The sequence below is a fragment of the Ranitomeya variabilis genome, chromosome 1 (genome assembly GCF_051348905.1).
Source record: "Ranitomeya variabilis isolate aRanVar5 chromosome 1, aRanVar5.hap1, whole genome shotgun sequence".
NCBI lineage: Eukaryota > Metazoa > Chordata > Amphibia > Anura > Dendrobatidae > Ranitomeya > Ranitomeya variabilis.
The window spans coordinates 511,563,355-511,632,371 of record NC_135232.1 but is presented as its reverse complement, the minus strand read 5'-3'; the positions used below and the strand labels follow the sequence as shown (position 1 = coordinate 511,632,371).

At 47.3% G+C, this 69,017-nt stretch overlaps 1 non-coding gene and 7 pseudogenes across 1 annotated transcript; 6 read left to right on the top strand and 2 right to left on the bottom strand.

Annotated features, from left to right (window-relative positions):
* Positions 1-16,045: 16,045 nt before the first annotated feature.
* LOC143801356 (U2 spliceosomal RNA) lies at positions 16,046-16,223 on the bottom strand (annotated as a pseudogene).
* A 1,331-nt stretch (positions 16,224-17,554) lies between these two features.
* On the bottom strand, positions 17,555-17,780 carry LOC143801344 (U2 spliceosomal RNA; annotated as a pseudogene).
* A 1,893-nt stretch (positions 17,781-19,673) lies between these two features.
* LOC143801354 (U2 spliceosomal RNA) lies at positions 19,674-19,899 on the top strand (annotated as a pseudogene).
* Positions 19,900-21,279: 1,380 nt separating this feature from the next.
* Positions 21,280-21,473, top strand: LOC143801330 (U2 spliceosomal RNA). Its single transcript, XR_013220917.1, has one exon. It is a non-coding gene; the product is annotated as a U2 spliceosomal RNA (small nuclear RNA).
* An 11,966-nt stretch (positions 21,474-33,439) lies between these two features.
* Positions 33,440-33,615, top strand: LOC143801349 (U2 spliceosomal RNA; annotated as a pseudogene).
* A 1,296-nt stretch (positions 33,616-34,911) lies between these two features.
* On the top strand, positions 34,912-35,131 carry LOC143801334 (U2 spliceosomal RNA; annotated as a pseudogene).
* Positions 35,132-43,734: 8,603 nt separating this feature from the next.
* Positions 43,735-43,954, top strand: LOC143801343 (U2 spliceosomal RNA; annotated as a pseudogene).
* A 3,197-nt stretch (positions 43,955-47,151) lies between these two features.
* LOC143801331 (U2 spliceosomal RNA) lies at positions 47,152-47,376 on the top strand (annotated as a pseudogene).
* The last annotated feature ends 21,641 nt before the right edge of the window (positions 47,377-69,017 follow it).

The window sequence follows — 69,017 nt, the reverse complement described above, 5'->3', positions numbered from 1 at the left end:
GTGTAAAGTGTATGGTGTAGAGTGTAGGGTGTAGGGTGTAGAGTGTAGAGTGTAAGATGTAAAGTGTAGGGTGTAGAGTGTAGGGTGTAAAGTGTAGAGTGTAGAGTGTAGGGTGTAGAGTGTAGTTTGTTGGATGTAGGGTGTAGAGTGTAGAGTGTAGGATGTAGAGTGTAGAGAGTAGGATGTAGAGTGTAGGGTGTAGAGTGTAGGGTGTAGGGTGTAGAGTGTAGAGTGTAGGGTGTACAGTGTAGGGTGTAGAGTGTAGGGTGTAGAGTGTAGAGTGTAGGGTGTAGAATGTAGGATGTAGAGTGTAGAATGTAGAGTGTAGGGTGTAGAGTGTAGGGTGTAGGGTGTAGAGTGTAAAGTGTAGGGTGTAGAGTGTAGAGCGTAGGGTGTAGAGTGTAGGGTGCAGAGTGTAAGGTGTAGAGTGTAAAGCGTAGGGTGTAGGGTGTAGAGTGTAGGGTGTAGAGAGTAGAATGTAGGATGTAGAGGGTTAATTGTAGAGTGTAGGGTGCACAGTGTAGAGTGTAGGTTGTAGGCTGTAGGATGTAGAGTGTAGAGTGTAGGGTGTAGATTGTACGGTGTAGAGTGTAGGATGTAGAGTGTAGGTGTAGAGTGTAGGGTGTAGAGTGTAGAGTGTAGGGAGTAGAATGTAGGGTGAAGAGTGTACAGTGTAGGGTGTATTGTGTAGAGTGTAGGGTGTTGATTGTAGTGTGTAGGGTGTAGAGTGTATAGTGTTGGATGCAGGGTGCAGAGTGTAGGATGTCGAATGCAGATTGTAGAGTGTAGAGTAGGATGTAGAGTGTAGGGAGTAGAGTGAAGGGTGTAGGTTGTAGAGTGAAGAGTGTAAGATGTTGAATGTAGGGTGTAGAGTGTATGTTGTACGGTGTAGAGTGTAGGGTGTAGAGTGCAGGGTGTAGAGTGTAGGGTGTAGGGTGTAGAGTGTAGGGTGTAGAGTGTACAGTGTAGGGTGTAGGGTGTAGAGTGTAGGGTGTAGAGTTTAGAGTGTAGAGTGTAGGGTGTAGGGTGTAGAGTGTACGGTGTAGAGTGTAGTGTGTAGAGTGTAGAGTGTAGGGTGTAGGGTGTAGAGTGTAGGGTGTAGAGTGCAGGGTGTAGAGTGTACGGTGTAGGGTGTAGAGTGTAGAGTGTAGGGTGTTGTATGTAGGGTGTAGAGTGTAGAGTGTAGGGTGTAGAGTGTAAAGTGTAGGGTGTAGAGTGTAGAGTGTAGTGTGTAGGGAGTAGAGTGTAGGGTGTAGAGTGTAGGATGTAGAGTGTAGGGTGTAGAGTGTAGGGTGTAGAGTGTAGGGTGTAGAGTGTAGGGTGTAGAGTTTAGAGTGTAGAGTGTAGGGTGTAGGGTGTAGAGTGTACGGTGTAGAGTGTAGGGTGTAGAGTGTAGAGTGTAGGGTGTAGGGTGTAGAGTGTAGGGTGTAGAGTGTAGGGTGTAGAGTGTACGGTGTAGGGTGTAGAGTGTAGAGTGTAGGGTGTAGTATGTAGGGTGTAGAGTGTAGAGTGTAGGGTGTAGAGTGTAAAGTGTAGGGTGTAGAGTGTAGAGTGTAGTGTGTAGGGTGTAGAGTGTAGGGTGTAGAGTGTAGGATGTAGAGTGTAGGGTGTAGAGTGTAGGGTGTAGAGTGTAGGGTGTAGAGGGTAGATTTTAGAGTGTAGGATGTAGAGTGTAGGTTGTAGAGTGTAGGGTGTAGGGTGCAGGGTGTAGATTGTTGGGTGTAGAGTGTAGAGTGTAGATTGTAGGATGCAGATTGTAGCGTGTAGGGTTAGAGTGTAGAGTGTAGGGTGTAGGGTGGAGTGTAGAGTGTAGGGTGTAGAGTGTAGGGTGTAGAGTGTAGAGTTTAGGGTGTAGGGTGTAGAGTGCAGAGTGTAGAATATCGAGTGTACGATGTAGTGTGTAGGGTGTAGAGTGTAGAGTGTAGGTTGTAGGGTGTAGAGTGTAGGGTGTAGAGTGTAGGTTGCAAAGTGTACAGTATAGGGTGTAGGGTGTAGAGTGTAGGGTGTAGAGTGTAGGGTGTAAAGTGTATGGTGTAGAGTGTAGGGTGTAGGGTGTAGAGTGTAGAGTGTAAGATGTAAAGTGTAGGGTGTAGAGTGTAGGGTGTAAAGTGTAGAGTGTAGAGTGTAGGGTGTAGAGTGTAGTTTGTTGGATGTAGGGTGTAGAGTGTAGAGTGTAGGATGTAGAGTGTAGAGAGTAGGATGTAGAGTGTAGGGTGTAGAGTGTAGGGTGTAGGGTGTAGAGTGTAGAGTGTAGGGTGTACAGTGTAGGGTGTAGAGTGTAGGGTGTAGAGTGTAGAGTGTAGGGTGTAGAATGTAGGATGTAGAGTGTAGAATGTAGAGTGTAGGGTGTAGAGTGTAGGGTGTAGGGTGTAGAGTGTAAAGTGTAGGGTGTAGAGTGTAGAGTGTAGGGTGTAGAGTGTAGAGTGTAGGGTGTAGGGTGTAGAGGGTAGAGTGTAGAATGTAGGATGTAGAGTGTAGGTTGTAGAGTGTAGGGTGCAGGGTGTAGATTGTAGGGTGTAGAGTATAGTGTAGATTGTAGGATGCAGAGTGTAGCGTGTAGGGTTAGAGTGTAGAGTGTAGGTTGTAGGGTGAAGTGTACAGTGTAGAGTGTAGGGTGTAGATTGTAGGGTGTAGATTGTAGAGTGTAGGGTTTAGGGTGTAGGGTGCAGAGTGTAGGGTGTAGGGTGTAGAGTGTAGAATGTCGAGTGTACGATGTAGAGTGTAGGGTGTAGGGTGTAGAGTGTAGGGTGTAGAGTGTAGGGTGTAAAGTGTATGGTGTACAGTGTAGGGTGTAGAGTGTAGGGTGTAGGAAGTAAAATGTAGGGTGCAGAGTGTAGGGTGTAGAGTGTAGACTGTAGGGTGTAGAGTGTAGAGTGTAGGGTGTAGAGTGTAAAGTGTTGGATGTAGAGTGTAGAGTGTAGGATGTAGAATGTAAAGTGTAGCGTGTAGAGAGTAGGATGTAGTGTGTAGGGTGTAGAGTGTAGGGTGTAGGGTGTAGGGTGTAGAGTGTAGAGTGAAGAGTGTAGGATATAGAGTGTAGGGTGTAGAGTGTAGGTTGTAGGGTGTAGAGTGTAGGGTGTAGAGTGCAGGGTGTAGAGTGTAGGGTGTGGAGTGTAGGGTGTAGAGTGTAGAGTGTAGGGTGTAGAGTGTAGGATGTAGAGTGTAGGGTGTAGAGTGTAGGGTGCAGGGTGTAGAGTGTAGAGTGTAGGGTAAAGAGTGAAGGTTGTAGAGTGTAGATTGTAGGGTGTAGAGTGTAGGGTGTAGAGTGTAGAGTGTAGGGTGTAGAGTGTAGAGTGTTGGATGTAGGGTGTAGAGTGTAGAGTGTAGGATGTAGAATGTAAAGTGTAGCGTGTAGAGTGTAGAGAGTAGGATGTAGAGTGTAGGGTGTAGAGTGTATGTTGTAGGGTGTAGGGTGTAGAGTGTATAGTGAAGAGTGTAGGATGTAGAGTGTAGGGTGTAGAGTGTAGGTTGTAGGGTGTAGAGTGTAGGGTGTAGAGTGCAGGGTGTAGAGTGTAGTGTGTAGAGTGTAGGGTGTAGAGTGTAGAGTGTAGGATGTAGAGTGTAGGGTGTAGAGTGTAGGGTGTAGGGTGTAGGGTGTAGAGTGTAGAGTGTAGGGTAGAGAGTGTAGGGTGTAGAGTGTAGAGTGTAGGGTGTAGGGTTTAGGGTGTAGAGTGTAGAGTGTAGGGTGTAGAGTGTACGGTGTAGAGTGTAGGGTGTAGAGTGTAGGGTGTAGGATGTAGAGTGTAAGGTGTAGAGTGTATGGTGTAGAGTGCAGAGTGTAGGGTGTAGGTTGTAGTGTGTAGAGTATAGGGTGTAGAGTGTAGGGTGTAGAGAGTAGAGTGTAGAGTGTACAATGTAGGATGCAGAGTGTAGGGTGTAGAGTGTAGGGTGTAGGGTGTAGAGTCTAGGGTGTAGAGTGTAGGGTGCAGAGTGTAAGGTGTAGAGTGTAAAGCATAGGGTGTAAGGTGTAGAGTGTAGGGTGTAGAGAGTAGAATGTAGGATGTAGAGGGTAAGGTGTAGAGTGTAGGGTGCACAGTGTAGAGTGTAGGTTGTAGGCTGTAGGATGTAGAGTGTAGAGTGTAGGGTGTAGAGTGTACGGTGTAGAGTGTAGAGTGTAGGGTGTAGAGTAAAAAGTGTAGAGTGTAGGATGTAGAGTGTAGGTGTAGAGTGTAGGGTGTAGAGTGTAGAGTGTAGGGAGTAGAATGCAGGGTGAAGAGTGTACAGTGTAGGGTGTATTGTGTAGAGTGTAGGGTGTTGAGTGTAGTGTGTAGGGTGTAGAGTGTATAGTGTTGGATGCAGGTTGCAGAGTGTAGGATGTTGAATGCAGAGTGTAGAGTAGGATGTAGAGTGTAGGGAGTAGAGTGAAGGGTGTAGAGTGTAGAGTGTAGGATGTAGAGTGTAGGGTGTAGAGTGTAGGGTGTAGAGTGTAGGGTGTAGAGTGTAGAGTGTAGGGTGTAGAGTGTAGGATGTAGAGTGTAGGGTGTAGAGTGTAGGATGTAGAGTGTAGGGTGTGGAGTGTAGGGTGTAGAGTGTAGTGTGTAGAGTGTAGGGTGCAGAGTGTAGGGTGCAGTGTGTAGAGTGTAGGGTGTAGGGTGTAGAGTGTAGGGTGTAGAAAGTAGAGTGTAGGATGTAGAGTGTAGGGTGTAGAGTGTAGGTTGTAGAGTGTAGGGTGTAGGGTGCAGAGTGTAGAGTGTAGGGTGTAGGATGTAGGATGTAGAGTGTAGGGTGTAGGTTGTAGAGTGTAGAGTGTAGAGGGTAGGGTGTAGAGTGTAGGGTGTAGGGTGTAGAGTGTAGGGAGTAGAATGTAGGGTGTAGAGTGTATAGTGTAGGGTGTAGGTTGTAGAGTGTAGGGTGTAGAGTGTAGAGTGTAGGGTGTAGGGTGTAGGATTTAGAGTGTAGAGTGTAGAGTATAGGGTGTAGAGTGTAGAGTGTAGGTTGTAGAGTGTAGAGTGTAGGATGTAGAGTGTAGAGTGTAGAGTGTAGGGTGTAGAGTGTAGGATGTAGAATGTACATTTCACAGTTTTCCCCATTTCCCCATTTTGTCATAACTTGTGTTAGAATGATCATAGGTTGAATTTTTTTGCGTTTTCTTGCTCTTTCCTTTGGGCTAGAGGCATACGGCAAGTGGTGAGCAGTAGTCTCTATTAGTATAGTATATAACTGAAAACATTTCACATTTTCCCCATTTCCCCATTAGGTCATAACTTGTGTTAGAATGATCAGAGGTTGAAATTTTCCGCATTTTCTTGCCCTTTCCACTGGCCTACAGGCATAAGGGAAGCTGTGAGCAGTAGTCTCTATTAGTATAGGAGCTAACTGAAAACATTTCACATTTTTCCCCATTTCCCCATTGGGTCATAACTTGTGTTAGAATGATCAGAGGTTGAAATTTTTTGTGTTTTCTTGCTCTTTCCTTTGGCCTAGAGGCATACGGGAAGCGGTGAGCAGTAGTCTCTATTAGTATAGAATATAACTGAAAACATTTCACATTTTTCCCCATTTCCCCATTGGGTCATAACTTGTATTAGCATGATCAGAAGTTGAATTTTTTTGCGTTTTCTTGCTCTTTCCACTTTCCTACAGGCATACGGGAAGCGGTGAGCAGTAGTTTCTGTTAGTATAGGAGCTAACTGAAAACATTTCACATTTTTCCCCATTTCCCCATTAGGTTATAACTTGTGTTAGAGTGACCAGAGGATGAAATTTTCTGCGTTTTCTTGCCCTTTCCACTGGCCTACAGGCATACGGGAAGTGGTGAGCAGTAGTCTCTATTAGTATAGGAGCTAACTGAAAACATTTCACATTTTTCCCCATTTCCCCATTGGGTCATAACTTGTATTAGCATGATCAGAAGTTGAATTTTTTTGCGTTTTCTTGCTCTTTCCACTTTCCTACAGGCATACGGGAAGCGGTGAGCAGTAGTTTCTGTTAGTATAGGAGCTAACTGAAAACATTTCACATTTTTCCCCATTTCCCCATTAGGTTATAACTTGTGTTAGAGTGACCAGAGGATGAAATTTTCTGCGTTTTCTTGCCCTTTCCACTGGCCTACAGGCATACGGGAAGTGGTGAGCAGTAGTCTCTATTAGTATAGGAGCTAACTGAAAACATTTCACATTTTTCCCCATTTCCCCATTGGGTCATAATTTGTGTTAGAATGATCAGAGGTTGAATTTTTTTGTGTTTTCTTGCCCTTTCCACTGGCCTACAGGCATACGGGAAGCGGTGAGCAGTAGTCTCTATTACTCTACACCCTACACCCTACACTCTAAACCCTACACTCTACATTCAACATCCTACACTCTACACTCTACACCCTACATCCTACTCTCTACACTCTACTTCCTACACTCTACACCCTACACTCTACACCCTACACTCTACACACTACACCCTACACTCTACATCCAAAACTCTACAGTCTACACTCTACACCCTACTCTCTACAATCTCCACCTTACACTCTGCACACTACACCCTACACTCTACGCTCTACACACTACACGCTAGACTCTACATCCTACAACCTACACTCTACACTCTACACCCTACACTCTACACCCTACACCATACACTCTACACTCTACACACTACACTCTACACCCTACACTCCACTCTACATCCTACACTCTTCACCCTACTCTCTACACCCTACACTCTACACTCTACACCCTACACTCTACCCTCTACACCCTACACTCTACATCCTACACCCCACACTCTACACCCTACACTCTACACCCTATATTCTACATCCTACACTCTACACCCTACACTATACCCTCTACACCCTACACTCTACATCCTACACCCTACGTCCCACACTCTACACCCTACACCCTACACACTACATCCCTACACTCTACACTCTACACCCTACACTCTACACCCAACACCGTACACCCCACACTCTACACTATACACCATACACTCTACATTTTACACTCTACACTCTAAACCCAACACTCTACACTCTACAACCTACACCCAACACTCTACACTCTACAACATACACCCTACACTCTACACTCTACATCCTACACCCTACACTCTACACTCTCACCCTACACCCTACACCCTACACTCTCCACCATACACTCTCCACCCTACACTCTACATCCTACACACTACATCCTCCACTCTACACCCTACAAACTACACTCTACACCCTACACTCTACACTCTACATCCTACACTCTACACCCCACACTCTACACTCTACACTGTACACCCTACACTCTACATTCTACACTCTACACTCTACACCCTACACTCTACACCCTACACGCTACACCCTACACCCTACACTCTACACCCTACACTCTACACTCTACACCCTACACTCTACACCCTACACCCTACACTGTACACTCTACACTCTACACCCTACACCCTACACTCTACACTCTACACCCTACACTCTACACCCTACACTCTACACTGTACACTCTACACCCTACACTCTACACCCTACACTCTACATCCTACACCCTACACTCTACACTCTACACTCTACACCCTACACTCTACATTCTACACCATACACCCTACACCCTACATTCTACACCATACACTCTACACCCTACACTATACACTCTGCACCCTACACACTACACTCAACCCCCTACATTCTCCACCCTACACTCTACACCCTCCACCCTACACTCTACACCCTACACTCTACATCCTACACTCTTCACTCTACACTCTACACTATACACCCTACACCCTACACTCTACATCCTACCTCTACACTCTACACTCTACATTCTACACCTACACTCTACACCCTACATCCTACATTCTACACTCTACATCCAACACTCTACACTCTACACCCTACACTCTACACCCTACATCCTACACTCTACACCCTACACCCTACACTGTACACCCTACACTCTACATCCCTACTCTACACCCACACTCTACACTCTACACTCTACACACCCTACACTCTACACCCTACACCCTACACTCTACACTGTACACTCTACACCCTACACTCTACACCCTACACTCTACCCCTACACCATACACTCTACACCCTAGACCCTACACTCTACACCCTACACTTTTCCCCCAACACCCTACTTTCTTCACCTTACACACTACACCTACACTCTACACCCTATACTCTACATCCTACACTCTACACCCTACACTCTACACCCTACACTCTACATTCTACACTCCACACTCTAAACCCTACACTATACACTCTACACCTACACCATACACTCTACACCTTACATCTTACACCCTACACTCTCCACTCTACACTCTACACCCTACACTCTATCCCCTACACTCTACAATCTACACCCTACACTCTACACCCTAAACCTACACTCTACACCCTACACTCTACACTCTACACCCTAGACCCTACACTCTACACCCTACACTTTTCCCCCAACATTCTAACTTTCTTCACCTTACACTTTACACCCTATACTCTACACCCTATACTCTACATCCTACACTCTACACTCTACTCCCTCACTCTACATTCTACACTCCACACTCTAAACCCTACACTCTATGCTCTACAACCTACACCATACACTCTACACTTTACATCCTACACCCTACACTCTACACTCTACAACCTACAATCTACATCCTACACTCTACGCTCTACACTCAACACTCTACACCCTACACTCTACATCCTACACTTTACACTCTACACCCTACACTCTACCACCCTTCACTCTACACCATACACTCTACACTCTAAACTCTAAACTCTACATCCTACACTCTACATCCTGCACTCTACACTCTACATCCTACACCCTACACCCTGCACTCTACACTATACACTCTACACCCTACATCTTCACCATACACTCTACACTCTAAAGTCTAAACTCTACATCCTACACTCTACATCCTGCACTCTACACTCTACATCCTACACCCTACACCCTGCACTCTACACTATACACTCACACCCTACACTCTACACTGTACACTCTACACCCTACAATCTACACCCTACACTCTACACCCTACATGCCACTCTCTAAATACTGCAATCTACACTCTACACTCTACACTCTACACCCTACACAATACACTCTACACCCTAACACCCTACACTCTACACAATACGCTCTACACCCTACTCTCTACATCCTACACTCTTTGCCCTACACTCTACACTCTACGCCCTACACTCTACACTATACACCCTACACACTACATTATACACACTACACCCTATACCCTACACTCTACACCCTACACTCTACATCCTACACTTTACACTCTACAGCCTACACTCTACACCCTACACTCTACACCATACACTCTACACTCTAAACTCTAAACTCACATCCTACACTCTACATCCTGCACTCTACACTCTACATCCTACACCCTACACCCTGCACTCTACACTCTACACTCTACACCCTACACTCTTCACCCTACACTCTACACTCTAAACTCTAAACTCTACATCCTACACTCTACATCCTGCAATCTACACTCTACCATCCTACACCCTACACCCTGCACTCTACGTTATACACTCTACACCCTACACTCTACACTGTACACTCTACACCCTACAATCTACACCCTACACTCTATACCCTACATGCCCCTCTCTAAATACTGCAATCTACACTCTACACTCTACACCCTACACACTACACCCTACACCATACACTCTACACTCTACACCCTACACTCTACACTCTACAACCCTACAATCTACACTCTACATCCTACACTCTACACCCTACACTCTACACCCTACACTCTACACTCTACAATCTACACTCTACACCCTACACCATACACTCTACACACTACACTCTACACCATACACCCTACACTTTACACTCTACACCGTACACTCTACACTCTACACCCTACACTCTACACCCTACATTCTACACTCTACACCCTACATTCTACACTCTAAATCCTACACTCTACACCCTACACTCTACACTCTACATCCTACACTCTACACTCAACACCCTACACTCTACACCCTACACCCTACACCGTACATTCTACACCCTACACTCTACACCCTACACCTTACACTCTACAGTCTACACCCTACACTCTTTACCATACACTCTACACTCTACACCCTACAACCTACACCGTACACTCTACACTCTACACCCTATACACTCTACACCCTACACTCTACACCATACACTCTACACCCTACTCTCTGCATCCTACCACTCTACACTCTCACCCTACACTCTACACCCTACACTCTACACCCTACACTCTACACGCTACACCCTACACTCTACACCCTACACTTTACACCCTACACTCTACATTCTACATCCTACTTCCTACACCCCACACTCTACACTCTACACCCTACACTCTGCACCCTACACTATACACTCTACACCCTACACCCTACACTCTACACCCTACACTCTACACCCTACACTTTCCCCAACACCCTACTCTTTTCACCCTACACTCTACACCCTACACTCTACACCCTACACTCTACACCCTACATCCTACACTCTACACCCTACACCCTACACTGTACACTCTACACTCTACATCCTACACTCTACACCCTACACTCTACACTCTACACCCTACACTCTACACCCTACACCCTACACTCTACACTGTACACTCTACACCCTACACTCTACACCCTACACTCTACACCCTACATGCCACTCTCTAAATACTGCAATCTACACTCTACACCCTACACCATACACTCTACACCCTAGACCCTACACTCTACACACTACACTTTTCCCCCAACACCCTACTTTCTTCACCTTACACACTACACCCTACACTCTACACCCTATACTCTACATCCTACACTCTACACCCTACACTCTACACCCTACACTCTACATTCTACACTCCACACTCTAAACCCTACACTCTACACTCTACAACCTACACCATACACTCTACACCTTACATCTTACACCCTATACTCTCCACTCTACACTCTACACCCTACACTCTACACCCTACACTCTACAATCTACACCCTACACTCTACACCCTAAACCCTACACTCTACACCCTACACTCTACACTCTACACCCTAGACCCTACACTCTACACCCTACACTTTTCCCCCAACACCCTACTTTCTTCACCTTACACTTTACACCCTATACTCTACACCCTATACTCTACATCCTACACTCTACACTACTACTCCCTACACTCTACATTCTACACTCCACACTCTAAACCCTACACTCTATGCTCTACAACCTACACCATACACTCTACACTTTACATCCTACACCCTACACTCTACACCCTACACTCTACAATCTACACCCTACACTCTACACCCTAAACCCTACACTCTACACCCTACACTCTACACTCTACACCCTAGACCCTACACTCTACACCCTACACTTTTCCCCCAACACCCTACTTTCTTCACCTTACACTTTACACCCTATACTCTACACCCTATACTCTACATCCTACACTCTACACTCTACTCCCTACACTCTACATTCTACACTCCACACTCTAAACCCTACACTCTATGCTCTACAACCTACACCATACACTCTACACTTTACATCCTACACCCTACACTCTACACTCTACAACCAACAATCTACATCCTACACTCTACGCTCTACACTCTACACTCTACACCCTACACTCTCCCCCTATACACTCTACACCCTACACTCTACACCATACACTCTACACCCTACACTCTACATCCTACACTCTACACTCTACACCCTCAACCCTACACTCTACACCCTACACTCTACACCCTACACCATACACTCTACACTCTACACCCTACACTCTACACTCTACACCCTACAATCTACACTCTACATCCTACACTCTACACCCTACACTCTACACCCTACACTCTACACTCTACAATCTACACTCTACACCCTACACCATACACTCTACACACCACACTCTACACCATACACCTTACACTTTACACTCTACTCCGTACACTCTACACTCTACACCCTACACTCTACACCCTACATTCTACACTCTACACCCTACATTCTACACTCTAAATCCTACACTCTACACCCTACACTCTACACTCTACATCCTACACTCTACACTCAACACCCTACACTCTACACTCTACACTCTACACTCTACACCCTACACAATACACTCTACACCCTACACTCTACACAATACGCTCTACACCCTACTCTCTACATCCTACACTCTATACCCTACACTCTACACTCTACGCCCTACACTCTACACTATACACCCTACACACTACATTATACACACTACACCCTATACCCTACACTCTACACCCTACACTCTACATCCTACACTTTACACTCTACACCCTACACTCTACACCCTTCACTCTACACCATACACTCTACACTCTAAACTCTAAACTCTACATCCTACACTCTACATCCTGCACTCTACACTCTACATCCTACACCCTACACCCTGCACTCTACACTATACACTCTACACCCTACACTCTTCACCATACACTCTACACTCTAAACTCTAAACTCTACATCCTACACTCTACATCCTGCACTCTACACTCTACATCCTACACCCTACACCCTGCACTCTACACTATACACTCTACACCCTACACTCTACACTGTACACTCTACACCCTACAATCTACACCCTACACTCTACACCCTACATGCCACTCTCTAAATACTGCAATCTACACTCTACACTCTACACTCTACACCCTACACAATACACTCTACACCCTACACCCTACACTCTACACAATACGCTCTACACCCTACTCTCTACATCCTACACTCTTTGCCCTACACTCTACACTCTACGCCCTACACTCTACACTATACACCCTACACACTACATTATACACACTACACCCTATACCCTACACTCTACACCCTACACTCTACATCCTACACTTTACACTCTACAGCCTACACTCTACACCCTACACTCTACATCATACACTCTACACTCTAAACTCTAAACTCTACATCCTACACTCTACATCCTGCACTCTACACTCTACATCCTACACCCTACACCCTGCACTCTACGTTATACACTCTACACCCTACACTCTACATTGTACACTCTACACCCTACAATCTACACCCTACACTCTATACCCTACATGCCACTCTCTAAATACTGCAATCTACACTCTACACTCTACACCCTACACTCTACACCCTACACCATACACTCTACACTCTACACCCTACACTCTACACTCTACACCCTACAATCTACACTCTACATTCTACACTCTACACCCTACACTCTACACCCTACACTCTACACTCTACAATCTACACTCTACACCCTACACCATATACTCTACACACTACACTCTACACCATACACCCTACACTTTACACTCTACACCGTACACTCTACACTCTACACCTTACACTCTACACCCTACACTCTACACTCTACACCCTACATTCTACACTCTAAATCCTACACTCTACACCCTACACTCTACACTCTACATCCTACACTCTACACTCAACACCCTACACTCTACACCCTACACCCTACACCCTACACCGTACATTCTACACCCTACACTCTACACCCTACACCTTACACTCTACAGTCTACACCCTACACTCTTTACCATACACTCTACACTCTACACCCTACAACCTACACGGTACACTCTACACTCTACACCCTATACACTCTACACCCTACACTCTACACCATACACTCTACACCCTACTCTCTGCATCCTACACTCTACACTCTACACCCTACACTCTACACCCTACACTCTACACCCTACACTCTACACGCTACACCCTACACTCTACACCCTACACTTTACACCCTACACCCTACACTCTACATTCTACATCCTACTTCCTACACCCCACACTCTACACTCTACACCCTACACTCTGCACCCTACACTATACACTCTACACCCTACACCCTACACTCTACACCCTACACTCTACACCCTACACTTTTCCCCCAACACCCTACTCTCTTCACCCTACACTCTACACCCTACACTCTACACCCTATACTCTACATCCTACACTCTACACTCTACACCCTACACTCTACACTCTACACTCTACATTCTACACCCCACACTCTAAACCCTACACTCTACACTCTACAACCTACACTATACACTCTACACTTTACATCCTACACCCTACACCCTACACTCTCCACTCTACACTCTACACCCTACACCCTACACTCTACATCCTACACTCTACGCTCTACACTCTACACCCTACACTCTACACCCTACACTCTACACTCTACACCCTACACTGTACACCCTATACACTCTACACCCTACACTCTACACCCTACACTCTACACGCTACACACTACACTCTACACCCTACACTCTACGCTCTACACCCTACACTCTACACCCTACACTCTACACTCTACATCCTACTCCCTACATGCCACACTCTACACTCTACACCCTACACTCTACACCCTACACTCTACACCCTACACTTTTCCCCCAACACCCTACTCTCTTCATTCTACACTATACACCCTACACTCTACACCCTATACTCTACAGCCTACACTCTACATTCTACACCCTACACCCTATACTCTACACCCTACACTCTACATTCAACACTCCACACTTTAAACCCTACACTCTACACTCTACAACCTACACCATACACTCTACACTTTACATCCTACACCGTACACTCTACACACTACACTCTACACCCTACACTCTACACCCTACACTCTACACTCTACACCCTACACATTATACCCTAAACTCTACACCCTATACTGTACACTCTACACCCTACACCCTACACGCTACATCCTACACTCTACACCCTACTCCCTACACCCTACACTCTACACTCTACAATCTACACCCTACACTCGACACTCTACACGCTACACTCTACACTCTAAATCCTACACTCTACACCCTACAACCTACACTCTACACCCTGCAATCTACACTCTACACCCTGCTCCCTACACTCTACACCCTACACTCTACACCCTACACCATACACTCTACACCCTACACTCTACACCCTACACCCTACATGGTACACTCTACACCCTACACTCTACACCCTACACTCTACACCCTACACCCTACACTCTACACTCTACACCCTACACTCTACACTCTACACCCTTCACTCCACACCCTACCCTCTACACTTTACATCATACACCATACACCCTACACTCTACACCCTAGGGTGTAGAGTGTAGAGTGTAGGATGTATAGTGCAGAGTGTAGAGTGTAGGGTGTAGGGTGTAGAGTGTAGTGTGCAGAGAGTTGTGTGTAGAGTATAGGGTGTAGGGTGTAGATTGTAGGGTGTAGAGAGTAGAGTGTAGGATGTAGAGTGTAGGGTGTAAAGTGTAGGGTGTAGGGTGCAGAGTGTAGAGTGTAGGGTGTAGTGTGTACACCCTAGACTCTAAACTGTAGGGTACACTCTACAGTGTAGGGTGCAGAGTGTAGGGCGTAGAGTTTATAGGGTGTAGAGTGTCGAGTGTAGGGTGTAGGGTGTAGGGTGTAGAGTGTATGGTAAAGAGTGTAGGGTGTAGAGTGTAGGGTGTAGGTTGCATGGCGTATTGTGTACAGTGTAGAATGTAGAGTGTAGGGTGTAGGGTGTAGAGTGTAGGACGTAGGGTGTAGAGTGTAGGGTGGAGAGTGTAGGGTGTAGAGTGTAGGATTTAGAGTGTAGGGTGTAGGGTGTAGGGTGTACAGCGTAGAGTGTAGGGTGTAGAGTGTAGTGTGTAGAGTGTAGGGTGTAGGATTTAGAGTGTAGAGTGTAGGGTGTAGTGTGTAGAGTGTAGGGTGTAGAGTGTAGGGTGTAGAGTGTAGAGTGTAGGTTGTAGAGTGTAGAGTGTTGGATTTAGAGTGTAGGGTGTAGAGTGTAGGGTGTAGAATGTAGAGTGTTTGGTGTAGGGTGTAGAGCATAGGGTGTAGAGTGTAGAGTGTAGATTATAGCACAACTTGTGCTGATTTCAATTCAATCTGTATTTGGAAGCCGGATCAGAGAAGGAGTGCAGTGTTCCCAGAGATACCGCAATAACGGCTCAATGCGTGGAGTGGACAGAGCAAGCTCTTTTTCCATCTCCCTGTTCTAAAAATCCATTTACTATATGGTCCCCAATAGGAGACGTATCAGATATTAAACTGATAAGAACAGGTGCTACACTTGAACTTGAGTGGAGGCGGCGGGTGGCGACGACGACGATTTCAGCCAAAAGGCAGAGCAGCGACAACCAGATATGGTTAAGCACATTCACCACACCAAGGCCTGACACTGATCCTTGATCCTAACCAAAAGGCCGAGAAGCAATAACCAGAAATTGATTCACACTTGTGCCGCACCAAGGCCTAACACTGTTACCCTTTGGGGAGATGGAGCAAAAGATTGCCCTGAGGAGGACATTTTAGCAAACCGGACACCTTCACAATGACAGTTTTGCTGTTTATTCAAGCTGTGAGCCACTGGTTTTTAATCTGCATAACCCCACCTATTGTAACCCTCCCCCTTTGTTCCAAGCCTTTGTTCCAATGTGCACTATTGAGTGCCAGGAAGAGGTGTGCGAGAGGGAAAATCAAAAAACAAACAAGCGAGCAGCTGTCTTCCCTTAGCTCTCCTGATGCCGGGTACAGACCCTGCTGCCTACCTATCACCATGCTGCCCGCCGCTGCTCCAGCAGCAGACTGAAGATAACTGCCACCGCACTGCTTTTTATAGGCCAAGGGCCCATTGTGACACGTGAGGGTTCCAGCCCATTGTGACACGTGAGGGTTCCAGACCATGGCCAAGGGCCCATTGTGACACGTGAGGGTTCCAGACCATGGCCAAGGGCCCATTGTGACACGTGAGGGTTCCAGACCATGGCCAAGGGCTCATTGTGACATGTGAGGGTTCCAGACCATGGCCAAGGGCCCATTGTGACACGTGAGGATTCCGCGCACAGATTCTATCTAATGCAGGCAGCGCACCTGGTTGCTAGAAAGCATTAGAATACTCACACAGGTGTAGATAGGCAGCATATTCAAGGTCAGCACAGACACAATTTTTCCTTTCTTTAAATACATATACACCAAATATAAAAGTCAGTGGTCCACGAGAGGGAGACAATGTTTTACAAAAGAAATCATGCTGTCACAAATGTGGTATGTATGGCAGAACTACTCATGGGTTACTTAAATTAAAGCACTAAGTACTGATAGCAAGGGGCCTAACTTTGTAGATGGTCTATTTGCAACACTGTAACAAAGGCCAAACACATGTCCACATCTTCACACGCCGGTTGCAACCAGTAAAGAGAGATTGATTGATAGATTTCATATTGAACGCAATACAATGCTTGACATGCATAAGGGCAAACAGTGCGCACAAAAAATGTTGCAATTGGTCAAGTTAAATCAAGCAAAATGCATTTGGCATCTGAAATGTGCAACTTTGATCCTGAAAAGAATTCACAGAATGGGTTATAGCACAACTTGTGCTGATTTCAATTCAATCTGTATTTGGAAGCCGGATCAGAGAAGGAGTGCAATGTTCCCGGAGATACCGCAATAACGGCTCAATGCGTGGAGTGGACAGAGCAAGCTCTTTTTCCATCTCCCTGTTCTAAAAATCCATTTACTATATGGTCCCCAAATAGGAGACATATCAGATATTAAACTGGTAAGAACAGGTGCTACACTTGAACTTGAGTGGTGGCGGCGGGTGGCAACGACGACGATTTCAGCCAAAAGGCAGAGCAGCGATAACCAGATATGGTTAAGCACATTCACCACACCGAGGCCTGACACTGATCCTTAAACCTAACCAAAAGGCCGAGAAGCAATAACCAGAAATCATTTCACACTTGTGCCGCACCAAGGCCTAACGCTGTTACCCTTTGGGGAGATGGAGCAAAAGATTGCCCTGAGGAGGACATTTTAGCAAACCGGACACCTTCACAATGACAGTTCTGCTGTTTGTTCAAGCTGTGAGCCACTGGTTTTTAATCTGCATAACCCCACCTATTGTAACCCTCCCCCTTTGTTCCAAGCCTTTGTTCCAATGTGCAATACTGAGTGCCAGGAAGAGGTGTGCGAGAGGGAAAATAAAAAAACAAACAAGCGAGCAGCTGTCTTCCCTTAGCTCTCCTGATGCCCGGTACAGACCCTGCTGCCTATCTATCACCATGATGCCTGCCGCTGCTCCAGCAGCAGACTGAAGATAACTGCCACCGCACTGCTTTTTATAGGCCAAGGGCCCATTGTGACATGTGAGGGTTCCAGCCCATTGTGACACGTGAGGGTTCCAGACCATGGCCAAGAGCCCATTGTGACACGTGAGTGTTCCAGACCATGGCCAAGGTCCCATTGTGACACGTGAGGGTTCCAGACCATGGCCAAGGGCCCATTGTGACACCTGAGGGTTCCAGACCATGGCCAAGGGCCCATTGTGACACGTGAGGGTTCCAGATCATGGCCAAGGGCCCATTGTGACATGTGAGGATTCCGCGCACAGATTCTATCTAATGCTGGCAGCGCACCTGGTTGCTAGAAAGCATTAGAATACTCACACAGGTGTAGATAGGCAGCATATTCAAGATCAGCACAGACACAATTTTTCCTTTCTTTAAATACATATACACCAAATTTAAAAGTCAGTGGTCCACGAGAGGGAGACAGTGTTTTACAAAAGAAATCATGCTGTCACAAATGTGGTATGTACGGCAGAACTACTCATGGGTTTCTTAAATTAAAGCACTAAGTACTGATAGCAAGGGGACTAACTTTGTAGATGGTCTATTTGCAACACTGTAACAAAGGCCAAACACATGTCCACATCTTCACACGCCGGTTGCAACCAGTAAAAAGAGATTGATTGATTGATAGATTTCATACTGAACGCAATACAATGCTTGACATGCATGAGGGCAAACAATGCACTCAGAAAATGTTGCAATTGGTCAAGTTAACTGTGTGAGTATTCTAATGCTTTCTAGCAACCAGGTGCGCTGCCTGCATTAGATAGAATCTGTGCGTGGAATCCTCACGTGTCACAATGGGCCCTTGGCCATGGTCTGGAACCCTCACGTGTCACAATGGGCCCTTGGCCATGGTCTGGAACCCTCATGTGTCACAATGGGCTGGAACCCTCACGTGTCACAATGGGCCCTTGGCCTATAAAAAGCAGTGCGGTGGCAGTTATCTTCAGTCTGCTGCTGGAGCAGGGGCGGGCAGCATGGTGATAGGTGGGCAGCAGGGTCTGTACCCGACATCAGGAGAGCTAAGGGAAGACAGCTGCTCGCTTGTTTGTTTTTTGATTTTCCCTCTCGCACACCTCTTCCTGGCACTCAGTAGTGCACATTGGAACAAAGGCTTGGAACAAAGGGGGAGGCTTACAATAGGTGGGGTTATGCAGATTAAAAACCAGTGGCTCACAGCTTGAACAAACAGCAAAACTGTCATTGTGAAGGTGTCCGGTTTGCTAAAATGTCCTCCTCAGGGCAATCTTTTGCTCCATCTCCCCAAAGGGTAACAGTGTTAGGCCTTGGTGCGGCACAAGTGTGAAACGATTTCTGGTTATTGCTTCTCGGCCTTTTGGTTAGGATCAAGGATCAGTGTCAGGCCTTGGTGTGGTGAATGTGCTTAACCATATATGGTTATCGCTGCTCTGCCTTTTGGCTGAAATCGTCGTCGTCGCCACCCGCCGCCACCACTCAAGTTCAAGTGTAGCACCTGTTCTTATCAGTTTAATATCTGATACGTCTCCTATATGGGGACCATATAGTAAATGGATTTTTAGAACAGGGAGATGGAAAAAGAGCTTGCTCTGTCCACTCCACGCATTGAGACGTTATTGCGGTATCTCCGGGAACACTGCACTCCTTCTCTGATCCGGCTTCCAAATACAGATTGAATTGAAATCAGCACAAGTTGTGCTATGACCCATTCTGTGAATTCTTTTCAGGATCAAAGTTGCACATTTCAGATGCCAAATGCATTTTGCTTGATTTAACTTGACCAATTGCAACATTTTCTGTGCGCATTGTTTGCCCTTATGCATGTCAATCATTGTATTGCCTTCAATATGAAATCTATCAATCAATCAATCTCTCTTTACTGGTTGCAACCGGCGTGTGAAGATGTGGACATGTGTTTGGCCTTTGTTACAGTGTTGCAAATAGACCATCTACAAAGTTAGGCCCCTTGCTATCAGTACTTAGTGCTTTAATTTAAGTAACCCATGAGTAGTTCTGCCATACATACCACATTTGTGACAGCATGATTTCTTTTGTAAAACATTGTCTCCCTCTCGTGGACCACTGACTTTTAAATTTGGTGTATATGTATTTAAAGAAAGGAAAAATTGTGTCTGTGCTGATCTTGAATATGCTGCCTATCTACACCTGTGTGAGTATTCTAATGCTTTCTAGCAATCAGGTGCGCGGCCTGCATTAGATAGAATCTGTGCGCGGAATCCTCACGTGTCACAATGGGCCCTTGGCCATGGTCTGGAACCCTCACGTGTCACAATGGGCCCTTGGCCATGGTCTGGAACCCTCACGTGTCATAATGGGCCCTTGGCCAATGTCTGGAACCCTTACGTGTCACAATGGGCCATTGGCCATGGTCTGGAACCTTCACGTGTCACAATGGGCCCTTAACCATGGTCCGGAACCCTCACGTGTCACAATGGGCTGGAACCCTCACGTGTCACAATGGGCTGGAACCCTCACGTGTCACAATGGGCCCTTGGCCTATAAAAAGCAGTGCGGTGGCAGTTATCTTCAGTCTGCTGCTGGAGAAGCTGCGGGCAGCATGGTGATAGGTAGGCAGCAGGGTCTGTACCCAGCATCAGGAGAGCTAAGGGAAGACAGCTGCTCGCTTGTTTGTTTTTTGATTTTCCCTCTCGCACACCTCTTCCTGGCGCTGAGTAGTGCACATTGGAAAAAAAGGCTTGGAACAAAGGGGGAGGGTTACAATAGGTGGGGTTATGCAGATTAAAAACCAGTGGCTCACAGCTTGAACAAACAGCAGAACTGTCATTGTGAAGGTGTCCGGTTTGCTAAAATGTCCTCCTCAGGGCAATCTTTTGCTCCATCTCCCCAAAGGGTAACAGTGTTAGGCCTTGGTGCGGCACAAGTGTGAAGCGATTTCTGGTTATTGCTTCTCGGCCTTTTGGCTAGGATTAAGGATCAGTGTCAGGCCTCGGTGTGGTGAAAGTGCTTAACCATATCTGGTTATCGCTGCTCTGCCTTTTCGCTCAAATCGTCGTCTCCGCCGCCACCACTCAAGATCAAGTGTAGCACCTGTTCTTATCAGTTTAATATCTGAAACGTCCCCTATTTGGGGACCATATATTAAATGGATTTTTAGAACAGGGAGATGGAAAAAGAGCTTGCTCTGTCCACTCCACGCATTGAGCCGTTATTGCGGTATCTCCGGGAACATTGCACTCCTTCTCTGATCCGGCTTTAAAATACAGATTGAATTGAAATCAGCACAAGTTGTGCTATAACCCATTCTGTGAATTCTTTTCAGGATCAAAGTTGCACATTTCAGGTGCCAAATGCATTTTGCTTGATTTAACTTGACCAATTGCAACATTTTCTGTGCGCATTGTTTGCTCTTATGCATGTCAAGGAATGTATTGCGTTCAATATGAAATCTATCAATCAATCAATCAATCTCTCTTTACTGGTTGCAACCGGCGTGTGAAGATGTGGACATGTGTTTGGCCTTTGTTACAGTGTTGCAAATAGACCATCTACAAAGTTAGGCCCCTTGCTATCAGTACTTAGTGCTTTAATTTAAGTAACCCATGAGTAGTTCTGCCATACGTATGCAGCGCCCCAGAGTCCTGGTCGTTGCAGTACTGTGGCTCCGCCACTATGGGGAGCCATGGTGCGTCCGATGGCACTGAAGGAGTTCATCTGATCAGGTATCACAGACACCAATACATTTCACAGCAGGGCCTCCGGGGGGAGCTAAGGGTGCTATTCATTAGGCCACTCCCCACCATAGTGGGTAAACCGGGGGTCAGGCAGGAAGTTAGATCAGAAAGCTGACTGGATTGGACGAAGCAACACCTAGTGGCAGAGGGTGTTGTGGAGGAAGAGACAGTAGGGTCTCTGTCAGGGGTGGGATCCTGACAGAGGCTTGGCATTGAAAAGAACGTAACGGGTCCGCGCCAGCTCCGGGAAGCGGCGGGACCCAAGAAAGGACTAGAAGCGAGATAGATTGTGCTGAGTGAGAAACGAGATCAAGCAATAGGAGAATTCCAGTAGGGGTCGTGCTGTAAGACCGGAGCAACACCCTACTGAGGCGCACTGCTGGTGGCCGGAACGCCGAGGGAGTATTATAACATTCTGCTTCAAGCAATACTCTAAACAGCGGCAGGACAGTCAGTTTAAGGCGGGCTGTCTAACACATATCACCTATGAAGTCTTGGGAGGCAATTGCGGGAGAGGGGCGTCTCTAGGGTCCCGGAAGAACTCCAGGCCTATCCGACAAACGGGTGCCGTTCTAACTGTAACATCAGGAAGGGACGGAAGATTAGAAGAACATCATTTAATCGAGTTGTGAGGGAACTTAAGAAACAGACACAACGGTTGTGGGGTACTTTCCGTAAGCACAGCAGGGAAGGACTACAACACATAGCGCTAAGAAGGAAGGCACCGATTTCCACCTGTGAAGTGAACTCTGGAGGTGCCATTGGACCGGCCGGACTTGCGCAGCCTGGTGAACCGTATTCTGGACTGAGGACTCAGAGATCTCCAGTAAAGAGGTAAAGAGACTGCAACCTGGTGTCCTCGTTATTTACCGCGACCTGCACCTCACAACTGCACCGTTACAACACCACTTATTGCACCGGACGTCCCCCACTGACGGACAGGGCCACGGACCGGGTCTAGCCACCGTGACAACCCCAGAGCAGAGACCCAGAGGCCCGGCTCCGGGTACCCCTCGGCCCTGCGGCGGTGTGGGGGCGCTCCAAACTTGGCGTCACGAACAGGATGTACTTAAGCCTGAAGAATCAGGTCATGTGTGCCTTGGAACTGTGATTTACTGTGCTTGGACTGTATTATGTTACAAAGACTGTGTCCCGACATTCCCCGCCAAAACCGCCGCCATTATAACACTATGTGGCGCGCAGGGAGCATGGGGCGTGTCCTCGTGGGCATAGCTTGGAAGAGTGGCGCGAAAATGGAGCCCGCCCCTCACCGTTATTACTATGTCCAGAGAATATGCCCATCAAGGAGAAGGGCCCGCCTCCTAGTGTGGGATGGTGGAGGAGAGAAAGGCCGCCCTCCGGACGGGGAGGGGCAAGAACTGCTGGAGACCACGAGGAAGAATCCGATTGGCAGCATGGAGCGCGGAAGCCACCCCGGAGAGGGAGAGGAGGCCTGTGCCAGGTTCTACCAATGGGAGCCGGCGGAGTCCTTACCAGGCTGCATCACTAATCAGGAAATCCTCGGGGCGGAGGTGGAGGAGCTGTGCCGGCAGTTCCAGAGTCTGTGCCAGCGAGCAACCATCCCTGGCGAGGAGCCGCACCAGGCAACGCTCTCACCATCGACTACAGAGGAGACCGACACCGGAGATGCGGCAGGAGAAGGTAACGGCGCCGACCCGGACGCGGCGATTGAGGAGCCCCTATTGGTGGATATAGACTCGCCCCCACCACGACCACCCGGACGGGTGTGTAGCCGCATCGAATGCGAGAGGCCCTGGGAAACTCTGCAGACGGCCGATCGCCCCCTACAGCCCATTAAACAACCCACGCAGCTCCAGGGAGAATGGGTAACCTTCAAATGGACCCGCGCGGCCACTACCAATCTGATGGGGTTCCCAGGGGATGCCCAGGAGGAGGGGGAGAGTGTCGAGGTCATCCGTCAGAGGGAATACCGCCAACGGCTGCGGCAGCAAGAAGAGGAGTGGGCCCGCAAGAAGGAGCTCCGACGTCAGGCTGAGCGGGAGAAAGACCTTCAGAAGAAAGCCCAAGTCAGACAGGCTACTGAGGAGAATTGGGGTCCGCAGCGATATGGCGTGGTCAACACCTTCCGGATGCAGGGAGGTTGGGGCTTCATTAAGGAGCCCGGTCTCGCCTTGGAATTGTTTGTAAACCGGCGGGATGTAGAGGCGCACCTCATTGAGGGACACCCAGGCCGGGATCTTTACCCAGGAGACCAGGTTCGGTACACCCGCCACTGGGGGGATAAGGGGTGGTATGCCCTGCATGTGCGCAAATACAAGCCGGAAGTGACAGTACCATCCTCTGATGATTCATCAAGGCCGGCGGTTATTGCCCCGATCTCCCTGTGCGCCAAATGCCTGCGGGCCATCACTCCAAGGAGAACTGTGAGTACCCAGACCCCTATCCAGGGTGCGGACGCCCTCTACGTGGTGGCGGGAGGAGTGCAGTACTCACGGAGACCGCCTCCAGACTTAGAAGAATAAACCTCGATACCCTGGATCTGTAAATAGTTACTGTTCTACTACTTTGTTGCTATACCCGTAAAGGGTTAACTCTTAAAGGGATCCCTTTGTTTACCCGGGATCCCTATTGTTTTTGGTTATTTTTCTATTTTTTCTATGTTATTTAAAAACTGAGAAATCATGAACAGTGCATGATCAGAACTTCTTTGTATATAGTTTGCACCTTATTAAAGGTGCTCCCTACTGGTTTTACTTAAATAAGGACTCTTTGCGAAGATACCGTACTGGAACCTTTGATAAGTATGGACTGGTAGCTTGAGAAGATGTGCTACCTCACAGAGACTTGGTCCTCTCTTAAAGGGGATGTTCATTTGTTATGCTTCGATAGTAATATTGCTTAAGATGAGTAGCAATAATGTCTTGACCAAAGGAAATGATGATAATGTTTATATGGGAAAAGTTATATGTGTTTAACTGGTTAAATGTGAAGAAATATTGATAATGTTCTCTGAAAGGAAAAGTAGAAGGAAGAAATGAGAAAGTTTAATGTTGTGAAAAGAAGATAGTTGATAATGTTGATAAGAAAAGGGGGGGGGGGATAGAAGGTAAACCCTGCGTTCCCCATCGAAAGTTAGTAATGTGTTACTAAGGACAGAAAGTGAACCTGTAAGGGTTAGTGGGTGAGTCCTTATAGGAGCCAAGTAGAGCCGGCTCAGTGTTCTCAAACTGAAAGAAAAGTTATGTTCTATACTGTGTATAGTAGTTGAAAAGGCAGTAGGCCCTGGCTGAACGGGGCGGTCCTGTAACAGAAAGGAGAGGCAGTAGGTCTGGTGCCGATAGGACAGGCGGTCCTGCAGATCCAAAGTAGGAGAATGAAAAAAAAAAAAAAAAAAGTTAAAATACCTTATAATGTGATTATAGGAAGGTCTTTAGTGGATTAAGAGTGTATATCCTTAAAGGCAAAGTTAAATTATTGGTTAATAATGTTTGCACTTAGTAGAATACCCGGTTGGGTAAGAAAAGTTAATTATAGCATGTTGCTATGATATTTTTGCCATGTTTGTAACGTTCAAGTGTCCTTACCTCCCATAAAGGGAAGCCTGTTCAAGTATACTTATTGTTATTACACTCAACAAAATTGTATGTCTTTTTGCTAACTTGTATTGTTGTTTTCTTCCCAGTCCCGGAGTACTGTGTTTAACCAGGGGGGAGTGCAGCGCCCCAGAGTCCTGGTCGTTGCAGTACTGTGGCTCCGCCACTATGGTGAGCCATGGTGCGTCCGATGGCACTGAAGGAGTTCATCTGATCAGGTATCACAGACACCAATACATTTCACAGCAGGGCCTCCGGGGGGAGCTAAGGGTGCTATTCATTAGGCCACTCCCCACCATAGTGGGTAAACCGGGGGTCAGGCAGGAAGTTAGATCAGAAAGCTGACTGGATTGGACGAAGCAACACCTAGTGGCAGAGGGTGTTGTGGAGGAAGAGACAGTAGGGTCTCTGTCAGGGGTGGGATCCTGACAGAGGCTTGGCATTGAAAAGAACGTAACGGGTCCGCGCCAGCTCTGGGAAGCGGCGGGACCCAAGAAAGGACTAGAAGCGAGATAGATTGTGCTGAGTGAGAAACGAGATCAAGCAATAGGAGAATTCCAGTAGGGGTCGTGCTGTAAGACCGGAGCAACACCCTACTGAGGCGCACTGCCGGTGGCCGGAACGCCGAGGGAGTATTATAACATTCTGCTTCAAGCAATACTCTAAACAGCGGCAGGACAGTCAGTTTAAGGCGGGCTGTCTAACACATATCACCTATGAAGTCTTGGGAGGCAATTGCGGGAGAGGGGCGTCTCTAGGGTCCCGGAAGAACTCCAGGCCTATCCGACAAACGGGTGCCGTTCTAACTGTAACATCAGGAAGGGACGGAAGATTAGAAGAACATCATTTAATCGAGTTGTGAGGGAACTTAAGAAACAGAAACAACGGTTGTGGGGTACTTTCCGTAAGCACAGCAGGGAAGGACTACAACACATAGCGCTAAGAAGGAAGGCACCAATTTCCACCTGTGAAGTGAACTCTGGAGGTGCCATTGGACCGGCCGGACTTGCGCAGCCTGGTGAACCGTATTCTGGACTGAGGACTCAGAGATCTCCAGTAAAGAGGTAAAGAGACTGCAACCTGGTGTCTTTGTTATTTACCGCGACCTGCACCTCACAACTGCACCGTTACAACACCACTTATTGCACCGGACGTCCCCCACTGACGGACAGGGCCACGGACCGGGTCTAGCCACCGTGACAACCCCAGAGCAGAGACCCAGAGGCCCGGCTCCAGGTACCCCTCGGCCCTGCGGCGGTGTGGGGGCGCTCCACGTACCACATTTGTGACAGCATGATTTCTTTTGTAAAACATAGTCTCCCTCTCGTGGACCACTGACTTTTAAATTTGGTGTATATGTATTTAAAGAAAGGAAAAATTGTGTCTGTGCTGATCTTGAATATGCTGCCTATCTACACCTGTGTGAGTATTCTAATGCTTTCTAGCAACCTGGTGCGCTGTGTTGTGAATTTACCTTTTGGCTCCCTCTAGTGGCTACTAGTGATTTTACTCTGGGTATGTCTGTCATCCCTTGTATGCTCACCTGGGTCGTTAGGTCAGGGGTGTTGCTATATTAGCTCCCTGGACCTTCAGTTCAATGCCTGGCAACGTTGATATCAGAGCTAATCTGTAGTGCTCTTGTCTACTGATCCTGGTTCCAGCTTGATTAAGCTAAGTCTGCTTTCTTGCTTTTTGCTATTCGTTTTTGTTTGCATTTTTTGTCCAGCTTGTATATAATCTGTATCCTGACCTTGCTGGAAGCTCTAGGGTGGCTGGTGTTCTCCCCCCGGGCCGTTAGACGGTTCGGGGGTTCTTGAATCTCCAGCGTGGATTTTTGATAGGGTTTTTGTTGACCATATAAGTTATCTTACTACATTCTGCTATTAGTAAGTGGGCCTCTCTTTGCTAAACCTAGTTCATCTCTGTGTTTGTCATTTCCTCTTACCTCACCGTTATTATTTGTGGGGGGCTTGTATCCAACTTTTGGGGTCTTTTCTCTGGAGGCAAGAGAGGTCTTTGTTTTCCTCTTCTAGGGGTAGTTAGCTCTCCGGCTGGCGCGAGACATCTAACGACCAACGTAGGCATGTTCCCCGGCTACTTCTAGTGTTGGCGTTAGGAGTAGATATATGGTCAACCCAGTTACCACTGCCCTATGAGCTGGATTTTTGTACTTCGCAGACTTGCTGATATCTCTGAGACCCTCGCCATTGGGGTCATAACAGTTTGCCAGGCCAGTATTAAATGTTAAATGCATTGCAGAAGCGGGATTATAAGAAAGAAAGTTCTGAGTTTTTTTTTTCTCTCTCTCATTTTTTTTTCTTTTCCCCTTTACCTCTGAGTGGCTTGTGATTGCTGCAGACATGAATGTCCAGACCTTGATTACAAGTGTGGACCAGCTTGCTGCTCGTGTGCAGGGCATACAAGATTATGTTACCAGAAATCCTATGTCAGAACCTAAGATACCGATTCCTGAACTGTTTTCCGGAGACCGATTTAAGTTTAGAAATTTCAGGAATAATTGTAAATTGTTTTTGTCCCTGAGACCCTGTTCCTCTGGAGACTCCGCTCAGCAAGTGAAAATTGTTATTTCTTTTTTACGGGGTGACCCTCAGGATTGGGCTTTCTCGCTGGCGCCAGGAGATCCGGCATTGGCTGATATTGATGCGTTTTTTCTGGCGCTCGGTTTGCTTTATGAGGAACCCAATCTTGAGATTCAGGCAGAAAAAGCCTTGCTGGCTATGTCTCAGGGTCAGGACGAGGCTGAAGTGTATTGCCAAAAATTTCGGAAATGGTCTGTGCTGATCCAGTGGAACGAGTGTGCATTGGCTGCAAATTTTAGAAATGGCCTTTCTGAAGCCATTAAGAATGTGATGGTGGGTTTTCCCATTCCCACAGGTCTGAATGATTCCATGGCCCTGGCAATTCAAATTGACCGGCGGTTGCGGGAGCGCAAAACCGCAAATTCCCTCATGGTGTTATCTGAACAGGCACCTGATTTAATGCAATGTGATAGAATCCTGACTAGAAATGAGCAGAAAATTCATAGACGCCAGAATGGCTTGTGTTACTGCTGTGGTGATTCTACACATGTTATCTCAGCATGCTCTAAGCGTCTTACTAAGGTTGTTAGTCCTGTCGCCATTGGTAATTTGCAACCTAAATTTATTCTATCTGTAACTTTGATTTGCTCACTGTCATCGTATCCTGTCATGGCGTTTGTGGATTCAGGTGCTGCCCTGAGTCTTATGGATCTGTCATTTGCCAAGCGCTGCGGTTTTGTTCTGGAGCCATTGGAAAATCCTATCCCTCTTAGGGGTATTGATGCTACGCCATTGGCAGAAAATAAACCGCAGTTTTGGACACGGGTTACCATGTGCATGACTCCTGAGCATCGGGAGGTGATACGTTTTCTTGTTCTGCATAAGATGCATGATTTGGTTGTTTTGGGTTTGCCATGGTTACAGACCCATAATCCAGTCTTGGACTGGAAGGCAATGTCAGTGTCAAGTTGGGGCTGTCATGGAATTCATGGAGATTCCCTGCCCGTGTCTATTGCTACTTCTACGCCTTCGGAAGTTCCGGCGTATTTGTCTGATTATCAGGATGTCTTCAGCGAGTCTAGGTCAAGTGCATTGCCTCCTCATAGGGAATGTGACTGTGCAATAGATTTGATTCCAGGCAGTAAGTTTCCTAAGGGAAGACTGTTTAATCTGTCGGTACCTGAACATACCGCGATGCGTTCATATATCAAGGAGTCTCTGGAGAAGGGGCATATCCGTCCTTCTTCTTCCCCTCTTGGTGCGGGATTCTTTTTTGTGGCCGAAAAGGACGGATCTTTGAGGCCTTGTATTGACTATCGGCTTTTAAATAAGATCACTGTCAAATTTCAGTATCCTTTGCCGCTGTTGTCAGACTTGTTTGCCCGGATTAAAGGTGCCAAGTGGTTCACCAAGATAGACCTTCGTGGTGCGTACAACCTTGTGCGCATTAAGCAAGGAGATGAATGGAAAACCGCATTCAATACGCCCGAAGGTCATTTTGAGTACTTGGTGATGCCATTTGGGCTCTCTAATGCACCTTCAGTTTTTCAGTCCTTTATGCATGACATTTTCCGGAAGTATCTGGATAAATTTTTGATCGTTTATCTGGATGATATTCTGTTTTTTTCTGATGATTGGGACTCGCATGTGGAGCAGGTCAGGATGGTTTTCAAGATTTTGCGTGAAAATTCTTTGTTTGTTAAAGGCTCAAAGTGTCTCTTTGGTGTACAGAAGGTTCCCTTTTTAGGGTTCATTTTTTCCCCTTCTGCTGTGGAGATGGACCCAGTCAAGGTCCGAGCTATTCATGATTGGACTCAACCCTCGTCAGTTAAGAGTCTTCAGAAGTTCTTGGGTTTTGCTAACTTCTACCGTCGTTTTATCGCTAATTTTTCTAGCGTTGTTAAACCGTTGACGGATATGACCAAGAAAGGCTCTGATGTGGCTAACTGGGCTCCTGCTGCCGTGGAGGCTTTCCAGGAGTTGAAACGCCGGTTTACTTCGGCGCCTCTTTTGTGCCAGCCTGACATCTCACTTCCCTTTCAGGTTGAGGTGGATGCTTCGGAGATTGGGGCAGGGGCCGTTTTGTCGCAGAGAGGTCCTGGTTGTTCTACTATGAGACCTTGTGCCTTTTTCTCTAGGAAGTTTTCGCCGGCAGAGCGAAATTATGATGTGGGCAATCGGGAGTTGTTGGCCATGAAGTGGGCATTTGAGGAGTGGCATCATTGGCTCGAGGGTGCTAAGCATCGTGTGGTGGTCTTGACTGATCACAAAAATCTGATGTACCTCGAGTCTGCTAAACGCCTGAATCCTAGACAGGCCCGCTGGTCATTGTTTTTCTCCCGTTTTGACTTTGTGGTCTCGTATTTACCAGGTTCTAAGAATGTGAAGGCCGATGCTCTGTCTAGGAGCTTTGTGCCTGATGCTCCTGGAGTCGCTGAACCTGAGGGTATTCTTAAGGAAGGAGTTATCTTGTCAGCTATTTCTCCAGATCTGCGACGTGTGTTGCAGAGATTTCAGGCTGGTAGGCCTGACTCTTGTCCACCTGACAGATTGTTTGTGCCTGCTAAATGGACCAGCAGAGTCATTTCTGAGGTTCATTCCTCAGTGTTGGCAGGGCACCCGGGAATTTTTGGCACCAGAGATCTGGTGGCCAGGTCCTTTTGGTGGCCTTCCTTGTCAAGGGATGTGCGGTCATTTGTGCAGTCCTGTGGTACTTGTGCTCGAGCTAAGCCTTGCTGTTCTCGTGCCACCGGGTTGCTCTTGCCCTTGCCTGTCCCGAAGAGACCTTGGACACACATCTCTATGGATTTCATTTCGGATCTTCCGGTGTCTAAGGGCATGTCTGTCATCTGGGTGATATGTGATCGTTTCTCCAAGATGGTCCATCTGGTTCCTTTGCCTAAGCTGCCTTCCTTTTCTGATCTGGTTCCTGTGTTCTTCCAGAACGTGGTTCGTTTGCACGGCATTCCTGAGAATATTGTGTCGGACAGAGGATCCCAGTTTGTTTCCAGGTTCTGGCGATCCTTTTGTGGTAGGATGGGCATTGATTTGTCGTTTTCGTCCGCTTTTCATCCACAGACTAACGGACAAACGGAACGAACTAATCAGACTCTGGAGGCGTATTTGAGGTGTTTTGTCTCTTCTGATCAGGATGATTGGGTGACCTTCTTGCCGTTGGCTGAATTTGCCCTTAATAATCGGGCTAGTTCTGCCACCTTGGTTTCGCCATTTTTCTGCAACTCCGGTTTCCATCCTCGTTTTTCCTCGGGACATGTGGAGCCTTCTGACTGTCCTGGAGTGGATTCTGTGGTGGATAGGTTGCAGCGGATCTGGAATCATGTGGTGGACAACTTGAAGTTGTCACAGGAGAAGGCTCAGCGTTTTGCCAACCGCCGCCGCGGTGTGGGTCCCCGACTTCGTGTTGGGGATTTGGTATGGCTGTCTTCTCGATTTGTTCCTATGAAGGTCTCCTCTCCCAAATTTAAGCCTCGATTCATTGGTCCTTACAAGATATTGGAGATCCTTAATCCTGTATCCTTTCGCCTGGATCTTCCGGTGTCATTTGCCATTCACAACGTATTTCATAGGTCCTTGTTGCGGCGGTACGTTGTGCCTGTGGTTCCTTCTGCTGAGCCTCCTGCTCCGGTGTTGGTTGAGGGCGAGTTGGAGTACGTGGTGGAGAAGATCTTAGATTCTCGTCTCTCCAGGCGGAGGCTTCAGTACCTGGTCAAGTGGAAGGGCTATGGTCAGGAGGATAATTCCTGGGTGGTCGCCTCTGATGTGCATGCGGCCGATTTAGTTCGTGCCTTTCACGCCGCTCATCCTGATCGCCCTGGTGGTCTTGGTGAGGGTTCGGTGACCCCTCACTAAGGGGGGGGTACTGTTGTGAATTTACCTTTTGGCTCCCTCTAGTGGCTACTAGTGATTTTACTCTGGGTATGTCTGTCATCCCTTGTATGCTCACCTGGGTCGTTAGGTCAGGGGTGTTGCTATATTAGCTCCCTGGACCTTCAGTTCAATGCCTGGCAACGTTGATATCAGAGCTAATCTGTAGTGCTCTTGTCTACTGATCCTGGTTCCAGCTTGATTAAGCTAAGTCTGCTTTCTTGCTTTTTGCTATTCGTTTTTCTTTGCATTTTTTGTCCAGCTTGTATATAATCTGTATCCTGACCTTGCTGGAAGCTCTAGGGTGGCTGGTGTTCTCCCCCCGGGCCGTTAGACGGTTCGGGGGTTCTTGAATCTCCAGCGTGGATTTTTGATAGGGTTTTTGTTGACCATATAAGTTATCTTACTACATTCTGCTATTAGTAAGTGGGCCTCTCTTTGCTAAACCTAGTTCATCTCTGTGTTTGTCATTTCCTCTTACCTCACCGTTATTATTTGTGGGGGGCTTGTATCCAACTTTTGGGGTCTTTTCTCTGGAGGCAAGAGAGGTCTTTGTTTTCCTCTTCTAGGGGTAGTTAGCTCTCCGGCTGGCGCGAGACATCTAGCGACCAACGTAGGCATGTTCCCCGGCTACTTCTAGTGTTGGCGTTAGGAGTAGATATATGGTCAACCCAGTTACCACTGCCCTATGAGCTGGATTTTTGTACTTCGCAGACTTGCTGATATCTCTGAGACCCTCGCCATTGGGGTCATAACAGCGCTGCCTGCATTAGATAGAATCTGTGCGCGGAATCCTCACGTGTCACAATGGGCCCTTGGCCATGGTCTGGAACCCTCACGTGTCACAATGGGCCCTTGGCCATGGTCTGGAACCCTCACGTGTCACAATGGGCCCTTGGCCATGGTCTGGAACCCTCACGTGTCACAATGGGCCCTTGGCCTATAAAAAGCAGTGCGGTGGCAGTTATCTTCAGTCTGCTGCTGGAGCAGCGGCGGGCAGCATGGTGATAGGTAGGCAGCAGGGTCTGTACCCGACATCAGGAGAGCTAAGGGAAGACAGCTGCTCGCTTGTTTGTTTTTTGATTTTCCCTCTGGCACACCTCTTCCTGGCACTCACTAGTGCACATTGGAACAAAGGCTTGGAACAAAGGGGGAGGGTAACAATAGGTGGGGTTATGCAGATTAAAAACCAGTGGCTCACAGCTTGAACAAACAGCAAAACTGTCATTGTGAAGGTGTCCGGTTTGCTAAAATGTCCTCCTCAGGGCAATCTTTTGCTCCATCTCCCCAAAGGGTAACAGTGTTAGGCCTTGGTGCGGCACACGTGTGAAACGATTTCTGGTTATTGCTTCTCGGCCTTCTGGTTAGGATCAAGGAACAGTGTCAGGCCTTGGTGTGGTGAATGTGCTTAACCATATCTGGTTATCGCTCCTCTGCTTTTTGGCTGAAATCGTCGTCGTCGCCACCCGCCGCCACCACTCAAGTTCAAGTGTAGCACCTGTTCTTATCAGTTTAATATCTGATACGTCTCCTATTTGGGGACCATATAGTAAATGGATTTTTAGAACAGGGAGATGGAAAAAGAGCTTGCTCTGTCCACTCCACGCATTGAGACGTTATTGCGGTATCTCCGGGAACACTGCACTCCTTCTCTGATCCGGCTTCCAAATACAGATTGAATTGAAATCAGCACATGTTGTGCTATAACCCATTCTGTGAATTCTTTTCAGGATCAAAGTTGCACATTTCAGATGCCAAATGCATTTTGCTTGATTTAACTTGACCAATTGCAACATTTTTTGTGCGCACTGTTTGCCCTTATGCATGTCAAGCATTGTATTGCGTTCAATATGAAATCTATCAATCAATCAATCTCTCTTTACTGGTTGCAACCGGCGTGTGAAGATGTGGACATGTGTTTGGCCTTTGTTACAGTGTTGCAAATAGACCATCTACAAAGTTAGGCCCCTTGCTATCAATACTTAGTGCTTTAATTTAAGTAACCCATGAGTAGTTCTGCCATACATACCACATTTGTGACAGCATGATTTCTTTTGTAAAACATTGTCTCCCTCTCGTGGACCACTGACTTTTAAATTTGGTGTATATGTATTTAAAGAAAGGAAAAATTGTGTCTGTGCTGATCTTGAATATGCTGCCTATCTACACCTGTGTGAGTATTCTAATGCTTTCTAGCAACCAGGTGCGCTGCCTGCATTAGATAGAATCTGTGCGCGGAATCCTCACGTGTCACAATGGGCCCTTGGCCATGGTCTGGAACCCTCACGTGTCACAATGGGCCCTTGGCCATGGTCTGGAACCCTCACGTGTCACAATGGGCCCTTGGCCATGGTCTGGAACCCTCACGTGTCACAATGGGCCCTTGGCCATGGTCTGGAACCCTCACGTGTCACAATGGGCTGGAACCCTCACGTGTCACAATGGGCCCTTGGCCTATAAAAAGCAGTGTGGTGGCAGTTATCTTCAGTCTGCTGCTGGAGCAGCGGCGGGCAGCATGGTGATAGGTAGGCAGCAGGGTCTGTACCCGGCATCAGGAGAGCTAAGGGAAGACAGCTGCTCGCTTGTTTGTTTTTTGATTTTCCCTCTCGCACACCTCTTCCTGGCACTCAGTAGTGCACATTGGAACAAAGGCTTGGAACAAAGGGGGAGGGTTACAATAGGTGGTGTTATGCAGATTAAAAACCAGTGGCTCACAGCGTGAACAAACAGCAGAACTGTCATTGTGAAGGTGTCCGGTTTGCTAAAATGTCCTCCTCAGGGCAATCTTTTCCTCCATCTCCCCAAAGGGTATCATTGTTAGGCCTTGGTGCGGCACAAGTGCGAAACGATTTCTGGTTATTGCTTCTCGGCCTTTTGGCTAGGATTAAGCATCAGTGTCAGGCCTCGGTGTGGTGAAAGTGCTTATCCATATGTGGTTATCGCTGCTTTGCCTTTTGGCTGAAATCGTCGTTGTCGTCGTCGCAGCCGCCACCACTCAAGATCAAGTGTAGCATCTGTTCTTATCAGTTTAACATCTGATACGTCTCCTATTTGGGGACCATATAGTAAATGGATTTTTAGAACAGGGAGATGGAAAAAGAGCTTGCTCTGTCCACTCCACGCATTGAGCCGTTTTTGCGGTATCTCCGGGAACACTGCACTCCTTCTCTGATCCGGCTTCCAAATACAGATTGAATTGAAATCAGCACATGTTGTGCTATAACCCATTCTGTGAATTCTTTTCAGGATCAAAGTTGCACATTTCAGATGCCAAATGCATTTTGCTTGATTTAACTTGACCAATTGCAACATTTTCTGTGCGCATTGTTTGCCCTTATGCATGTCAAGCATTGTATTGCGTTCAATATGAAATCTATCAATCAATCAATCTCTCTTTACTGGTTGCAACCGGCGTGTGAAGATGTGGACATGTGTTTGGCCTTTGTTACAGTGTTGCAAATAGACCATCTACAAAGTTAGGCCCCTTGCTATCAGTACTTAGTGCTTTAATTTAAGTATGAAAAGGAAAGAAAACTGAGGAGCCAGCTCACTGATCCTGAAGAGAAGCACGGAAGCAGTCCCAATAAAACGTGGTGAATAGAAAAAAACGAAATTTCCAGCTTGCTCTTGATAAAATATAAATCTTTAATCCAAATGGTTAAAATAGCAGTACAAGCTCCATGGACCCACCATGAACCCCTGAGGGTGAGCGACGCGTTTCGACTGGCGAGCAGTCTTTATCCAAGCTAATTTACCCCACACAGACACCGTTATTTAAGGACCCGACAGCCAATAAGATTTATATATACAAATCACATGGTATAATCAATGCACAGGTCCTGAAAATATGTGAATGAAACACATAAAAATACAAAAAAATATGAAAAAATATATATATACAAGAATGAAACAAATGAGAAACAAATATGTACAAATATAAAAATAACAAACATAAATTAATCTGCAAAATAATGACGGAAATCAATAGTGAAACATAATTTCATTTCTGCGGTTGAATCCATCAGGAAATCTTGTGCCCAGCATGAAAATCCAATATGCTTCACGGGTGAGTAAAGTTCTATGTAAATCACCCCCACGGTGAGGTTTATTAACCTTCTCAATGCCAGAAACTCTGAAAGATGAAATGTCACGTGAATGATAATCTATAAAATGTTTGGCTGCAGAAGAAATGTTGCGATTAAAATTCCTTTCATTAGAAATGTCATGCAGATGCTCAGAAACACGAGTTTTTAACTTGCGAATAGTGCAACCGACATAAGATTTATTACAGGCAACACAATCAATTTTGTATATTACAAAGCGGGTATTACAATTAATAAATTTATTTATATAAAAAATATTGGAACCCGTATAATCAGTAAAAGATTTGGTGGTAATCATTTGTCTGCAGGTGGAACAATTACGGACATTACATTTATAGCTACCTTTACAACTCAGCCATGTAGGTTGCGGTTTCTCAGAAATAAATAGACTGGGTGATAAAATATTCCCAAGAGTGGGTGCTCTCCTAGCTACAACATTGCATCCATCTTGTAAGATTTTAAATAGAATTGGATCTTCATATAAAATTGGAATAAATTTATTAATGAGAGTTTTAATTTTGTGAAATTGAGGACTATATTGTAAACAAACAAATGGTTTGTCAATCTTTTGATTGATAGCTGAATTAGTACTAGATGCAACATTTCTATTATCATTTATATTACTGTTCGAAATATTACCTGAATTGTCCGTTACATCAGGATTCAAGCGAATACCAGGAGATGCAATGTTGAGGGCTCTGTTAAGCATCCAGTTGGGATAACCCCGTTTGTTGAATTTGACGCAGGACTTGGCAAGATCTTGTTTCAAAAAATTATTATTGTTACAATTTCTCTTCAGTCTAATGAACTCACCAACCGGAACCGAACGAACAGTATGTCTGGGGTGGCTGCTCTTTGCATGCAAGATAGAATTCCCTGCCAATGGTTTAAAATAAGTTTGAGTGGATATTAATTCATCTACCACACCCGTCAGTTCCAAATCAAGAAATGAAATTTTAAATTTATTATGAACAAAAGTAAACCTGATATTGAAATCATTATTGTTGATATAGAAAATGAATTCCGGTATGGCAGATACATCGCCCCTCCAAATAATGAGTGTGTCATCGATGTATCTGCCATACCAGAATATGTGGGAAGAAAAATGATTAGAGTGGGAAAATAAAAAATGATGTTCCCAATACGCCATAACCAAATTTGCCGGGGAAGGTGAAAACTTCGCCCCCATTGCAACACCGGTGCACTGCAAATAATAAGAAGACAAATATTGCCTTAAAAAAGAGAGAAAATATAGCACCGCTGAAGTGCACTTACCCCTCGTGCGTGGCGAGCATCCAGATCACTGAGACTAACTCCGTCCCGGATAGTCGGCTCATGGAGGGTGCAGCATACGAGGAAAAAACTGAGCAAATACCCGAAAAGGGAGAAGAAAGAAGTAGCGCACTCCTCTTGTCCAAACAAGTCTTGATTTTTATTGGGACATCTCACAAAGACAGGCGGGTGGGAGAAAACATGCTGGAAGGTGAAGGACTACAGCTGTTTCGCGCAGCGAGCGCTTCTACAGGTCCCGATGACGGGCGGCTGTGAGGAGGAGAGATTTGTAGTCTGTGCAGACGTAATCACGTCCCCCTCATGCCGTACATCACAGGTGGTACTAATTAGACATTTGTTACTAGCGATACACAAATATAAATACATTTAAAGTTAAAATACACTAATTCTAATTAAATTTAATGTTAAAATACACAAATTTTAATGAAATTTAAAAGAAAACCCCGAGGGGCAAACACGGAGAGGAAAATAGATGAATACCTAATATTAAACATAGCAGAGACGAGAAGGCGTTCTCTTTTGATCAACAATGGTTTGTACAATGTGAGGGTACAGCCATGGGTACGTCGGTCGCATGTACCCTGGCAAACCTGTATCTCGCATTTTTTGAGGACAAATATGTCTATTGTAATACCAACCCTTTTTTGAAACACATAAAATTATTTATTCGTTATGTGGATGATGTTTTAGTAGTCTGGGACGGTACAGCAGAAGATTTTTCACACTTTGTGCAATACCTATCAGACATAAATACTATGAATATGAATTTTACATCCCATTATGGTGACCAGAATTTGGATTTTCTAGATGTCAAAATCACTATAGAAAATAGTAAAATAGTTACTGAAGTTTTTCGCAAACCCACCTCTTCAAATGCGCTCCTTCATTTCCAAAGTGCTCATCCCTTCTACACAAAACAGGCCCTGCCGTTTAGTCAATTTTTAAGGGTAAGAAGGATTAATAGCACGGAAAGGGGTTATAAAAAAGGATCGGAAATATTGTATAAGCGGTTCACAGAACGCGGGTACCCACGTCCTCTTTTAGATGCAGCCCTGACTAGGGTAAGAAAAGAGACTTCTAATGGTAAGAAATCGGAGAAACACAATAACACCAGTGAGGCCAAACAGTTCATTTTTAGTTTTAAATATGGCCCTATGGACACATACATCAGGTCCATAATCAGAAAAAATTGGCATATTTTGGGTAGAGATGTGGAGCTAACTGAGAGACTCCAAAATGGCCCACTTTTTGCTAGTAGACGCAGTAGAAATATAGGCGACTTACTGGTACAGAAACGTATTACTTCTGACCACACAAATTGGCTCAATAGAGATGTCCCCAAGGGAAACTTTAAGTGTGGACATTGTAATTTATGCCCTCAACACATAACGGGTAACACCATTCAAATAGGACCAATAAAGCACATAGTCAGAGATTTTATTTCCTGTAAGACCACTTACGTGGTTTATGCCATTTTTTGCCAGTGCGGTTTTTATTACATAGGCAAAACCATTCGCCCATTGTATATCCGTATAAAAGAACATTTTGCATCAGTCCGAACGGGAAAAGGGGTGCCACGCTTAATAAATCATGTTAAACAATGCCATGCAGGCAATATTCATGAATTATCTTTTGCGGGCATTACACGCGTCTTTTCACCAAAATCAGGGGGCAATTTAAATCGGCTTCTTTTGAGATGTGAAGCCCGTTGGATTATGCGTACTAACGCTACGGGCCCAATGGGGTTAAATGAACGGATTGACATGTCCGTCTTTTTGTAATGATCCGACACACATCCCTTTTGAAAAAATCCATTTAAGTATATATATAAAAAAACTTTTTTGCTTTTTTTCCCTTTTTGGGTAAAAATAAAAATAAAAATAATGGTATTTTTTTCCCCCAGTTTGTTAGGATAGACCGTATGCCTTCTCGTCTCTGCTATGTTTAATATTAGGTATTCATCTATTTTCCTCTCCGTGTTTGCCCCTCGGGGTTTTCTTTTAAATTTCATTAAAATTTGTGTATTTTAACATTAAATTTAATTAGAATTAGTGTATTTTAACTTTAAATGTATTTATATTTGTGTATCGCTAGTAACAAATGTCTAATTAGTACCACCTGTGATATACGGCATGAGGGGGACGTGATTACGTCTGCACAGACTACAAATCTCTCCTCCTCACAGCCGCCCGTCATCGGGACCTGTAGAAGCGCTCGCTGCGCGAAACAGCTGTAGTCCTTCACCTTCCAGCATGTTTTCTCCCACCCGCCTGTCTTTGTGAGATGTCCCAATAAAAATCAAGACTTGTTTGGACAAGAGGAGTGCGCTACTTCTTTCTTCTCCCTTTTCAAATAATAAGAAGAGTTGAAAGAAAAAAAATTGTGAGTCAACAGAAAAAAAGTTACTTGCAACATATATTGAATCAAATCCTGTGAATAATGACTGTATGAACGTAAATGAAATTCCAACGCCTGAAGTGCTAAATTATGAGGAATGCACGTGTACAAAGAAATTACATCGCAACTGAGCCATGAAAAGTCAGCTAGCCATGTTTTATGTGCCATTACATCAAACATTTGGTGTCTCTAATATGACATTTGGTGTCTCTAATATGCCCTGGCAATTTCAAAACTAACGGCTGCAATAGAGAGTCTAACCACTGACCCATGCGTTCATTTATAGATCCAATGCTGGAAATTATCGGACGCATCGGAGGACAGTCGTGGTTTTTATGGATCTTGGGCAAACCGTGCATTATTGGAGTCACGGGATGTGAAATTATTAGGAAATCCGCTTGTTTTTTGGATATAACACCTAAGGATAAACCATCTTGTATCATATCATCCATTTTCTTTTTAAAATTAATGGTGGGATCCGAACTTAGTTTACTATAAGTGGTAGTGTCCAATAGTAAATCCATAATGGCTTTCTCATATTGGAGAGAGTACATGATAACAACCACTCCTCCCTTATGACTCATTTTTATGGTGATGTCCTTCATGTCCTGGATCTCTTTAATGATATTTCTTTGTTTTTTTGTCAAATTTGATGTGCATGGTGCCGATTCTCCATATTTGAGTTGTTTAAGTTCCCGTTCGAGAACTTCTTGAAAGCGATTCATGCAATCTGCTCTGGATTGAATTGGGTAAAAAAAAGGATTTTTTAGTTTCAGCTGATTAGACTGATTAGTAGGAGGATGGGAAATGGTGTCATGATCCTGCAATTCTTGTAATGTCAATAAGGTTAGTTGTTCCTGAAAATCAAGCGAATGAAATTCATTTTTTGTAATGACAGTCTGGTCGTCACAAATATCAGGATCGTCAGCCCAAAAATGTTTTTTTACCGTTAGATTACGGACAAATTTATTAATATCCATTAAAGTGGTAAATAAATTAAAATTGTGATCTGGAACAAAATTAAGTCCATACGACAACAATTTTAACTGTTCATCAGAAAAATTACGGGAAGAAAGATTTAATACATTATTAGGACTTATTTCGGTATAAATTTCTTCTGGCGTGTTTGCATGCCAGAACTGCCTTCTATGTTTCCGGCCGCCACGCCTTTTGCGTTTTTTGATTTGTTCATGCTCTTAGTAGTACCGCATGCAGAAGATTCATTTAAAGACGCATCTGACACACTGGAACCATAATCTCCAGAGTCTCCTTCGTGAGAACTAAAACTGACATATCTCCTAGAATATCTCCTTTTGTAATTGTTCTGTCTTAAAATAGATTTAGGAGTTTTAGAAAAGGAATCCCATTCATAGACTTTATTGGATGTATAATCCTCCAAATCACGTTGGAATTTTCGCTTTTTTCTAAGCATAATACCATCCTCTAGTTTAGTTAATTCATCCTGAATTTTTGTAAAACATATATTTTCATCCAAAACAACATTGTGAGAGTTCAATTCACTTTTAGCACTGTCAATGTCTTTCTGTATGTTAGATAGTTTGAGTTCTTCATGCTTAATAATCAAGCGCATTAAATTAAGTGAACATGTGCTTAAAATTGAATTCCACTCATTTGAGAATGTTTCACTAAAGTTGGTGGTAGATTTTTTCTTTATTCGTAAGCCTCTGGGAATCATGTCCTTTGAGACATAATTTTGCAACGTTGTTAAATCCCACCAAACTTTAGTTTCTTGAATCATAGATTTTTGTAACTGAGCAAAAATGTCTGTAACATCCACAGAATCGCCGTTGGTATATGGCACATCAGAGAATACTTGTGCAGCCTTCTGGGCACGATTTCTAGCAGTTTCCGCCATATTGCAGTAAAAATATATTGTGCAACAGAAATTTTCTCAAAAAATCAAATAAAATAAAATAACAATGAATGAAAATCAAGGATATACGTTATCCTCATGAAATAGTGGGGTGGTGGGTCCAGAATTGAGGAGCCAAGAAGTATGGATCAGGTGCAAGGCAATCGGCATCACATGAAAAGGAAAGAAAACTGAGGAGCCAGCTCACTGTTTGTAGCTAGGAGAGCACCCACTCTTGGGAATATTTTATCACCCAGTCTATTTATTTCTGAGAAACCGCAACCTACATGGCTGAGTTGTAAAGTAGCTATAAATGTAATGTCCGTAATTGTTCCACCTGCAGACAAATGATTACCACCAAATCTTTTACTGATTATACGGGTTCCAATATTTTTTATATAAATAAATTTATTAATTGTAATACCCGCTTTGTAATATACAAAATTGATTGTGTTGCCTGTAATAAATCTTATGTCGGTTGCACTATTCGCAAGTTAAAAACTCGTGTTTCTGAGCATCTGCATGACATTTCTAATGAAAGGAATTTTAATCGCAACATTTCTTCTGCAGCCAAACATTTTATAGATTATCATTCACGTGACATTTCATCTTTCAGAGTTTCTGGCACTGAGAAGGTTAATAAACCTCACCGTGGGGGTGATTTACATAGAACTTTACTCACCCGTGAAGCATATTGGATTTTCATGCTGGGCACAAGATTTCCTGATGGATTCAACCGCAGAAATGAAATTATGTTTCACTATTGATTTCCGTCATTATTTTGCAGATTAATTTATGTTTGTTATTTTTATATTTGTACATATTTGTTTCTCATTTGTTTCATTCTTGTATATATATATTTTTTCATATTTTTTCGTATTTTTACATGTTTCATTCACATATTTTCAGGACCTGTGCATTGATTATACCATGTGATTTGTATATATAAATCTTATTGGCTGTCGGGTCCTTAAATAACGGTGTCTGTGTGGGGTAAATTAGCTTGGATAAAGACTGCTCGCCAGTCGAAACGAGTCGCTCACCCTCAGGGGTTCATGGTGGGTCCATGGAGCTTGTACTGCTATTTTAACCATTTGGATTAAAGATTTATATTTTATCAAGAGCAAGCTGGAAATTTCGTTTTTTTTTTATTTAAGTAACCCATGAGTAGTTCTGCCGTACATACCACATTTGTGACAGCATGATTTCTTTTGTAAAACATTGTCTCCCTCTCGTGGACCACTGACTTTTAAATTTGGTGTATATGTATTTAAAGAAAGGAAAAATTGTGTCTGTGCTGATCTTGAATATGCTGCCTATCTACACCTGTGTGAGTATTCTAATGCTTTCTAGCAACCAGGTGCGCTGCCTGCATTAGATAGAATCTGTGCGCGGAATCCTCACGTGTCACAATGGGCCCTTGGCCATGGTCTGGAACCCTCACGTGTCACAATGGGCCCTTGGCCATGGTCTGGAACCCTCACGTGTCACAATGGGCCCTTGGCCATGGTCTGGAACCCTCACGTGTCACAATGGGCCCTTGGCCATGGTCTGGAACCCTCACGTGTCACAATGGGCTGGAACCCTCACGTGTCACAATGGGCCCTTGGCCTATAAAAAGCAGTGTGGTGGCAGTTATCTTCAGTCTGCTGCTGGAGCAGCGGCGGGCAGCATGGTGATAGGTAGGCAGCAGGGTCTGTACCCGGCATCAGGAGAGCTAAGGGAAGACAGCTGCTCGCTTGTTTGTTTTTTGATTTTCCCTCTCGCACACCTCTTCCTGGCACTCAGTAGTGCACATTGGAACAAAGGCTTGGAACAAAGGGGGAGGGTTACAATAGGTGGTGTTATGCAGATTAAAAACCAGTGGCTCACAGCGTGAACAAACAGCAGAACTGTCATTGTGAAGGTGTCCGGTTTGCTAAAATGTCCTCCTCAGGGCAATCTTTTGCTCCATCTCCCCAAAGGGTATCATTGTTAGGCCTTGGTGCGGCACAAGTGCGAAACGATTTCTGGTTATTGCTTCTCGGCCTTTTGGCTAGGATTAAGGATCAGTGTCAGGCCTCGGTGTGGTGAAAGTGCTTAACCATATGTGGTTATCGCTGCTTTGCCTTTTGGCTGAAATCGTCGTTGTCGTCGTCGCAGCCGCCACCACTCAAGATCAAGTGTAGCATCTGTTCTTATCAGTTTAACATCTGATACGTCTCCTATTTGGGAACCATATAGTAAATGGATTTTTAGAACAGGGAGATGGAAAAAGAGCTTGCTCTGTCCACTCCACGCATTGAGCCGTTTTTGCGGTATCTCCGGGAACATTGCACTCCTTCTCTGATCCGGCTTCCAAATACAGATTGAATTGAAATCAGCACAAGTTGTGCTATAACCCATTCTGTGAATTCTTTTCAGGATCAAAGTTGCACATTTCAGATGCCAAATGCATTTTGCTTGATTTAACTTGACCAATTGCAACATTTTCTGTGCGCATTGTTTGCCCTTATGCATGTCAAGCATTGTATTGCGTTCAATATGAAATCTATCAATCAATCAATTTCTCTTTACTGGTTGCAACCGGCGTGTGAAGATGTGGACATGTGTTTGGCCTTTGTTACAGTGTTGCAAATAGACCATCTACAAAGTTAGGCCCCTTGCTATCAGTACTTAGTGCTTTAATTTAAGTAACCCATGAGTAGTTCTGCCATACATACCACATTTGTGACAGCATGATTTCTTTTGTAAAACATTGTCTCCCTCTCGTGGACCACTGACTTTTAAATTTGGTGTACCGTATATACTCGAGTATAAGCCGAGATTTTCAGCCCAAATTTTTGGGCTGAAAGTGCCCCTCTCGGCTTATACTCGAGTCATGATCAGTGGTGGGGTCGGCGGGTGAGTACTGTCATATACTTACCTAGTCCCGGCGTTCCTGTCGCTCCCCCTGCCTGTCACACGGTCTCCGGGTGCAGCAGCTCTTCCCCTGAGCGGTCACGTGGGACCGCTCATTAGAGAAATTAATAGGCTGCTCCACCTCCCATAGGGGCGGAGCCGCATAATTCATTTCTCTAATCAGCGGTGCCGGTGACCTCTGACAGAGGAAGAGGCTGCGGCACCGAAGACCAGCTGTCCGGGGGAAGGAGCGGGACGCCGGGAGCAGGTAAGTATCTCATAGTCACCTGTCCTCGTTCCACACGCCGGGCGTCGCGCCAGCTTCCCGGCGTCTCTCCGCTCTGACTGTTCAGGCAGAGGGCACGATGACGCATATAGTGTGCGCGCCGCCCTCTGCCTGATCAGTCAGTGCAGAGAGACGCCGGGAAGATGGCGCCGAGGAGCTGCAAGCAAGACAGGTGAGTATGTGTTTTTTTTTTTTTATTGCAGCAGCAGCAGCAGCAGCTATGGGGCAATAATGGACGGTGCAGAGCACTATATGGCACAGCTATGGGGCAATAATGGTGCAAAGCACTATATGGCACAGCTATGGGGCAACGGTGCAGAGCACTATATGGCACAGCTATGGGGCAACGGTGCAGAGCACTATATGGCACAGCTATGGGGCAACGGTGCAGAGCACTATATGGCACAGCTATGGGGCAACGGTGCAGAGCACTATATGGCACAGCTATGGGGCAACGGTGCAGAGCACTATATGGCACAGCTATGGGGCAACGGTGCAGAACACTATATGGCAGCTATGGGGCAACGGTGCAGAGCACTATATGGCAGCTATGGGGCAACGGTGCAGAGCACTATATGGCACAGCTATCTATGGGGCAACGGTGCAGAGCACTATATGGCAGCTATGGGGAACGGTGCAGAACACTATATGGCAGCTATGGGGCAACGGTGCAGAACACTATATGGCAGCTATGGGGCAACGGTGCAGAGCACTATATGGCACAGCTATCTATGGGGCAACGGTGCAGAGCACTATATGGCACAGCTATGGGGCAATGGTGCAGAGCACTATATGGCACAGCTATGGGGCAACGGTGCAGAGCACTATATGGCACAGCTATGGGGCAATGGTGCAGAGCACTATATGGCACAGCTATGGGGCAACGGTGCAGAGCACTATATGGCACAGCTATGGGGCAATGGTGCAGAGCATTATATATATGGCACAGCTATGGGGCAACGGTGCAGAGCATTGTATATATGGCACAGCTTTATGTGGAGTATCTATGGGGCCATAATGAATGGTGCAGAGCATTATATGTGGCACAGCTTTATGTGGAGCATCTATGGGGCCATAATGAACGGTGCAGAGCATTATATGTGGCACAGCTTTATGTGGAGCATCTATGGGGCCATAATGAACGGTGCAGAGCATTATATGTGGCACAGCTTTATGTGGAGCATCTATGGGGCCATAATGAACGGTATGGAGCATCTATTTTTAATTTTGAAATTCACTGGTACCTGCTGCATTTTCCACCCTAGGCTTACACTCGAGTCAATAAGTTTTTCCAGTTTTTTGTGGCAAAATTAGGGGGGTCGGCTTATACTCGGGTCGGCTTATACTCGAGTATATACGGTATATGTATTTAAAGAAAGGAAAAATTGTATCTGTGCTGATCTTCAATATGCTGCCTATCTACACCTGTGTGAGTATTCTAATGCTTTCTAGCAACCAGGTGCACTGCCTGCATTAGATAGAATCTGTGTGCGGAATCCTCACGTGTCACAATGGGCCCTTGGCCATGGTCTGGAACCCTCACGTGTCACAATGGGCCCTTGGCCATGGTCTGGAACCCTCACGTGTCATAATTGGCCCTTGGCCAATGTCTGGGACCCTCACGTGTCACAATGGGACCTTGGCCATGGTCTGGAACCCTCACGTGTCACAATGGGCCCTTGGCCATTGTCTGGAACCCTCACGTGTCACAATGGGCCCTTGGCCATGGTCTGGAACCCTCACGTGTCACAATGGGCCCTTGGCCATGGTCTGGAAACCTCATGTGTCACAATGGGCCCTTGGCCATGGTCTGGAACCCTCACGTGTCACAATGGGCTGGAACCCTCACGTGTCACAATGGGCCCTTGGCCTATAAAAAGCAGTGCGGTGGCAGTTATCTTCAGTCTGCTGCTGGAGCAGCGGCGGGCAGCATGGTGATAGGTAGGCAGCAGGGTCTGTACCCGGCATCAGGAGAGCTAAGGGAAGACAGCTGCTCGCTTGTTTGTTTTTTGATTTTCCCTCTCGCACACCTCTTCCTGGCACTCAGTAGTGCACATTGGAACAAAGGCTTGGAACAAAGGGGGAGGGTTACAATAGGTGGTGTTATGCAGATTAAAAACCAGTGGCTCACAGCGTGAACAAACAGCAGAACTGTCATTGTGAAGGTGTCCGGTTTGCTAAAATGTCCTCCTCAGGGCAATCTTTTGCTCCATCTCCCCAAAGGGTATCATTGTTAGGCCTTGGTGTGGCACAAGTGCGAAACGATTTCTGGTTATTGCTTCTTGGCCTTTTGGCTGGGATTAAGGATCAGTGTCAGGTCTCGGTGTGGTGAAAGTGCTTAACCATATCTGGTTATCGCTGCTCTGCCTTTTGGCTGAAATCGTCGTTGTCGTCGCTGCCGCCACCACTCAAGATCAAGTGTAGCATCTGTTCTTATCAGTTTAATATCTGATACGTCTCCTATTTGGGGACCATATATTAAATGGATTTTTAGAACAGGGAGATGGAAAAAGAGCTTGCTCTGTCCACTCCACGCATTGAGCTGTTATTGCGGTATCTCCGGGAAAATTGCACTCCTTCTCTGATCCAGCTTCCAAATACAGATTGAATTGAAATCAGCACAAGTTGTGCTATAACCCATTCTGTGAATTCTTTTCAGGATCAAAGTTGCACATTTCAGATGCCAAATGCATTTTGCCAATCTGCCCCAGTGTCCAGCATTGCCCCAGTGTGTCCAGCAATCTGCCCCAGGGTCTCCAGCATTGCCCCAGTGTGTCCAGCAATCTGCCCCAGTATGTCCAGCATTGCCCCAGTGTGTCCAGCAATCTGCCCCAGTGTGTCCAGCAATCAGCCCCAGTATGTCCAGCATTGCCCCAGTGTGTCCAGCATATTGCCCCCAGTGTGTCCAGCAATCTGCCCCAGTATGTCCAGCAATCTGCCCCAGTGTCCAGCATTGCCCCAGTGTGTCCAGCAATCTGCCCCAGGGTCTCCAGCATTGCTGCAGTGTGTCCAGCAATCTGCCCCAGTGTCCAGCATATTGCCCCAGTGTGTCCAGCAATGTGCCCCAGTATGTCCAGCATTGCCCAGTGTGTCCAGCAATCTGCCCCAGTGTGTCCAGCAATCTGCCCCAGTGTGTCCAGCAATCTGCCCCAGTATGTCCAGCATTGCCCCAGTGTGTCCAGCATATTGCCCCCAGTGTGTAGAGCAATCTGCCCCAGTATGTCCAGCATTGCCCCCAGTGTGTCCAGCAATCTGCCCCAGTGTCCAGCATTGCCCCAGTGTGTCCAGCAATCTGCCTCAGGGTCTCCAGCATTGCCCCAGTGTGTCCAGCAATCTGCCCCAGTGTCCAGCATTGCCCCAGTGTGTCCAGCAATCTGCCCCAGTATGTCCAGCATATTGCCCAAGTGTGTCCAGCAATCTGCCCCAGTATGTCCAGCATTGCCCCAGTGTGTCCAGCAATCTGCCCCAGTGTGTCCAGCAATCTGCCCCAGTATGTCCAGCATTGCCCCCAATGTGTCCAGCAATCTGCCCCAGTATGTCCAGCAATCTGCCCCAGTGTCCAGCATTGCCCCAGTGTGTCCAGCAATCTGCCCCATGGTCTCCAGCATTGCCCCAGTGTGTCCAGCAATCTGCCCCAGTGTCCAGCAATCTGCCCCAGTATGTCCAGCATATTGCCCCAGAGTGTCCAGCAATCTTCCTCAGTATGTCCAGCATTGCCCATTGTGTCCAGCAATCTGCCCCAGTGTGTCCAGCAATCTGCCCCAGTGTGTCCAGGAATCAGCCCCAGTATGTCCAGCATTGCCTCAGTGTGTCCAACAATCTGCCCCAGTGTCCAGCATTGCCCCAGTGTGTCCAGCAATCTGCCTCAGGGTCTCCAGCATTTCCCCAGTGTGTCCAGCAATCTGCCCCAGTGTCCAGCATTGCCCCAGTGTGTCCAGCAATCTGCCCCAGTATGTCCAGCATTGCCCCCAGTGTGTCCAGCAATCTGCCCGTGTCCAGCATTGCCCCAGTGTGTCCAGCAATCTGCCTCAGGGTCTCCAGCATTGCCCCAGTGTGTCCAGCAATCTGCCCCAGTGTCCAGCATTGTCCCAGTGTGTCCAGCAATCTGCCCCAGTATGTCCAGCATATTGCCCAAGTGTGTCCAGCAATCTGCCCCAGTATGTCCAGCATTGCCCCAGTGTGTCCAGCAATCTGCCCCAGTGTGTCCAGCAATCTGCCCCAGTATGTCCTGCATTGCCCCAGTGTGTCCAGCAATCTGCCCCAGTATGTCCAGCATTGCCCCAGTGTGTCCAGCAATCTGCCCGTGTGTCCAGCAATCTGCCCCAGTTTGTCCAGAATTGCCAAAGTGTGTCCAGCATATTGCCCCCAGTGTGTCCAGCAATCTGCCCCAGTATGTCCAGCATTGCCCCCAGTGTGTCCAGCAATCTTCCCCAGTGTCCAGCATTGCCCCAGTGTGTCCAGCAATCTGCCCCAGGGTCTCCAGCATTGCCCCAGTGTGTCCAGCAATCTGCCCCAGTATGTCCAGCACTGCCCCCAGTGTGTCCAGCAATCTGCCCCAGTATGTCCAGCATTGCCCCAGTGTGTCCAGATATATGCCCCAGAATCCAGCATTTCCCCCAGTGTGTCAAGCAATCTGCCCCAGTATCCAGCATTGCCCCAGTGTGTCCAGCAATCTACCCCAGTGTCCAGCATTGCCCCAGTGTGTCTAGCAATCTGCCCGTGTCCAGCATTGCCCCCAGTGTGTCCAGCAATCTGCCCCAGTGTCCAGCATTGCCCCAGTGTGTCCACCAATCTGCCCCAGTATCCAGCATTGCCCCAGTGTGTCCAGCAATCTACCCCAGTGTCCAGCATTGCCCCAGTGTGTCTAGCAATCTGCCCGTGTCCAGCATTGCCCCCAGTGTGTCCAGCAATCTGCCCCAGTGTCCAGCATTGCCCCAGTGTGTCCAGCAATCTGCCCCAGTATGTCCAGCATTGCCCCAGTATGTCCAGCATTCTGCCCCAGTGTGTCCAGCAATCTGCCCCAGTATGTCAAGCATTGCCCCCAGTGTGTCCAGCAATCTGCCCCAGTGTCCAGCATTGCCCCCAGTGTGTCCAGCAATCTGCCCCAGTGTCCAGCATTGCCCCAGTGTGTCCAGCAATCTGCCCCAGTGTCCAGCATTGCCCCAGTGTTTCCAGCAATCTGCCCCAGTGTCCAGCATTGCCCCAGTGTGTCCAGCAATCTGCCCCAGTATGTCCAGCATATTGCCCCTGTGTGTCCAGAAATCTGCTCCAGTGTGTACAGCAATCTGCCCCAGTGTGTCCAGCAATCTGCCCCAGTGTGTCCAGCAATCTGGTCCAGTATGTCCAGCATTGCCCCAGTGTGTCCAGCATATTGACCCCAGTGTGTCCAGCAATCTGCCCCAGTATGTCCAGTATTGCCCCCAGTGTGTCCACCAATCTGCCCCAGTGTCCAGCATTGCCCCAGTGTGTCCAGCAATCTGCCCCAGTGTGTCCAGCAATCTGCCCCAGTGTCCAGCATTGCCCCAGTGTGTCCAGCAATCTGCCCCAGTATGTCCAGCATATTGCCCAAGTGTGTCCAGCAATCTGCCCCAGTATGTCCAGCATTGCCCCAGTGTGTCCAGCACTCTGCCCCAGTGTGTCCAGCAATCTGCCCCAGTATGTCCAGCATTGCCCCAGTGTGTCCAGCATATTGCCCCCAGTGTGTCCAGCAATCTGCCCCAGTATGTCCAGCATTGCCCCCAGTGTGTCCAGCAATCTGTGCCAGTGTCCAGCATTGCCCCAGTGTGTCCAGCAATCTGCCCAGGGTATCCAGCATTGCCCCAGTGTGTCCAGCAATCTGCCCCAGTGTCCAGCAATCTGCCCCAGTGTGTCCAGCATTGCCCCAGTGTGTCCAGCATATTACCCCCAGTGTGTCCAGCAATCTGCCCCAGTATGTCCAGCATTGCCCCCAGTGTGTCCAGCAATCTGCCCCAGTGTGTCCAGCAATCTGCCCCAGTATGTCCTGCATTGCCCCAGTGTGTCCAGCAATCTGCCCCAGTATGTCCAGCATTGCCCCAGTGTGTCCAGCAATCTGCCCGTGTGTCCAGCAATCTGCCCCAGTTTGTCCAGAATTGCCAAAGTGTGTCCAGCATATTGCCCCCAGTGTGTCCAGCAATCTGCCCCAGTATGTCCAGCATTGCCCCCAGTGTGTTCAGCAATCTTCCCCAGTGTCCAGCATTGCCCCAGTGTGTCCAGCAATCTGCCCCAGGGTCTCCAGCATTGCCCCAGTGTGTCCAGCAATCTGCCCCAGTATGTCCAGCACTGCCCCCAGTGTGTCCAGTAATCTGCCCCAGTATGTCCAGCACTGCCCCCAGTGTGTCCAGATATATGCCCCAGAATCCAGCATTTCCCCCAGTGTGTCAAGCAATCTGCCCCAGTATCCAGCATTGCCCCAGTGTGTCCAGCAATCTACCCCAGTGTCCAGCATTGCCCCAGTGTGTCTAGCAATCTGCCCGTGTCCAGCATTGCCCCCAGTGTGTCCAGCAATCTGCCCCAGTGTCCAGCATTGCCCCAGTGTGTCCACCAATCTGCCCCAGTATCCAGCATTGCCCCAGTGTGTCCAGCAATCTACCCCAGTGTCCAGCATTGCCCCAGTGTGTCTAGCAATCTGCCCGTGTCCAGCATTGCCCCCAGTGTGTCCAGCAATCTGCCCCAGTGTCCAGCATTGCCCCAGTGTGTCCAGCAATCTGCCCCAGTATGTCCAGCATTGCCCCAGTGTGTCCAGCATTCTGCCCCAGTGTGTCCAGCAATCTGCCCCAGTATGTCCAGCATTGCCCCCAGTGTGTCCAGCAATCTGCCCCAGTGTCCAGCATTGCCCCCAGTATGTCCAGCAATCTGCCCCAGTGTCCAGCATTGCCCCAGTGTGTCCAGAAATCTGCCCCAGTGTCCAGCATTGCCCCAGTGTTTCCAGCAATCTGCCCCAGTGTCCAGCATTGCCCCAGTGTGTCCAGCAATCTGCCCCAGTATGTCCAGCATATTGCCCCAGTGTGTCCAGAAATCTGCTCCAGTGTGTCCAGCAATCTGCCCCAGTGTGTCCAGCAATCTGCCCCAGTGTGTCCAGCAATCTGCTCCAGTATGTCCAGCATTGCCCCAGTGTGTCCAGCATATTGACCCCAGTGTGTCCAGCAATCTGCCCCAGTATGTCCAGCATTGCCCCCAGTGTGTCCACCAATCTGCCCCAGTGTCCAGCATTGCCCCAGTGTGTCCAGCAATCTGCCCCAGTGTGTCCAGCAATCTGCCCCAGTGTCCAGCATTGCCCCAGTGTGTCCAGCAATCTGCCCCAGTATGTCCAGCATATTGCCCAAGTGTGTCCAGCAATCTGCCCCAGTATGTCCAGCATTGCCCCAGTGTGTCCAGTACTCTGCCCCAGTGTGTCCAGCAATCTGCCCCAGTATGTCCAGCATTGCCCCAGTGTGTCCAGCATATTGCCCCCAGTGTGTCCAGCAATCTGCCCCAGTATGTCCAGCATTGCCCCCAGTGTGTCCAGCAATCTGTGCCAGTGTCCAGCATTGCCCCAGTGTGTCCAGCAATCTGCCCCAGGGTATCCAGCATTGCCCCAGTGTGTCCAGCAATCTGCCCCAGTGTCCAGCAATCTGCCCCAGTGTGTCCAGCATTGCCCCAGTGTGTCCAGCATATTGCCCCCAGTGTGTCCAGCAATCTGCCCCAGTATGTCCAGCATTGCCCCCAGTGTGTCCAGCAATCTGCCCCAGTGTCCATCATTGCCCCAGTGTGTCCAGCAATCTGCCCCAGTGTCCAGCATTGCCCTCAGTGTGTCCAGCAATCTGCCCCAGTGTCCAGCATTGCCCCAGTGTGTCCAGGAATCTGCCCCAGTATGTCCAGCAATCTGCACCAGTGTGTCAAGCAATCTGCCCCAGTATGTCCAGCATTGCCCCAGTGTGTCCAGCAATCTGCCCCAGTGTATCCAGCAATCTGCCCCAGTATGTCCAGCATTGCCCCTGTGTGTCCAGCATATTGCCCCCAGTGTGTCCAGCAATCTGCCCCAGTATGTCCAGCATTGCCCCCAGTGTGTCCAGCAATCTGCCCCAGTATGTCCAGCATTGCCCCTGTGTGTCCAGCATATTGCCCCCAGTGTGTCCAGCAATCTGCCCCAGTATGTCCAGCATTGCCCCAGTGTGTCCAGCAATCTGCCCCAGGGTCTCCAGCATTGCCCCAGTGTGTCCAGCAATCTGCCCCAGTGTCCAGCTTTGCCCCAGTGTGTCCAGCAATCTGCCCCAGTATGTCCAGCATATTGCCCCAGTGTGTCCAGCAATCTGCCCCATTATGTCCAGCATTGCCCCAGTGTGTCCAGCAATCTGCCCCAGTGTGTCCAGCAATCTGCCCCAGTATGTCCAGCATTGCCCCCAGTGTGTCCAGCAATCTGCCCCAGTGTGTCCAGCAATCTTCCCCAGGGTCTCCAGCATTGCCCCAGTGTGTCCAGCAATCTGCCCCAGTGTCCAGCATTGCCCCAGTGTGTCCAGCAATCTGCCCCAGCATGTCCAGCATATTGCCCGTGTGTCCAGCAATCTGCCCCAGTATGTCCAGCATTGCCCCAGTGTGTCCAGCAATCTGCCCCAGTATGTCCAGCATTGCCCCAGTGTGTCCAGCAATCTGCCCCAGTGTGTCCAGCAATCTGCCCCAGTATGTCCAGCATTGCCCCCAATGTGTCCAGCAATCTGCCCCAGTATGTCCAGCAATCTGCCCCAGTGTCCAGCATTGCCCCAGTGTGTCCAGCAATCTGCCCCAGGGTCTCCAGCATTGCCCCAGTGTGTCCAGCAATCTGCACCAGTGTCCAGCAATCTGCCCCAGTATGTCCAGCATATTGCCCCAGAGTGTCCAGCAATCTGCCCCAGTATGTCCAGCATTGCCCAGTGTGTCCAGCAATCTGCCCCAGTGTGTCCAGCAATCTGCCCCAGTGTGTCCAGCAATCAGCCCCAGTATGTCCAGCATTGCCCCAGTGTGTCCAACAATCTGCCCCAGTGTCCAGCATTGCCCCAGTGTGTCCAGCAATCTGCCTCAGGGTCTCCAGCATTGCCCCAGTGTGTCCAGCAATCTGCCCCGGTGTCCAGCATTGCCCCAGTGTGTCCAGCAATCTGCCCCAGTATGTCCAGCATTGCCCCCAGTGTGTCCAGCAATCTGCCCCAGTGTCCAGCATTGCCCCAGTGTGTCCAGCAATCTGCCTCAGGGTCTCCAGCATTGCCCCAGTGTGTCTAGCAATCTGCCCCAGTATGTCCAGCATATTGCCCAAGTGTGTCCAGCAATCTGCCCCAGTTTGTCCAGCATTGCCCCAGTGTTTCCAGCAATCTGCCCCAGTGTGTCCATCAATCTGCCCCAGTATGTCCAGTAATCTGCCCCACTGGGACAGTAAGGTCCTTACTGACTGGCTGCAATCATCAACAAAAATGTGACATCCCTCAGCTTCTCAGCCTCCGATCATAGTAGTGCAGACAGTGCGCGCCTGTGTGCCTGTGCTGCTTGGGCAGGAGGACAGACGACCAATCACAGCACAGCTCATTGAGGTGTGCTGTGACCTGTGTGACTGTGAGGTCACACAAAGAAAACTAATGCTGATTGGCTGCTCCTGCCTGCATCTGTCAGCCAATCAGCATTAGAACACCCTTAGTCCAGACTCCAGAGTGGCAGAGTCAGACCACAGAGTTTTAATGATGAAGATGTGGAGTCGAGGGCGGGCAAAGTAACAAGAAACAGGTCGGTGATGACCCGTGCTGCAGACTCAGTGCAGTGCGTGCGTGCGTCCCTGTCTTCTCCTCTGACTCACACAGTCAGTCAGCTGTTTCCTCGGACTGTGCTGTGTGCTGGCTGAAGTCAGTGAGGTCGGCACTCGCACCACGCTGCGCACGGGCTGCTCTTATCAAGAGCACAGACTCGACGTCGCCGTCGGCTGCAGTGCGAGATGATCATCATGTGAAGGAGCGAGCAGCTTCCGCGTGGCTGCTTGCACAGCAGCACTTCACATTCTTCCGTACAGCCTGTGCGCCGGGGCCGGGCCGCCGGCCATAGAATAAATAAACTGTGCACCGCATGCAGGGCAGGGACAAATGAAGGAGGCAGGGGTGGGGGCGGGGCCCACCGGAGGATTCTAAGGTGTCCCGGTGCCCCAGTCCGAGCCTGGGTTTGGATATGTTTGGTGAACAGTTCACCAATCTGAATAGAACCCAACTGTCATGATTCTCAATGGCGAGAGAACATAGCCCAGCATATATGAGAACTAGCTCTTGGAAGATGGAAACTATACTGACCATGAACTAAACCTGCCGCACAACTAGAAGTGGCCGGGTAGCATGCCTACGTTTTTTTATCCCTAGATGCCCAGCGCCAGCCGGAGAACTACCTAATCCTAGCAGAGGAAAAGACAGTCCTGGCTCACCTCTAGAGAAATTTTCCCAAAAGGCAGACAGAGGCCCCCACATATATTGGCGGTGATTTTAGATGAAATGACAAACGTAGTATGAAAATAGGTTTAGCAAAATCGAGGTCCGCTTACTAGATAGCCGGAAGACAGAAAGGGCACTTTCATGGTCAGCAGAAAACCCTATCAAAACACCATCCAGAAATTACTTTAAGACTCTAGCATTAACTCATAACACCAGAGTGGCAATTTCTGCTCACAAGAGCTTTCCAGACACAGTAACGAAACAGCAGCTGTGAACAGGAACAAAATGCAAAAACACACAAGGACAAAAGTCCAACTTAGCTGGGAGTTGTCTAGTAGCAGGAACATGCACAGAAAGGCTTCTGATTACATTGTTGACCGGCATGAAACTGACAGAGGAGCAAGGTTATATAGCGACTCCCACATCCTGATAGGAGCAGGTGAACAGAGAGGATGATGCACACAAGTAATTCCACAAGTGGCCACCGGGGGAGCCCAGAATCCAATTTCACAACAGTACCCCCCCCTCAAGGAGGGGGCACCGAACCCTCACCAGAACCACCAGGGCGATCAGGATGAGCCCTATGAAAGGCACGGACAAGATCGGAGGCATGAACATCAGAGGCAGTGACCCAAGAATTATCCTCCTGACCGTATCCCTTCCATTTGACCAGATACTGGAGTTTCCGTCTGGAAACACGAGAGTCTAAGATCTTTTCCACAACGTACTCCAACTCACCCTCAACCAACACCGGAGCAGGAGGCTCAACGGAAGGCACAGCCGGTACCTCATACCTGCACAACAATGACCGATGAAAAACATTATGAATCGAAAAGGATGCAGGGAGGTCCAAACGGAAGGACACAGGGTTAAGAATCTCCAATATCTTGTACGGGCCGATGAACCGAGGCTTAAACTTAGGAGAAGAAACCCTCATAGGGACAAAACGAGAAGACAACCACACCAAGTCCCCAACACAAAGCCGAGGACCAACACGACGACGGCGGTTGGCAAAAAGCTGAGTCTTCTCCTGGGACAACTTCAAATTGTCCACCACCTGCCCCCAAATCCGATGCAACCTCTCCACCACAGCATCCACTCCAGGACAATCCGAAGATTCCACTTGACCGGAGGAAAATCGAGGATGAAACCCCGAATTACAGAAAAACGGGGGCACCAAGGTGGCAGAGCTGGCCCGATTATTGAGGGCGAACTCCGCCAAAGGCAAAAAAGCAACCCAATCATCCTGATCCGCAGACACAAAACACCTCAAATATGTCTCCAAGGTCTGATTAGTCCGCTCGGTCTGGCCATTAGTCTGAGGATGGAAAGCAGACGAAAAAGACAAATCTATGCCCATCCTAGCACAGAATGCCTGCCAAAATCTAGACACGAATTGGGTCCCTCTGTCAGAAACGATATTCTCCGGAATACCATGCAAACGAACAACATTTTGAAAAAACAGAGGAACCAACTCGGAAGAAGAAGGCAACTTAGGCAAGGGAACCAGATGGACCATCTTAGAGAAACGGTCACACACCACCCAGATGACAGACATCTTCTGAGAAACAGGCAGATCCGAAATAAAATCCATCGAGATGTGCGTCCAAGGCCTCTTCGGGATAGGCAAGGGTAACAACAATCCACTAGCCCGAGAACAACAAGGCTTGGCCCGAGCACAAACGTCACAAGACTGCACAAAGCCTCGCACATCTCGTGACAGGGAAGGCCACCAGAAGGACCTTGCCACCAAATCCCTGGTACCAAAGATTCCAGGATGACCTGCCAACGCAGAAGAATGAACCTCAGAGATGACTCTACTGGTCCAATCATCAGGAACAAACAGTCTACCAGGTGGGCAACGATCAGGTCTATCCGCTTGAAACTCCTGCAAGGCCCGCCGCAGGTCTGGAGAAACGGCAGACAATATCACTCCATCTTTAAGGATACCTGTGGGCTCAGAATTACCAGGGGAGTCAGGCTCAAAACTCCTAGAAAGGGCATCCGCCTTAACATTCTTAGAACCCGGTAGGTAAGACACCACAAAATTAAACCGAGAGAAAAACAACGACCAGCGCGCCTGTCTAGGATTCAGGCGCCTGGCAGACTCAAGGTAAATTAAATTTTTGTGGTCAGTCAATACCACCACCTGATGTCTGGCCCCCTCAAGCCAGTGACGCCACTCCTCAAAAGCCCACTTCATGGCCAAAAGCTCCCGATTCCCAATATCATAATTCCGCTCGGCGGGCGAAAATTTACGGGAAAAAAAAGCACAAGGTCTCATCACGGAGCAGTCGGAACTTCTCTGCGACAACACCGCCCCAGCTCCGATTTCAGAAGCGTCGACCTCAACCTGAAAAGGAAGAGCAACATCAGGCTGACGCAACACTGGGGCGGAAGAAAAGCGGCGCTTGAGCTCCCGAAAGGCCTCCACAGCATCAGGGGACCAATCAGCAACATCAGCACCCTTCTTAGTCAAATCAGTCAATGGTTTTACAACATCAGAAAAACCAGCAATAAATCGACGATAAAAGTTAGCAAAGCCCAAAAATTTCTGAAGACTCTTAAGAGAAGAGGGTTGCGTCCAATCACCAATAGCCTGAACCTTGACAGGATCCATCTTGATGGAAGAGGGGGAAAAAATGTATCCCAAGAAGGAAATCCTTTGAACCCCAAAAACACACTTAGAACCCTTCACACACAAGGAATTAGACCGCAAAACCTGAAAAACCCTCCTGACCTGCTGGACATGAGAGTCCCAGTCATCCGAAAAAATCAGAATATCATCCAGATACACAATCATAAATTTATCCAAATAATCGCGGAAAATGTCATGCATAAAGGACTGGAAGACTGAAGGGGCATTTGAAAGACCAAAAGGCATCACCAAATACTCAAAATGGCCCTCGGGCGTATTAAATGCGGTTTTCCACTCATCCCCCTGCTTGATTCGCACCAAATTATACGCCCCACGGAGATCAATCTTAGAGAACCACTTGGCCCCCTTTATACGAGCAAACAAATCAGTAAGCAGTGGTAACGGATATTGATATTTAACCGTGATTTTATTCAAAAGTCGATAATCAATACACGGCCTCAAAGAGCCGTCCTTCTTAGACACAAAGAAAAAACCGGCTCCTAAGGGAGATGACGAAGGACGAATATGTCCCTTTTCCAAGGACTCCTTTATATATTCTCGCATAGCAGCGTGTTCAGGCACAGACAGATTAAATAAACGACCCTTAGGGTATTTACTACCCGGGATCAAGTCTATGGCACAATCGCACTCCCGGTGCGGAGGTAGTGAACCAACCTTGGGTTCTTCAAAAACGTCACGAAAGTCAGACAAGAATTCAGGAATCTCAGAGGGAATAGATGATGAAATGGAAACCAAAGGTACGTCCCCATGAGTTCCTTTACATCCCCAGCTTAACACAGACATAGCTCTCCAGTCGAGGACTGGGTTATGAGATTGCAGCCATGGCAATCCCAGCACCAAAACATCATGTAGATTATACAGCACCAGAAAGCGAATAACCTCCTGGTGATCAGGATTAACACGCATAGTCACTTGTGTCCAGTATTGTGGTTTATTACTAGCCAATGGGGTGGAGTCAATCCCTTTCAGAGGTATCGGAGCCTCCAATGGCTCCAAATCATACCCACAGCGTTTGGCAAAGGACCAATCCATAAGACTCAAAGCAGCGCCAGAGTCGACATAGGCGTCCGCGGTAATAGATGACAAAGAACAAATCAGGGTCACAGATAGAATAAACTTAGACTGTAAAGTGCTAATTGAAACAGACTTGTCAGGCTTCTTAGTACGCTTAAAGCATGCTGATATAACATGAGTTGAATCACCACAATAGAAGCACAACCCATTTTTTCGTCTAAAATTCTGCCGCTCGCTTCTGGACAGAATTCTATCACATTGCATATTTTCTGGCGTTTTCTCAGTAGACACCGCCAAATGGTGCACAGGTTTGCGCTCCCGCAGACGCCTATCGATCTGAATAGCCATCGTCATAGACTCATTCAGACTCGCAGGCACAGGGAACCCCACCATAACATCCTTAATGGCATCAGAGAGACCTTCTCTGAAAATCGCCGCCAGGGCGCACTCATTCCACTGAGTAAGCACAGACCATTTGCGGAATTTTTGGCAGTATATTTCAGCTTCATCTTGCCCCTGAGACAAGGACATCAAGGCCTTTTCCGCCTGAAGCTCTAAATGAGGTTCCTCATAAAGCAACCCCAAGGCCAGAAAAAACGCATCCACATTGAGCAACGCAGGATCCCCTGGTGCCAATGCAAAAGCCCAGTCTTGAGGGTCGCCCCGGAGCAAGGAAATTACAATCCTGACCTGCTGTGCAGGGTCTCCGGCAGAGCGAGACTTCAGGGACAAAAACAACTTGCAATTATTTTTAAAATTTTGAAATTGAGATCTATTCCCCGAGAAGAATTCAGGCAAAGGAATTCTAGGCTCAGACATAGGTGCATGAACAACAAAATCTTGCAAATTTTGTACCTTTGTGGCGAGATTATTCAAACCTGTAGCTACACTCTGAAGATCCATTTGAAACAGGTGAACACAGAGCCATTCAAGGATTAGAAGGAGAGAAAGAGAGGAAGGCTGCAGTATAGGCAGACTAGCAAGTGATTCAATTAAGAGCACACTCAGAACTAGAGGAAAAAAAAAAAAAAAAAAAATTGTAGCAGACTTCTTTTTTCTCTCCTTTCTCAGCCAGTAATTTAACCCTTTTTCGGGCCGGTCAAACTGTCATGATTCTCAATGGCGAGAGAACATAGCCCAGCATATATGAGAACTAGCTCTTGGAAGATGGAAACTATACTGACCATGAACTAAACCTGCCGCACAACTAGAAGTGGCCGGGTAGCATGCCTACGTTTTTTTATCCCTAGATGCCCAGCGCCAGCCGGAGAACTACCTAATCCTAGCAGAGGAAAAGACAGTCCTGGCTCACCTCTAGAGAAATTTTCCCAAAAGGCAGACAGAGGCCCCCACATATATTGGCGGTGATTTTAGATGAAATGACAAACGTAGTATGAAAATAGGTTTAGCAAAATCGAGGTCCGCTTACTAGATAGCCGGAAGACAGAAAGGGCACTTTCATGGTCAGCAGAAAACCCTATCAAAACACCATCCAGAAATTACTTTAAGACTCTAGCATTAACTCATAACACCAGAGTGGCAATTTCTGCTCACAAGAGCTTTCCAGACACAGTAACGAAACAGCAGCTGTGAACAGGAACAAAATGCAAAAACACACAAGGACAAAAGTCCAACTTAGCTGGGAGTTGTCTAGTAGCAGGAACATGCACAGAAAGGCTTCTGATTACATTGTTGACTGGCATGAAACTGACAGAGGAGCAAGGTTATATAGCGACTCCCACATCCTGATAGGAGCAGGTGAACAGAGAGGATGATGCACACAAGTAATTCCACAAGTGGCCACCGGGGGAGCCCAGAATCCAATTTCACAACAGTACCCCCCCCTCAAGGAGGGGGCACCGAACCCTCACCAGAACCACCAGGGCGATCAGGATGAGCCCTATGAAAGGCACGGACAAGATCGGAGGCATGAACATCAGAGGCAGTGACCCAAGAATTATCCTCCTGACCGTATCCCTTCCATTTGACCAGATACTGGAGTTTCCGTCTGGAAACACGAGAGTCTAAGATCTTTTCCACAACGTACTCCAACTCACCCTCAACCAACACCGGAGCAGGAGGCTCAACGGAAGGCACAGCCGGTACCTCATACCTGCACAACAATGACCGATGAAAAACATTATGAATCGAAAAGGATGCAGGGAGGTCCAAACGGAAGGACACAGGGTTAAGAATCTCCAATATCTTGTACGGGCCGATGAACCGAGGCTTAAACTTAGGAGAAGAAACCCTCATAGGGACAAAACGAGAAGACAACCACACCAAGTCCCCAACACAAAGCCGAGGACCAACACGACGACGGCGGTTGGCAAAAAGCTGAGTCTTCTCCTGGGACAACTTCAAATTGTCCACCACCTGCTCCCAAATCCGATGCAACCTCTCCACCACAGCATCCACTCCAGGACAATCCGAAGATTCCACTTGACCGGAGGAAAATCGAGGATGAAACCCCGAATTACAGAAAAACGGGGGCACCAAGGTGGCAGAGCTGGCCCGATTATTGAGGGCGAACTCCGCCAAAGGCAAAAAAGCAACCCAATCATCCTGATCCGCAGACACAAAACACCTCAAATATGTCTCCAAGGTCTGATTAGTCCGCTCGGTCTGGCCATTAGTCTGAGGATGGAAAGCAGACGAAAAAGACAAATCTATGCCCATCCTAGCACAGAATGCCTGCCAAAATCTAGACACGAATTGGGTCCCTCTGTCAGAAACGATATTCTCCGGAATACCATGCAAACGAACAACATTTTGAAAAAACAGAGGAACCAACTCGGAAGAAGAAGGCAACTTAGGCAAGGGAACCAGATGGACCATCTTAGAGAAACGGTCACACACCACCCAGATGACAGACATCTTCTGAGAAACAGGCAGATCCGAAATAAAATCCATCGAGATGTGCGTCCAAGGCCTCTTCGGGATAGGCAAGGGTAACAACAATCCACTAGCCCGAGAACAACAAGGCTTGGCCCGAGCACAAACGTCACAAGACTGCACAAAGCCTCGCACATCTCGTGACAGGGAAGGCCACCAGAAGGACCTTGCCACCAAATCCCTGGTACCAAAGATTCCAGGATGACCTGCCAATGCAGAAGAATGAACCTCAGAGATGACTCTACTGGTCCAATCATCAGGAACAAACAGTCTACCAGGTGGGCAACGATCAGGTCTATCCGCTTGAAACTCCTGCAAGGCCCGCCGCAGGTCTGGAGAAACGGCAGACAATATCACTCCATCTTTAAGGATACCTGTGGGCTCAGAATTACCAGGGGAGTCAGGCTCAAAACTCCTAGAAAGGGCATCCGCCTTAACATTCTTAGAACCCGGTAGGTAAGACACCACAAAATTAAACCGAGAGAAAAACAACGACCAGCGCGCCTGTCTAGGATTCAGGCGCCTGGCAGACTCAAGGTAAATTAAATTTTTGTGGTCAGTCAATACCACCACCTGATGTCTGGCCCCCTCAAGCCAGTGACGCCACTCCTCAAAAGCCCACTTCATGGCCAAAAGCTCCCGATTCCCAATATCATAATTCCGCTCGGCGGGCGAAAATTTACGGGAAAAAAAAGCACAAGGTCTCATCACGGAGCAGTCGGAACTTCTCTGCGACAACACCGCCCCAGCTCCGATTTCAGAAGCGTCGACCTCAACCTGAAAAGGAAGAGCAACATCAGGCTGACGCAACACTGGGGCGGAAGAAAAGCGGCGCTTGAGCTCCCGAAAGGCCTCCACAGCATCAGGGGACCAATCAGCAACATCAGCACCCTTCTTAGTCAAATCAGTCAATGGTTTTACAACATCAGAAAAACCAGCAATAAATCGACGATAAAAGTTAGCAAAGCCCAAAAATTTCTGAAGACTCTTAAGAGAAGAGGGTTGCGTCCAATCACCAATAGCCTGAACCTTGACAGGATCCATCTTGATGGAAGAGGGGGAAAAAATGTATCCCAAGAAGGAAATCCTTTGAACCCCAAAAACACACTTAGAACCCTTCACACACAAGGAATTAGACCGCAAAACCTGAAAAACCCTCCTGACCTGCTGGACATGAGAGTCCCAGTCATCCGAAAAAATCAGAATATCATCCAGATACACAATCATAAATTTATCCAAATAATCGCGGAAAATGTCATGCATAAAGGACTGGAAGACTGAAGGGGCATTTGAAAGACCAAAAGGCATCACCAAATACTCAAAATGGCCCTCGGGCGTATTAAATGCGGTTTTCCACTCATCCCCCTGCTTGATTCGCACCAAATTATACGCCCCACGGAGATCAATCTTAGAGAACCACTTGGCCCCCTTTATACGAGCAAACAAATCAGTAAGCAGTGGTAACTAGGGTTGAGCGAAACGGGTCGATCATTTTCAAAAGTCGCCGACTTTTGGCTAAGTCGGCGTCTCATGAAACCCGATCCGACCCCTGTGCTTGTCGGCCATGCGGTACGCGACTTTCGCGCCAAAGTCGCGTTTCAATGACGCGAAAAGCGCCATTTCTCAGCCAATGAAGGTGAACGCAGAGTGTGGGCAGCGTGATGACATAGATCCTGGTCCCCACCATCTTAGAGAAGGGCATTGCAGTGATTGGCTTGCTGTCTGCGGCGTCACAGGGGCTATAAAGGGGCGTTCCCGCCGACCGCCATCTTACTGCTGCTGATCTGAGCTTAGGGACAGGTTGCTGCCGCTTCATCAGAAGCAGGGAGAGCGTTAGGCAGGGTCCACTAACCACCAAACCGCTTGTGCTGCAGCGATTTCCACTGTCCAACACCACCTTCGGTGTGCAGGAACAGTGGAAGCTATTTTTTTTTTTTTTTCCCCTCAGCGCTGTAGCTCATTGGGCTGCCCTAGAAGGCTCCGTGATAGCTGTATTGCTGTGTGTACGCCACTGTGGAAACCAACTGCTTTTTTCAAAGCACATATCCTCTTGTTCCTTCCTTTCTGCACAGCTATCTTTTTTGTTTGTCCACACTTTTTATTTAATTTGTGCATCAGTCCACTCCTATTGCTGCCTGCCATACCTGGCTTACATTACTGCAGGGAGATAGTAATTGTAGGACAGTTTTTTTTTTTTTTTTGTTTTTTTTTTGTGGGAGATTAAGATTGGCATTTCTGCTACAGTGCCATCCCTGTGTGTGCCATCTCTCACTGAGTGGGCCATAGAAAGCCTATTTATTTTTTCCGTGATTTGTGTTCTAAAATCTACCTCAACACAGAAACACTACATCAATCAGTGGGAGAAAAATATTGGCCTCAGTCAGGGCTTGTGTGCCACTGCTGTGTGTGCGCTATCTCTCATTCAGTGGGCTATAGCAAGCCTATATTTTTTTTTTTTTTTTTTTTTTAATATTATTTGGTTTCAAAAGTCTCCCTGAAAAAAAAAAAAAACCTAAAAAAACAGTGGGAGAGTAATATTGCCCTTTCAGCTTGTGTGCCAGTCTTGACTCCTGGGTGTGCCACCTCTCTCCCTCTCATTCAGTGGGCCATAGAAAGCCTATTTATTTTTTTTTTTAAATATTATTGGGTTTCTAAAGTCTCCCTGAAAAAAACAAAAAATACATAAAAAAACAGTGGGAGAGTAATATTGCCCTTTCAGCTTGTGTGCCAGTCTTGACTCCTGGGTGTGCCACCTCTCTCCCTTTCATTCAGTGGGCCATAGAAAGCCTATTTATTTTTTTTTTTAAATATTATTGGGTTTCTAAAGTCTCCCTGAAAAAACAAAAAAAACCTAAAAAAACAGTGGGAGAGTAATATTGCCCTTTCAGCTTGTGTGCCAGTCTTGACTCCTGGGTGTGCCACCTCTCTCCCTCTCATTCAGTGGGCCATAGAAAGCCTATTTATTTTTTTTTTTAAATATTATTGGGTTTCTAAAGTCTCCCTGAAAAAAACAAAAAATACATAAAAAAACAGTGGGAGAGTAATATTGCCCTTTCAGCTTGTGTGCCAGTCTTGACTCCTGGGTGTGCCACCTCTCTCCCTCTCATTCAGTGGGCCATAGAAAGCCTTTTTTTTTTTTGGTTTTTTTAATATTATTTGGTTTCTAAAGTCTCCCTGAAAAAAACAAAAAAAACATAAAAAACAGTGGGAGAGTAATATTGCCCTTTCAGCTTGTGCGCCAGTCTTGACTCCTGGTTGTGCCACCTCTCTCTCTCTAATTGTGGGCCATAGAAAGCCTTTTTTTTTTTTTAAAATATTATTGGGTTTCTAAAGTCTCCCTGAAAAAACAAAAAAAACCTAAAAAAACAGTGGGAGAGTAATATTGCCCTTTCAGCTTGTGTGCCAGTCTTGACTCCTGGGTGTGCCACCTCTCTCCCTCTCATTCAGTGGGCCATAGAAAGCCTATTTATTTTTTTTTTTAAATATTATTGGGTTTCTAAAGTCTCCCTGAAAAAAACAAAAAATACATAAAAAAACAGTGGGAGAGTAATATTGCCCTTTCAGCTTGTGTGCCAGTCTTGACTCCTGGGTGTGCCACCTCTCTCCCTCTCATTCAGTGGGCCATAGAAAGCCTTTTTTTTTTTTGGTTTTTTTAATATTATTTGGTTTCTAAAGTCTCCCTGAAAAAAACAAAAAAAACATAAAAAACAGTGGGAGAGTAATATTGCCCTTTCAGCTTGTGCGCCAGTCTTGACTCCTGGTTGTGCCACCTCTCTCTCTCTAATTGTGGGCCATAGAAAGCCTTTTTTTTTTTTTTTTTTAATATTATTTGGTTTCTAAAGTCTCCCTGAGAAAAAAAAATAAATAAATTAGGTGGGAGATTAATATTGACATTAGTGCTTGAGTGACAGTCCTGCGTGTGTGTCATCTCTGTGATTTTGTGCCACAGAAAACAGAGTGTGTAACATTGTGCCTGATTTTCCTTGTGGTCTCACCAACCTGTTAAGGGATATTGAAATCATACTGAAGTTATAGCTCACCGTGTAAGTTGTTTGATAGCAACAAATAAAGTTACTTTGGTTAAGATTTTAAAACAATGAGGAAGTCTGGTGCAAGAGGTCGTCGTGGGCGTTCATTGTCAGCTGGTAATGATGGTAGTGGTAGTGGAGCATCAGGTGGTCGTGGGGATAAAAATATTCCACCTAAGTCTGGAGCTGTGGAGCCAGTTTCGTCGTCAGGCTACACAAGGCCTCGAACGCTCTCTTTTCTGGGAGTAGGAAAACCGCTTTTAAAGGCGGAGCAGCAACAGCAAGTTTTGGCTTACATTGCAGACTCAGCCTCTAGCTCTTTTGCCTCCTCTTCCGAAACTGGTAAATGTAAAAGCAGCGCGTCGCTTGTGGATGTTCACGGTCAGGGACAAGTCGCTTCCTTGTCCTCCTCAGCAAAAACTACAACAAGAGAGAAGGATGCAGCAGGCGACACAACGGGTCACTCCATGGAGCTCTTTACACATACCGTCCCTGGCTTAGAAAGTGAAACATTTAACAGGCCATGCCCATTACAAGTATATTCTGACATGGAGTGCACTGATGCACAGCCACAGCCAGAGTACTATGCTGCTCCTTTGACTCAGACCACCACATTGCCCTCTCAGGGTACAGATCCACAATCAGACCCTGATGAGACTATGTTGCCCCGCCACGAACGCTATACCACCGACCGACACAGTGACACAGACGAAGTTGCACACGAGCTCGAAGAGGAGGTAATAGATGACCCAGTTATTGACCCCGATTGGCAGCCATTGGGGGAACAGGGTGCAGGCGGCAGTAGTTCAGAAGCGGAGGTGGAGGAGGGGCCGCAGCAGGCATCAACATCGCAACAGGTTCCATCTGCCGGGCCCGTATCTGGACCAAAACGCGTGTCAAAGCCAAAACCTGTTGGAGCACAGCGTTGCCATCCGGTTAAAGCTCAGTCTGCAATCCCTGAAAAGGGATCAGAGTCTAGGAAGAGTGCAGTCTGGCATTTTTTTAAACAACATCCAACTGATCAGCGCAAAGTCATCTGTCAAAAATGTTCAACTAGCTTAAGCAGAGGTCAGAATCTGAAAAGTCTAAATACTAGTTGCATGCATAGACACTTAACCACCATGCATTCTCAAGCCTGGACTAACTACCAAACGTCCCTCAAGGTTGTAGCACCCTCGGCCAATGAAGCTAGTCAGCAACGCAACATCCCTTCCGTCACTGTAAGGCCACCATTTTCCGCACCACCGGCAGTATCTGTGCAGGTTTCTTTGCCAGCCAAAAGCAGTCAGGGTCAGGGAATCACCAGTTTTGTAGGAGGAAATATTGCATGTAGGGCACCGGCGGAAACAATACCGTCTCCAACCGTCTCTCAGTCTGCCATGTCCACCGGCACACCCGAAAGTTCCACGATCTACAGCTCTCCAGTCCAGCTCACCCTACATGAGACTCTGGTTAGAAAAAGGAAGTACTTATCCTCGCATCCGCGTACACAGGGTTTTAACGCCCACATAGCTAGACTAATCTCGTTAGAGATGATGCCCTACCGGTTAGTTGAAAGCGAAGCTTTCAAAGCCCTGATGGAGTACGCTGAACCACGATACGAGCTACCCAGTCGACACTTTTTTTCCAGAAAAGCCATCCCAGCCCTGCACCAGCATGTTAAACAGCGCATCGTCCATGCACTCAGGCAATCTGTGAGTACAAAGGTGCACCTGACTACAGATGCATGGACCAGTAGGCATGGCCAGGGACGTTATGTGTCCATCACGGCACACTGGGTGAATGTGGTGGATGCAGGGTCCACAGGCGACATCAATTTAGGGACAGTTGTGCCTAGCCCACGGTCTAGGAAACAGTTGGCTGTAGGCGTTCGCACCCCCTCCTCCTCCTCCTCGTCCTCCTGCAGAAGCTACAGCTCTTCCACAGAACGCAGTCGGCCAACCACTCCATCGGCAGATGACACTGTTGCACACCAGTTGTCCCATTATGGGCCAGCTACTGCCAAGCGTCAGCAGGCTGTATTGGCTATGAAGTGTTTGGGCGACAACAGACACACCGCGGAAGTTCTGTCCGAGTTCTTGCAACAAGAAACGCAGTCGTGGCTGGGCACAGTAGATCTTGAGGCAGGCAAGGTAGTGAGTGATAACGGAAGGAATTTCATGGCTGCCATCTCCCTTTCCCAACTGAAACACATTCCTTGCCTGGCTCACACCTTAAACCTGGTGGTGCAGTGCTTATTGAAAACTTATCCTGGGTTCTCCGACCTGCTCCTCAAAGTGCGTGCACTTTGCTCACATATCCGACGTTCGCCTGTACACGCCAGCCGTATGCAGACCTATCAGCGGTCTTTGAACCTTCCCCAGCATCGCCTAATCATAGACGTTGCAACAAGGTGGAACTCAACACTGCACATGCTTCAGAGACTGTGCGAACAGAGGCGTGCTGTTATTTATTTGTGGGAGGATACACGGGCAGGCAGTAGGATGGCAGACATGGAGTTGTCAGGTGTGCAGTGGTCGAAGATACAAGACATGTGTCAAGTCCTTCAGTGTTTTGAGGAATGCACACGGCTGGTTAGTGCAGACAACGCCGTAATAAGCATGAGCATCCCCCTAATGCGTCTGCTGATGCAAAGTTTGACGCACATAAAGGAGCAGGCGTCTGCACCAGAGGAAGAGGGAAGCCTTGATGACAGTCAGCCATTGTCTGGTCAGGGCAGTGTACAGGACGAGGTAGCGGGCGAAGAGGAGGTGGAGGACGAGGAGGATGATGGGGATGAGTATATTTTTAATGCGGAAACTTTCACGGGGGCACAGGAAATTGGTTGCGTGTCACGGCCGGGTTCTGGTTTTTTGAGGGACACAAGTGACGTAGATTTGCCTGCAACTGCCCCTCAACCAATCACAACCGGAGATTTGACAAGTGGAACTTTGGCCCACATGGCGGATTATGCCTTACGTATCCTACAAAGGGACACACGCATTACGAAAATGATGAACGATGACGATTACTGGTTGGCCTGCCTCCTTGATCCACGCTATAAAGGCAAATTGCAAAATATTATGCCACATGAGAACTTGGAACTAATATTAGCAACCAAACAATCAACTCTTGTTGACCGTTTGCTTCAGGCATTCCCAGCACACAGCGCACGTGATCGTTCTCACACGAGCTCCAGGGGGCAGCAGACTAGG